General features: G+C 41.8%; 1 protein-coding gene across 1 annotated transcript; it reads right to left on the reverse strand.

The window, feature by feature from the left end:
* Positions 1–13,873: 13,873 nt before the first annotated feature.
* On the reverse strand, positions 13,874–59,881 carry nol10 (nucleolar protein 10). The gene is given in 21 exon segments (NM_213677.1): positions 13,874–14,138; positions 15,820–15,922; positions 28,159–28,406; positions 28,992–29,165; positions 29,506–29,589; positions 30,883–30,981; positions 31,441–31,520; positions 31,758–31,884; positions 42,316–42,368; positions 43,393–43,459; positions 44,209–44,358; positions 45,000–45,078; positions 45,839–45,924; positions 46,205–46,265; positions 47,821–47,886; positions 49,468–49,604; positions 50,063–50,100; positions 50,745–50,822; positions 56,575–56,673; positions 57,288–57,333; positions 59,739–59,881. Coding segments are annotated over 21 exon segments (2,061 nt in total). The 5' UTR covers positions 59,805–59,881; the 3' UTR covers positions 13,874–14,018.
* Positions 59,882–60,849: the final 968 nt, after the last annotated feature.

Consider the following 60,849-nt stretch of genomic DNA (forward strand, 5'->3'; position numbering starts at 1 on the left):
AGTATTAGTATCTAGTATTAGTGCCAGATTTGTATAGAATATATATCTCATATTGAATCATTCCAGCAGCTCAGACAGAGAGCTCACACTAATACCAAGTCTTTCCCTAATGCTGCATCAGCCTTCAGTTAAACAAAACCATAGCTCTCCCGGCCTTCACTTAGAGATAGGGGCAGGGAATGATAGTATTAGTATCTAGTATTAGTGCCAGATTTGTATAGAATATATATCTCATATTGAATCATTCCAGCAGCACAGACAGAGAGCTCACACTAATACCAAGTCTTGGACTTTTTCCCTAGTGCAGTATCAGCCTTCAGTTAAACAAAACCATAGCTCTCCCGGCCTTCACTTAGAGATAGGGGCAGGGAATGATAGAGCTCCCATTAAAGTCAAAAGTCCTATCATAAAGGAGAAGGAAGGTCATTATCACTGGGGGGGGGGGCACCAATTTGCTATAACAAACCTCCCAACTGTCCCAATTTTCGCAGAACTGTCCCGATTTTTACCGTTCAGCCCACAGTCCCAGATTCTTAGTGTAAAAAGCCCCTCATTTTCCTTTGATCTCCTGCACTGAACGCCAAAAAAAGATACAAAGTTTCCCAAACTTAATTAGATTAATAGGCTTTTGGGAGAGCCCAGAATACTCAACCCCTGCACTTAGATACAATAAATAACTGAGATTTGCATCTTAAAGGGCAATTTCACCTTTATTAGCAAAACTGTAATAACACATAAAACAAGACACCAAAACGCTCAGAAATGTGTTCAAACTTCAAATAACGTGCCAAATTTTGTAAAATATTTGTATTATTTAAGGAGTGCGGTCAGAAAGAAGCTGGTGATGATCACTAGAATAGTACCATGGGCTGGTGTGATGGGACAGGGTCTAAAGTTAGGGGTTTTTATCACTGGGCGGTGGGTGACTTTCCTTCTCCTTTAACAAGAGAAGTACAATGGGATACAATGGGATACAATGACTTTGTTATCCCAAAGAAATGTACAAAGCAAGCTTTATACAGAATTGGTTTAGGGTGTGGAACAGCTTGACTGGGTGGCACAGAACGCTGACCTGAACCCAACTTAACACCTGTGGTATAAATTGGAACCCCGACTGTATGCCTGGCCTGACCCCCAACATCAGTGCCCAACCTTGTCTTCGTGAAAGCATGGAAGCAAATTCCACCAACAATGTTCCAACTGCTAGCGCAAAGTCTTTCCTAGTAAAGAGCACTTCACTTTCTGCAGTTCCAATCCATTTGTGCGCCTTGTGTGGCCCCTGATTGGTCGGAAAGCGTACCTGATCGGCTCGTATTTTCTCATATGCACTTATCCAGCCTACATGTAAGTATTAAATGTAAATAGTTCTTGAGATTCTATCAGTGATCCCCAACCAGTGGCTCAGGGGCAACATGCTGCTCCCCAACCCCTTGGATGTTGCTCTCAGTGCCCCCAAACCAGGGAGTTAATCTTGAATTCCTGAGTTGGGGGCAAGTTTTGGTTGAATAAAAACAAGATTTCCTACCAAATAAAGCCCCTGTAAGCTGATAGTGTGCATAGAGGCCCCCTAATAGCCAATCTTAGCCCTTATTTGGCACCTCCATGAACTTTTATGGTGCTTGTGTTGCTCCCGAAGTCTTTTTACATTTGACTGTGGCTCACGAGGAAGAAAGGTTGGGGATCCCTGTTCTAAGGCATCATCAGAATTGCATCTTGTGCAAGATATTGCAAGTTATCTAATTTTGGTTGTGGAATATTGTAACAAATGTTATGTATATATGTATTGAAAATATCTTGGAGGACAAGTCTCAGAGGAAGCAAAACAAAGAGTGCATTACTGTAGCACAAAGTTACATTAAAATAGAGCCAAGTCCTAACAGAGCACTAATAAAGGAATTTTACATTACTACATCTGGCATGAAAACGGCTTCATAAATCTGACAGCATTCATATCATTATATCCACTTTTATACAATGAAGGCCATGTCAGCGCATTTTCCATATGGCACAGACGCACAGGGGTGTATCACTGCCGCTAGTTTCCACCTGATTACAGCCCTGTTTGAAGGGCCCTAGAGCCATAAACCCTGCATAAATGCATATTATTCTCCAGTGTCTACAAGAGATTTGTATTTCTGTCCAATGGTTTTACTAGGGGTGAATTTCTGCTGATTCACGTTATCTTCTTTGAAGAAATGAATGTATTTCTTCCAGGCCCAAGATCAAAGCCTTGTCTCGGAGTATAGTAAGTTACAGTGTAAGGAATTTTCATCAAAGGCCCAGTCTTCATTGTCTATGTATCTAGGAATGTTATCACAGGGAAGCCCTTTTATGAGGTGCTATACCAACAGCGCTGTTCGGGCGGAAACTAAAAGTAGACAGCAAATTATCATTCTGTTTTAATGAGCCCACTGTTAGCAGATCCTGGTTAAAATACCATATAAGTAGCCAGACAAAAGCACCACCGTATCTTTATCCCAAAGCAAAACATCTCTGAAAGACTTGAATAAACTTCTGCCAGATCTTTTCTAACTTCATTTTAACTGAATTAGCATTCAGACTGGCACTGTGACCGTTCCTTTGTATAAACATTTTCCTGCTTCAAATGGGAGTCATGTCTGTCTGCTGAATATGGCAGCTGATGATTTGCTCTTCTAGGGCACCGATATTCAGGCCTGTATTGGAATGAAGCTGAACTCTTAGGCCAGAAACCTCCAGGCACTCAGAGTGATGGCACGTGGGCCTTTTTGTACCCGGAGTTGACAATCAGTGCAATAGTGAGGACACAATTATAGTGATGCTATTAACCCGCCCGCAACATATTTTTATATTTTTTCAATTGAAAACAGTTAGTTTCAACCTATGGTCCCTACCACTTTCATTCATACTATGGTTTGATGTAAAGCCAACTGGCCTGCTTGAATGTTTTTGGAGTGTGGAAGGAGAATGGATTACCAAGAGGAAAGCCACACATCTGGTGTGAATCTGGCGCAAGTTCATTCCACTTATTCTCAAACTGATCCAATATAGGAAGAATAACAGAAAAGTAGAATCGATCTGCAAATGCATTGCTGTCCCACCTGTTATCTATGGAAGTGGCAAAAAAAAAAAAAAATTATAGATGCAATAAAATTCAGCAATGAGAAGTCTACGGACCAAAAACTTCATTATAGAGAAAAAGAGTTCACCATTGAGAATGCTGATTCCCAGCACTATGTCAGCCATCTTGCTGTTATCTTACATATACAGGTATGGAATCCCTTATCCGGAAACCCATTATCCAAAAAGTTCCAAATTACGGAAAGGCCATCTCCCATATACTCCATTATAAGCAAATAATTCACTTTTTTAAAAATAATTTCCTTTTTCACTGTAATAATAAAACAGTACCTTGTACCTAATCCAAACTAAATTAAAATTAATCCATATCGGAGGCATATAGGAGATCCGAATTACGGAAAGACCCCTTATCCGGAGAACCCCAGGTCCCAAGCATTCTTGATAATGAGTCTTATTCCTGTACAGATAATTATGTCATTTGTTTTCTTTATTATATGACACTGTAATCAAACATGGGAATAAAGAACAGACTTGTTCAGTGCCGGGAAACGGTGCTTAATGCTTCCAACTCCAATTGCAGGAACAAAGAAGAGGGAGCCAGATTTATACAGTTCAGCTGGGATTCTCATTGGAGGATTTTTTGCATTTCAAAGCAGTCGCTGGCTGCGAAATTTGGGGAAAAGCTTTTGATAAGTTTTATTGTGCAATATTGCTTTAAGAATACAAACCTAATGGACTACAGCTCCCAGAATGCCTCAACCTTCATTATATATTACATTATTCTGGGATATGCAGTGCAGCAGGGTTTACATCCCCTTTAAATTCATCTTCAGCTATGCACTATTTCTGTCATTAATGATTATGATTCTGTCATTTCTGATTATGTTTGTGAAGCCGTCAGACCAGAACTGAAGCTCCAGTGAAATGTGAGAATCAGATCACAATCAAGAATTTATAAAGCAATATTCCTTACAGTACATCGGTAGCAGGAATATAATAAGGAATAAAGTATAGATAGTACAGTAAATGGATTACAGCAAACTGGCTTTGTGAATGATTGCTCATAACATGCAAAGCCGCTTAGCTTCTATCAAGGGATAAGCAGAAATCTGGATAATGGGGAGGCTGTTGAAGTGATACAGCTGAGCATTGGATAACGCTCAATATAACAGAAAAAAAATGATGCCAGTGATAAAGACTGAACATTGGAGCCAGAGTTATAAGAGTACACATGGGTGTGGCCTGATGGTCAAAGGGGTGCGGCATATTTTCCCTGTGGGCGTGACCAGGCAGAGAGGCCAAGCACAGTATTGTGTGCCTGTAGTGGTCCTTTAATTATCTTTTTACAGCAAAATGTGTAAATAGGAAACATTTTTCCCAGCAGCTGGTCCGGACGCGACTGGAATTTTAATTTCTAATTTTTTCCAAGGTGTGAACTTAACACAAAAGGGAAACTACCACATGTTATTCAGGAAGCAATAGCACTGGCTCCCTGATCTGATAAAGTATATTTAGACCTGGCTCAAGAACCGCACGTTGCCTTACTGCCATTAGAAACAATTACAGAATACACGCAACATAAAAATGGCCGACAACAAACACTGAAGCTTTAGTTGTAACAGCAACGCTCCACATGATGCGCCATGGAAACGGGTTACTTCAAGCTACAAGAATTACCTCCCACTAGATTGTAAGCTCTTTTGGGCAGGGCTCTCTTCACCTCTTGTATCGGTTATTGATTGCTTTATATGTTACTCTGTATGTCTCCTTGTAGATTGTAAGCTCTTTTGGGCAGGGCCCTCTTCCCCTCTTGTATCGGTTATTGGTTGCTTTATATGTTACTCTGTATGTCCAATGTATGAAACCCACTTATTGTACAGCGCTGCGGAATATGTTGGCGCTTTATAAATAAATGTTAATAATAATAATAATAATCACACTTCTAAACTTTATATGTCTCTGCATTCAGTTAGGCTTCCCTGTGAAATACATGGAGGCTCTCTAATCACTTCTATAGGACAGTTAGAGTCATAAACTGTATATAAAAGGTTAACAATAGAGTTTGTAGTTCAAAACCAAACAAAGCTGTGAATTTCCCTTCTGGAGAAATGCGGTGAACTGTATCTTCCACCTTAATAAACATACCAGCAAACTAAATCACATGTAACTGGAGAGTTGCACATTATAAATAGTATTTAGGAAAATAAACCCCAGTAATAATAATAATACACAAGTCATAAATAACCAGAAAATATACCATTAAAATGGTGCTCAGTGATGCCATCAGTTACAATGGTGTTTTGTAATGTCATGTTGAAATATGTGCATTATAGGAAATGATGCAGTCACTGGTGTAAATTATAAAGTGAGTAAAGTACCCCCTATTGTAAAAAATAAGGATATTAAAAGTCTCTGAGGCATATATATACATATACAGGTCATGGAACTCTGAGGTGACTTCTAATATCCTCATATTTTACAACGGGGAGAACATTATTTATTATAATAGACAAGTTTTAGTAACTCATGACAATTGACAACACATAGGGGCCCATTTATCAATGTACTATTGGTTACAAATAAAAAAAAATTAGTATTTTTTTCTAACTTTTAGAACTGTTCGTATTTTCCGTGACTTTTTCATACTTTGCGACAATTTGCGTGAGAAAATCGTATTTGTTGCAATTGAGTCCTATGGGAGACTTTCCTTGTTCCGGGTTGGAGCTGCAGAGTGCCATTGAGCCCTATGGGAGACTTTCCTTGGGCCGGGTTGGAGCTGCAGAGTGCCATTGAGTCCTATGGGAGACTTTCCTTGGGCCGGGTTGGAGCTGCAGAGTGCCATTTAGCCCTATGGGAGACTTTCCTTGGGCCGGGTTGGAGCTGCAGAGTGCCATTGAGCCCTATGGGAGACTTTCCTTGGGCCGGGTTGGAGCTGCAGAGTGCCATTGAGCCCTATGGGAGGCTTTCCTTGGGCCGGGTTGGAGCTGCAGAGTGCCATTGAGCCCTATGGGAGACTTTCCTTGGGCCAGGTTGGAGCTGCAGAGTGCCATTGAGCCCTATGGGAGACTTTCCTTGTTCCGGGTTGGAGCTGCAGAGTGCCATTTAGCCCTATGGGAGACTTTCCTTGGGCCGGGTTGGAGCTGCAGAGTGCCATTGAGCCCTATGGGAGACTTTCCTTGGGCCAGGTTGGAGCTGCAGAGTGCCATTGAGCCCTATGGGAGACTTTCCTTGTTCCGGGTTGGAGCTGCAGAGTGCCATTTAGCCCTATGGGAGACTTTCCTTGGGCCGGGTTGGAGCTGCAGAGTGCCATTGAGCCCTATGGGAGACTTTCCTTGGGCCGGGTTGGAGCTGCAGAGTGCCATTGAGCCCTATGGAAGACTTTCCTTGGGCCGGGTTGGAGCTGCAGAGTGCCATTGAGCCCTATGGGAGACTTTCCTTGGGCCGGGTTGGAGCTGCAGAGTGCCATTGAGCCCTATGGGAGACTTTCCTTGGACCGGGTTGGAGCTGCAGAGTGCCATTGAGCCCTATGGGTGACTTTCCTTGGGCTGGGTTGGAGCTGCAGAGTGCCATTGAGCCCTATGGGTGACTTTCCTTGAGCCGGGTTGGAGCTGCAGAGTGCCATTGAGCCCTATGGAAGACTTTCCTTGGGCCGGGTTGGAGCTGCAGAGTGCCATTGAGCCCTATGGGTGACTTTCCTTGGGCCGGGTTGGAGCTGCAGAGTGCCATTGAGTCCTATGGGAGACTTTCCTTGGGCCGGGTTGGAGCTGCAGAGTGCCATTGAGCCCTATGGGAGACTTTCCTTGAGCCGGGTTGGAGCTGCAGAGTGCCATTGAGCCCTATGGGAGACTTTCCTTGGGCCGGGTTGGAGCTGCAGAGTGCCATTGAGCCCTATGGGAGACTTTCCTTGGGCCGGGTTGGAGCTGCAGAGTGCCATTGAGCCCTACGGGAGACTTTCCTTGGGCCGGGTTGGAGCTGCAGAGTGCCATTGAGCCCTATGGGAGACTTTCCTTGGGCCGGGTTGGAGCTGCAGAGTGCCATTGAGCCCTACGGGAGACTTTCCTTGGGCCGGGTTGGAGCTGCAGAGTGCCATTGAGCCCTATGGGTGACTTTCCTTGGGCCGGGTTGGAGCTGCAGAGTGCCATTGAGTCCTATGGGAGACTTTCCTTGGGCCAGGTTGCAGCTGCGCCATTGAGCCCTATGGGAGACTTTCCTTGGGCCGGGTTGGAGCTGCAGAGTGCCATTGAGCCCTATGGGAGACTTTCCTTGGGCCGGGTTGGAGCTGCAGAGTGCCATTGAGCCCTATGGGAGACTTTCCTTGGGCCAGGTAGGAGCTGCAGAGTGCCATTGAGCCCTATGGGAGGCTTTCCTTGGGCCGGGTTGGAGCTGCAGAGTGCCATTGAGTCCTATGGGAGACTTTCCTTGGGCCAGGTTGGAGCTGCAGAGTGCCATTGAGCCCTATGGGAGACTTTCCTTGGGCCAGGTTGGAGCTGCAGAGTGCCATTGAGCCCTATGGGAGACATTCCTTGGGCCAGGTTGGAGCTGCAGAGTGCCATTGAGCCCTATGGGAGACTTTCCTTGGGCCGGGTTGGAGCTGCAGAGTGCCATTGAGCCCTATGGGAGACTTTCCTTGGGCCAGGTTGGAGCTGCAGAGTGCCATTGAGCCCTATGGGAGGCTTTCCTTGGGCCGGGTTGGAGCTGCAGAGTGCCATTGAGTCCTATGGGAGACTTTCCTTGGGCCAGGTTGGAGCTGCAGAGTGCCATTGAGCCCTATGGGAGACATTCCTTGGGCCAGGTTGGAGCTGCAGAGTGCCATTGAGCCCTATGGGAGACTTTCCTTGGGCCGGGTTGGAGCTGCAGAGTGCCATTGAGTCCTATGGGAGACTTTCCTTGGGCCAGGTTGGAGCTGCAGAGTGCCATTGAGCCCTATGGGAGACTTTCCTTGGGCCAGGTTGGAGCTGCAGAGTGCCATTGAGCCCTATGGGAGACTTTCCTTGGACCGGGTTGGAGCTGCAGAGTGCCATTGAGCCCTATGGGTGACTTTCCTTGGGCTGGGTTGGAGCTGCAGAGTGCCATTGAGCCCTATGGGTGACTTTCCTTGAGCCGGGTTGGAGCTGCAGAGTGCCATTGAGCCCTATGGAAGACTTTCCTTGGGCCGGGTTGGAGCTGCAGAGTGCCATTGAGCCCTATGGGTGACTTTCCTTGGGCCGGGTTGGAGCTGCAGAGTGCCATTGAGTCCTATGGGAGACTTTCCTTGGGCCGGGTTGGAGCTGCAGAGTGCCATTGAGCCCTATGGGAGACTTTCCTTGAGCCGGGTTGGAGCTGCAGAGTGCCATTGAGCCCTATGGGAGACTTTCCTTGGGCCGGGTTGGAGCTGCAGAGTGCCATTGAGCCCTATGGGAGACTTTCCTTGGGCCGGGTTGGAGCTGCAGAGTGCCATTGAGCCCTACGGGAGACTTTCCTTGGGCCGGGTTGGAGCTGCAGAGTGCCATTGAGCCCTACGGGAGACTTTCCTTGGGCCGGGTTGGAGCTGCAGAGTGCCATTGAGCCCTACGGGAGACTTTCCTTGGGCCGGGTTGGAGCTGCAGAGTGCCATTGAGCCCTATGGGTGACTTTCCTTGGGCCGGGTTGGAGCTGCAGAGTGCCATTGAGTCCTATGGGAGACTTTCCTTGGGCCAGGTTGCAGCTGCGCCATTGAGCCCTATGGGAGACTTTCCTTGGGCCGGGTTGGAGCTGCAGAGTGCCATTGAGCCCTATGGGAGACTTTCCTTGGGCCGGGTTGGAGCTGCAGAGTGCCATTGAGTCCTATGGGAGACTTTCCTTGGGCCAGGTTGGAGCTGCAGAGTGCCATTGAGCCCTATGGGAGACTTTCCTTGGGCCAGGTTGGAGCTGCAGAGTGCCATTGAGCCCTATGGGAGACATTCCTTGGGCCAGGTTGGAGCTGCAGAGTGCCATTGAGCCCTATGGGAGACTTTCCTTGGGCCGGGTTGGAGCTGCAGAGTGCCATTGAGCCCTATGGGAGACTTTCCTTGGGCCAGGTTGGAGCTGCAGAGTGCCATTGAGCCCTATGGGAGGCTTTCCTTGGGCCGGGTTGGAGCTGCAGAGTGCCATTGAGTCCTATGGGAGACTTTCCTTGGGCCAGGTTGGAGCTGCAGAGTGCCATTGAGCCCTATGGGAGACATTCCTTGGGCCAGGTTGGAGCTGCAGAGTGCCATTGAGCCCTATGGGAGACTTTCCTTGGGCCGGGTTGGAGCTGCAGAGTGCCATTGAGTCCTATGGGAGACTTTCCTTGGGCCAGGTTGGAGCTGCAGAGTGCCATTGAGCCCTATGGGAGACTTTCCTTGGGCCAGGTTGGAGCTGCAGAGTGCCATTGAGCCCTATGGGAGACTTTCCTTGGGCCGGGTTGGAGCTGCAGAGTGCCATTGAGCCCTATGGGAGACTTTCCTTGGGCCAGGTTGGAGCTGCAGAGTGCCATTGAGCCCTATGGGTGACTTTCCTTGGGCCGGGTTGGAGCTGCAGAGTGCCATTGAGCCCTATGGGAGACTTTCCTTGGGCCGGGTTGGAGCTGCAGAGTGCCATTGAGCCCTATGGGAGACTTTCCTTGGGCCGGGTTGGAGCTGCAGAGTGCCATTGAGCCCTATGGGAGACTTTCCTTGGGCCGGGTTGGAGCTGCAGAGTGCCATTGAGCCCTATGGGAGACTTTCCTTGGGCCGGGTTGGAGCTGCAGAGTGCCATTGAGCCCTATGGGAGACTTTCCTTGGGCCAGGTTGGAGCTGCAGAGTGCCATTGAGTCCTATGGAAAGCTTCCCAAATCATGCATTGAAAGTCAGAAAGGTTTTCGCGCCATTTACGATAGTTGGGATACAAAAATTACGTGATCGGATCGCCATACGCAAACGACTGTTTCAATACGAAAATTTTAGAACTTTAGGATAGTAAGTACGAAATTTTCGTATTCAAACAAAAAGAATTTTCGATCATCAGAAATAATCGGATTTCATATTCATACATTAGTGAATCAGCCCCTAAGCATCATTTGTAAACATAGAATTTACAGGGTATTCATAGCTTGTGTAGTAACAATTCATTCAGTACTGGCACAGAGGAGAGACGGGTAGCTGGCTCCTGTACCAAGGCTGAAGAGACCTGTGGGCACGATCAGACTGGACCACTGGGATACCAAAAAACTCAGTTGGGGCCTGGTCCCCAGGGCCTATGATTAAGTGTGGTGATGCACAAAACGCGTTAGGTGTAATGCTTTTAACAAGGCATAAAGTTTTTATTTTAAGGACATCCTGTCGGTTCTCTTGTGTGTGTGGAATTTCTTTTTGGTGGTGGGCCCTGGTCCCCCTTATGCTAGTCTTGCAGTCTGTCCTGCGGTGCCACTGAAGGGGTGGCTTTGGCACGTGTGGTGCTGGTAGCATCGGTCTGTGCGGCAATGGCCTAGAGGTTTTTTTCCCAGATAGAGCCACAGAACTCAAGTCTGTCCACAGGTACTGGTTTTCACAGTTAATCCCAGAGCTTTCTCTGGTGGCCCCAACAGGTACCCAGTCGCACTTGGGACCCCAGACTGGCAGACCAACTGAAACAACAGGCATGAATGTAGTTGAGAACCAGGTAAAGTTTAGGGCAGGCAGCAAGATTCAGGTTCAAGCCCAGCTAGGCCTAGATCAGGGCAAACTGCAGACATCAGAACCAATAAATCAGTCCATACTATAAAAAGACTTGGGCATTTGCTGTCTCAAAAGGAAAGGGAGCTTGGGCACAAGTGTGCAGGAAGGGCATCAGTTACGAGATTAGGGCAAGGAACCAGTAGTGTGCCCTCAAATAGCAGTAAGGCACAGCTTGACTGAGCCAGCACTGCTTGTAATTCCATGATCTGTATTACGGCAGCTTTGTGCCCTTATTTATATATTTTATATATCTGCTCCCCCCTCAAAGCCCTGGACTTTGTGGCCAAGAAGAGCAATTTGGAGACAAGGGTTAACAGCTAAGCCCCAATAGCAGCTTCTTTATTTAAAGTGTCACGGTCAGTGGAAACAAATAAGGTCGGCATGGTAACATCCTGTATATTCGCTTTAAACCCGATGCTGAGTGGAAATAGCGTAGGGGGGAAACCATCTGTGACATCTGCAGGATATAATCATCAAGGATACCTTGCAACTGGCAGATGTGTAGGAAAGGATGATGCTCTTCTGCATCTTCTGTAAAAAATGCACATTGGGAGGACGTTTCCTGCCCCAATATAGATTTACACTGAGGGAATACAATGTCCCCCCCCACTGATCAGCCGAGTGCAGGTGTTCTGTGGGCAGATCAGACAGACAGACAACTGGAATTAGTGATGTTGGACAAGCCCAATAGGGATGCCTAAGGAACCAGAAGAGAATGGCAGCAACCTACCAGGACAATTTCAATATATCCTTGCAGTCATTTCCAGGAAAGATCTGGTTCCCCAGCAGAACATGAAAACCATTAAAGCTTTGTTTTTGCTCCCAGTAGTAACCCTAGGAATGCATCGACATCGAGATTTGGACAGGATTTGGCCAAATCCTCGCTCCTGGGTGAACCAAATCCAAATTCCTTACAATCACGTGACCGTTCGCCACATAAATATGGAAGGTGAAATTTTTTTGCTGCACCCAGTGTTCCCTTTGACCTTTCCTTATTATTTTGCATAAGCAACATTAGGATTCCGATTCAGTTCTGTATTTGCCCCAATTGTTCATGAAGGATTTGGAGTTTGGTCGAATCCTAAAATAGTGGCTTCGGTGCATCTCATAGTAAACCCTACATTTTCCTACCATGTATATAAGTTGGACACATCTCCCCCACCCCCAGACCACATGATTTGTATTGTATACATCCCCTCTGCTAGCACTTCACATTTTCTCAAAATAAATAACAGTTTTCACCCACTGGACATTATCTTTCTGGAACATCATCAGTTACATTTATATAATCAAACAGCACATGTGCGCTGTAAAGCTCATGCAACCAAGAATGCAGGCTTACACAGGCAGAACTTACTTTAAAAAAAAGTGGACTGTAACAGTTAAGCTAAGCTCAGGAGGTTAGGAGAAACCTAACCAGTTTATCCAGCAGACGCACAGCTACAGCAGAGATTCTATGGAAACCAGCATTGCAATCTCTTCATTGGCTGCTAGACTATAGGGCCTGTGAAAAGAGCCGAGCATGCTCAGTAGCCAACAGCCAAAGTCGCTTCCTACAGGAGTAGGTTACAGGAGGAGAAGGAATCCTAAGTGATTAAGGGGATGCTGCAGCCTTAATATTAACCCTTTAATGATTTGAAATAGGATGTTCACTTATTAAATTTGTTTGTGGGGGGTTTAAATGTCCTTGAATACTGAAATCTAGCAAGGTGCAGAATTTTTAATGTATGTCCTTTCCCTTTATGATTGATGAGGTGGCAGCACAACCTGACTTATGGAGATTGATGGCTATTAGATATAAGCTGATTTAAGAGAGCAGTAGGGAAGTTGGTTGGCAACCTGGGGAATTCCATCGTCATGTTTGGGCTTGAGAACATCATCATCTGGAAGTGCTAATGGCGGACTTACACACACCTCTAACTACTTTGTATTTGGGAGACAGTTCACAACACATCAAAAAAGTCAGCTCCACCCTAGTCTAGCAGGAGATGCTGCCCCAATTCCAGAATCCAGTTTTCCTGCAGGCCAGGCATATAAAGGATGCATTGGATGAAGGTGCTAAAGCTGTAGTTGCACAATACCATGAATTAAAAGCTGTTTACTTGCAGTAATACTCTAGGGACATGACTGCACTCTGTTATTACTGTACATGGAGATCTAGGTTACTACTTCACTTCCCCTGGGCCTGGAGAAAACATCTACTACAGAGAAAACAATCATTATATATATCTTCTTCAGGAGTCACACAGAGAGAGAGAATAAAGAAGCATCCTCAGCGCACAACACTACTAGTGCAGCCACAAGCCACATTTACTGTGAAGGCAAGAGCACACACACATATACCGGCCATTAATAACCTGTAACGTACATGATGTCATAACACATTTACCATTTGTGTAAGAATTACAGTTCTCTCTGCATATTGTGCCTGCTACAGGTGCCATTATATACAGGGACTATAACATCACGAGGGTGGAAGTTACACATTGGTTATGAGATCCGCAGGTGAGGGTGGTGGGGTTAATAATTGGGGAGAACAGTAATGCACTCCCTACTGTTTGATCTTAGATAATTACAAGTAATAATAGAATTCCATGACCTACTGCAGATAAAACCACAGGGGCGGAAGTAGGTGTAGGCAGGAGAGACACCTGCCTAGGGTGCAACGATGTCCACTTCTCTTGCTGCCACCGGCGCTTGACAACCTGTGCTGCCTCCCCTACAACACCATTGCGCATGTGTGTGTTTGTTCGATCATGCACGCATACAATGGGAGTAGGGTGGTGGCTGAATGGGTTGCCTAGGGCATCCGGCTGGCTTGGCCTGTCCCTGTAAAACTTTAAGGTGACTATACAAGGTAAGGTAGTTTGGTAGGTGTCATCCTATTAAACTAAAAGGCAGGTGGTCCTTTGGACAGACATTCCTCATACACTACAGGGCAGTAAATTTAATTTGTCAATACTTTCCTTTGGTGCATCCCTTGGAAGGAAAGTATAGTGCTTTGGCTGCAAGATCTCATTGTCTGCACCAGAGTGGCCCTGCCTGAATCGACTTTCCTTGGAGACAATTCTATGGTGTTTTTCCATCATTTCATGCTTTGGTAAAAGAGAATGTGCGACACCCACACAAGCTTCATGCACATGTAAAAAAGTGAGATCTTTATTAGCTGGCACATCTCACACACACAGGGTTTGTCTACGGCTACAAACATCAGTCTCTGATCCCTGCGTGCTCGCCGTATAAAGGGCACCGGCAGGCCTTTATATAAATAATAACAGCCAAGATCTTCTAATGAAATGGCCGACCCCTGGCTGGTTTGCTCTTGAGGTGTCCCGCTGAACGGCGCAGTTTCTTCCTCTCCTCTTGATGCTGCTTTTCCGCTTCCTGCCGTTTCCTATGTTGTTCAGACTGGAAAATAAACATGAAAAGCAATGAATGAGCCTTGTAATGAAACTGCATGAAATAATGTTCATAAAATGAGATCACAAGCTTTGTATTTAAGTTGTATATGTTGCCGAATCAGTCTGAAGGACCTGAATTGGCAGCTTAGATCTGCCTGTGTATGGCCACCTTTAAACCATTGCGTGATTCACAAAGTACTTACCTTTTATTGGTTTCACCTTTAAAACCACTAGGCTAAAGTAACTGCAATTGCAATGCATTGAAGCTCAGGGCACTTTATTTAGTCATGGAAAGCCAATTATTCTCGTCTAGCAATGTGCATATAGAGAACAATGCTGTGACATGCTTTACTATTCTTATGGGTTTCTCAACCACCCTTTACTGTGACTGCTAAGCTTTGTATTATTGTCTGGGTATTGCTGCCTTAGCAAAGATTCCTTGGTTGGTTAGCTTTCTGTAGAAACATCTCCTGATCAATGTATCCATTCTTAGCATCCTTGTTTCTAAAGGTATAAAGGATTAGTTCTGTAAATATGAGCAAGCATCTGCGTCCAGGGGGACTATTGTGACGTCACTTGCAAATACATAGCAAACATTGCTGACATTATTTACTACATGAATCATGCTCATGTTAATTGGTACAATGCTTTGTCTGGAAGGCGAGTGTGCTGGGGCTAGTTGGTAGTTGCATAAGGTACACACATTGGTCTCACTAGGTAGCAGAGGTTACTATAAGTAGGACTGGGATACTGTAGGATTCCCCCAGCAGCATTAGGCAGTGAACTGCCTTTTCAAGAATTCAACCTTAGATTTTTCATTTAAACTCAACAGAATTTTTCTCCAAGTTCAGGGCACCAATCAGACCGTTGCATTATTTACCTGCAATTGGTGCATTAAAAACTACCTGGTTGTCATGGGTTATAGGACTGGTATAAATCTAAATCCATTGTGTTCCTAAATTGTCCTTAATTCTTTCAAATAAAGTTCTTCTATGAAGGGACAAAAAGCGCTTTGTAACTCAGATATGGGGCTTAATGGCTGCTTAGGCTCTGGTATCTATTGACTGTAGGTAAAATAAGCACAAGCTTACTACACATCCTACTGCAAAGACTGGTCTCCAGCATGCAGAGAGTTGCAGTCAAGCTGCAATTGGAAATCCTTGTGGTAGAGATTCCCCCGAGACAGTATTCCGTGCATAGAAAGCGAGCTGAGCCTCTGACTGAATCACGAAGGTGATGAGAGACTAGGGACATGTATTGCTAGTTAAGTGCAAGTCCCAGCAACGGCAAGGACTAAAAATAGAGAAGGCAGACTAAAATGAGCTGTGTGTAACCCAAGTACAACGAACTTGTCAGGGATCAAGCCAACTGCTGTAACATATACGGCCGGGACCCCCACACTTCTTGCACTGCCGGCATCCTAAAATAAGTGTTAGGCAACTGCATGACAAGCCTTCTGGGAGCTACATTTATAGCAGCCGGTGCCCAGTCAGAAGTGTCACTGAGTAGTAGATGAAGGGGTGACGGCTTGTCACTGAGAACTTGCTGGAAATGCCAACCCTGCTGTATGACGGGGCATGGGAATGATTTCCACCAATACAATTCTGCAGCCCATTATGTATCCGACAGCCTTTCTATTTAAAAGTGTCAGTATAGGAGTAGCTGATGCCCAGAGCATGCCCCCTTACCTTTTTCAATGTGAATGTAAGCTGCTTGCTGCCCACAGCAGTGTCAGAAACATTCAGAGTTCCCAGTTTTTCCTCCACTTTTACACGATCTTCAAGGGTTTTCCTGCACGGAATGGATCAGAGGTTAGAACTTCATACGTGATTTACTAATGGTGCATATGTGTGGGATCTGCAACTGGCTGCAGTTCTAAAAAGCTGTAACAGAACAGGTTCCCTACACCTTTAGCTCCCAGCACCCCATTTAAGGGGACTACATCCCCTTTATTACAAAAAAAAAAAATAAAAAAATAAAAATACAGAGGAATACAGAGGTATATATTTTTTATACAGGGACCTGTTATCCAGAATGCTCAGGGCCTGGGGCTTTCCAGATAAGGGGGCTTTCTGTAATTTGTATCTCTATATCCAAATACTTTATTTATTATTACAGAGAAAAGGGAATCATTTAACCATGAAATAAACCCAATAGGACTGTTCTACCCCCAATAAGGGGTAATTATATCTTAGTTGGGATCAAGTACAGGTACTGTTTTATTATTACAGAGAAAAGGGAATCATTTAACCATTAAATAAACACAATAGGGCTGTTCTGCCCCCAATAAGGGGTAATTATATCTTAGTTGGGATCAAGTACAGGTACTGTTTTATTATTACAGAGAAAAGGGAATCATTTAACCATTAAATAAACCCAATAGGGCTGTTCTGCCCCAATAAGGGATAATTATATCTTAGTTGGGATCAAGTACAGGTACTGTTTTATTATTACAGAGAAAAGGGAATCATTTAACCATTAAATAAACCCAATAGGGCTGTTCTGCCCCCAATAAGGGGTAATTATATCTTAGTTGGGATCAAGTACAGGTACTGTTTTATTATTACAGAGAAAAGGGAATCATTTAACCATTAAATAAACCCAATAGGGCTGTTCTGCCCCCAATAAGGGGTAATTATATCTTAGTTGGGATCAAGTACAGGTACTGTTTTATTATTACAGAGAAAAGGGAATCATTTAACCATTAAATAAACCCAATAGGGCTGTTCTGCCCCCAATAAGGGGTAATTATATCAAGGTACTGTTACAAGGTACTGTTTTATTATTACAGGGGAAAAGGAAATCATATTTTAAAGTTTGAAATTATTTGATTAAAATTAAGACTATGAGAGATGGGCTTCCCATAATTCAGAGCGTCTGGATAACAGATCCCATATTTGTATAAATAAAATGATACATAACTCCTTTGCCCACCCTCACACACATATTAAGCTATATTGGCATGGGTTTGTATATATAGGTACATGCCAATTGCACACAGCAAAAACACCACTGGGCCAAATCATAGAGCTTTATTATTTCATTATTAGAAGTCCAGAGATTTACAGAAAATACTTTGTTAGAATTACAGAGCCCTGTCTTCTGCCCGTATTCCAGCAAAATGCTTTGCCCACAGCAACTGGCAACTGAGCAGTCAAAACAGCAGACTGGCAAACAATGCGACAAAGAGATCAATACAAGTGGTAAGGGCAACAAACACAGGGGGTAAGGGCAACAAACACGGGGGTAAGGGCAACAAACACAGGGGGTAAGGGCAACAAATAGCAGACACTCCCTAGTAACTGCTTTCAGAGTGGATCAGTTATTGACGCAACTGTACTGGAGTAACCTACAGCAACTAGAGAATTGAACAGATAGGCAGAATACTTGTTTGATGTATTAGCTGCGCTGCCCCACAAAGCAGCATGAAGATGGGCAGCACAATGACAGTTAGGAGCCACACAGAAAATACATTCATGAGGCACTTAGCCCATTGTATGGGAGAAAGGGAAGGTGACCCTTGTTTTGGGTGGACAGGCACTATAAAGGACCTCTGAATAGGAGAAGGTCTAAATAGCAAGATATTAACAATAGCAATAAAATTGTAAGCTCACAGAGCAATAGTTTTTGGCTGCCGGGTCTATGACCCACATCTGAAAGCTGAAGAGGCAGAAGAGAAATGGAAATAAATAATGAAGACCAACTGAAAAGTTGCTAGGAATAGGACATTCTATAATATACTAAAAAAAATATACCTAAAAGTGAACAACCCCTTTAACATCCTGGGTGTCTCTGGCTCCTAGTGAGATCATTAGAACCATCTCACACTGCTGTATATAAAGGGAACAGGGGATAACATAGAATGCAGAATCTGAATAAACACAATGGAGTGCAAAGAAACACATAAACTAAATATTCCCAAATGTTACATGTAGTCATAATAGTCATGAAATGAGACCCAATCAGCAGCCATTCTAACCAGACAGGAAGGCAAAGCCTTACAAAGGCCAATAGGCAGCAGCTCACCCCACTATGAATGAATGATTGTTCATGTGGAAAGAGGTGCTATTCAGGCCGGGGCAGAAATTGAAAACATTTATTACTGCGTGGGCCATTCCCAACAATGGCATAATGTTCCCAGCTAATGATTGCCATCATTGCACAGATTAATCTGTCTCACAGCAAAATAATCTTATGAAACATTTCTAGTATGAAATCAACAAGCAGCGGTATTTAGTGTAATACAGAGTCGTGTTCCCTCTGCTTGGGATGATCCTGAATAGAATGCAACTGATGGACTCTTTATTGGGCAGCTTGGCCGCTTCCCAACTGAGGCAGATCCCTATAGGTGCTAGGGTGCAGTGTTTGGTAACTTAAAAAAGAGAAAGATCTCATTACGAAGCTCTGTCTGATCAGTCAAATGCTGATCAGGCAGGGCTTCGCAAGGGACCCATACATGGGCCAATAAGCTGCTGTCTTGGTCTGGAAAGCATAGTTGGCAGTTTTAAAATACCTAAATACAGCTTAACCTACAAACATGGTTTTCCAACCACTCATTGTGTCCCCTTATAAATGAATGGGTGAGTGCAGCGGATCTCTTGTTTTTGTTGTATGTATACACACACAAGGTTCCCTTATAAGTGGATAATTTTTGTCTGGTCCCAGTGATTGGATTATGATGTATGCAGTCCCTTACCTACAGGCCTACATGTGCCAATGCGGTTATTGCCTGGCTGCATTTTGTAACACTCCTGCCTAGTGACGGGTGTGCGTTGCTCAATATTCCGGCCTGAGCATTTTTGAGCAGTGTGTATCTGTCACTAGACCTGGTGCATAACAATCATTTATAGCATTGCTCCCTTATCCAAAAAGCAAAAAAATTGCCCAGTCTGCAAATTGCCCTAAAAACACTAGAAAAGCCCATGGGATATAACAATTTTTCTTATTTTCCCCACTTTTCCCATGCAAACAAATCACCAGGCTGCACTAATTAGACAGTGGAATTGACTAAACACTGCCCGTTGTGTTCCTTCCCATCACCTTCAGGCTTTATCAGTACTCGGAGAAACAATGAGTGGGGCGAGACGACCTCAGAAAGAACTGCAGCTCCCCGGCCTTGAAGGAACACATCACAACCCGCGCTCTGTACTGCAAAGCCAAACAACTCTCAGCCTCGCTGACTTAATGGGATGATGCTCATCTGAAAATTCCCTTCTGATCTGATTAGTACTGTGATTATATTCTTATTTTTTTGTTATTACAGATTTTAAAAATGTTGTGAATGTATTCCCCTCCCATGCTGAGCATTTTTTTCTCACTTATCCTTCCTAAAGAGTTTTTTTTTTTTCTAAAAAGGGTATAGTTGCCTCTCACTAGTCCCTGCAGGGATCCAGGCACCACTACATTACAGGGTTGCAGAGTATTCTGCATATGTCTGCCTGACCCTAAATCATGCCTCCAGTGATAAGCAAGCTTGGGGGGGGGGGTGCAGTTTTTATCCCTTATCCGGAAAACTGTTCCGAATTACGGGGAAAAAAGTTCCGAATTACGGGAAGGCCATCTGCCATAGACTCGATTATAAGCAAAAAAATCAAATTTTTAAAAAACATTATCTTTTTCTCTGTATTAATTAAACACTGACTGTACTTGATCCCAACTAAGATATAATTACCCCTTATTGGGGGCAGAACAGCCCTATTGGGTTTATTTCATGGTTAAATGATTCCCTTTTCTCTGTAATAATAAAACAGTACCTGTACTTGATCCCAACTAAGATATAATTACCCCTTATTGGGGGCAGAACAGCCCTATTGGGTTTATTTCATGGTTAAATGATTCCCTTTTCTCTGTAATAATAAAACAGTACCTGTACTTGATCCCAACTAAGATATAATTACCCCTTATTGGGGCAGAACAGCCCTATTGGGTTTATTTCATGGTTAAATGATTCCCTTTTCTCTGTAATAATAAAACAGTACCTGTACTTGATCCCAACTAAGATATAATTACCCCTTATTGGGGGCAGAACAGTCCTATTGGGTTTATTTAATATTTAAATGATTTTTAGCAAACTTAATTTATGCAGATGCAAAATACGGAAAGATCCCTTATCCGGAAAATCCCAGGTCCCGAGCATTCTGGATAACAGGTCCCATACCTGTATAAATATCCCTTTAAAATGATGTTTAGGTTTGACTGCACATCCTCCTTTGAGCAATCGAAGAAGGGGAAATGGCTCTTCTCTCTTTCCAAGAGTCCCTGTAATGTGCTTGTTCCGCCCGGTCCCACTGTGCTGCTATTATAGTGCAATCACTTTGGCTCTGGCTTTGTATAAACGTATTTGTGTAGCTAAGCCCCCGAGCGAGACCATGGCAGGAGATCAGTCACCGACAGAGACAGTCCAGGGATTTTTGCAGCAGACTTGTTTCTTTGTAAGTGCTGATAGATATCTGGCTGACAAGCAGGTTATGTTTGCTCTGCTTGGGAAACACATTTACTGGCCCAGAAAAGGCAAAAAAAATAAACCCCATCAATTTTCTGTCAAACTTTAACTAAATTAATTCAGCATTTTTGAAATTTAAGGTGTTTAAAAAAAATGCATTATGCACCAGGTCTGGGCCACATAATGGTGTCACTTCTGGCGTTGGTCTGACAGGAAGCCTAGATATAATCTCCCTTCTGTAGAATGAGCTGCTCCTCATCTTAAAGCCTAAGTACAGGTGAGGGGAAGGAGAGGGTTGTTTATACAAAACTCATTATCTGCATTTAAACAAAGTGCCCTATTTACAGCTGGAGAGAAGGTGGGGTAGTTCAAGGTAACAAAAATAATTTTTCCATTAGCGCTTTATAATGGAATCTCCATTTCCAACAAGTCCTATATATTAGGCTTATATTGAGCAAAGGGGTAGATATGTGTATATTGTACTACACTGTTGCTTTGGGGTACTGTTGCTGATTTAACAATTAAGGTGAAAATCATGCATTACGTGGAAAGTGTATAAATATGTGAAACTGGCAAATTGACTACTAGCGCTTTCAGGCAACTTGCAATTGGCACAGCCTCCCAAGCACTGGGGCAACAGAGCACCCAATTCACCCCATGCCCCACTGTCTCCCAAAGTTACTGTATTTTATAAGTGTTAGGTGGAGCTGTGAAATCAATGAAGTAAATATGCAGAGCAGTTACATTCCCTGCATTCCCTGCTCTTAGTGCCGCTCAGTATATCTATCTGGCCACGTGCGCCCATTGTCATTTGTCAGCGTCTGTTCCCTCACAGTCTCCCATTTCCCCCTTCTTAATCATTTATCAAATGCTTTTTGTCATAATGAATTCCTGTTGGGCCACTTGCTGTCGGGAAATGGAGCTGGACTATAATACACATCCGCTTCCCCATCACTCAGACCTCATTCATTACAAGTGAAAGCACAAAGGGGACTGTACGGCGACTCCTTTCGTTAGAATATAACAGCAGTAGCCCTGCATGGTTCCTCTGTGCCCATTGCTTAGTCTGAGTATGTGCTTGTACAGAAAAGACTGTAAGCTAATGTGACCATATTATGTAAAAAATGAACTTACAGTACCGCTTTTACTGATTTGAAGATTGGTTGCTATCGGTTACAAGACTTGTGCATATTACTACATGGTTCCTGCAATGCATTATTATCTTATGTGCATACGGTACACGCGTGGAACCTATTACTGATACAGATATTGTTGATGGCAAAAGGCAGGCACTCTGATTCTCCTATCTTCTAAAAACCCCAAGATCCTATTACGGCCTTGGCTTCCTCTGCGTCATTACCATACAATTCTAAGCTCCACCAGGGAATCCTCTTAGAATGTTTTCAGGGCTTTCTTGTGAATGATAATGGTCTAAACAGTCTGGTTCTCCACGCATTATGGGAGCTGATAATTGGTTGCAACCTCATTTATTAAAAGGTCAGTGCAGTAGGAGGGTTTATTATTGTAGGACGTTTAGAAATAAGAAGACCTCAAAAATGCATGGTGGCTACTGGGAATAAACAAACCCTCACATAAAAAAAACAATGATGGGGGGGGGGGTGATTGTATTTAGCTTGCAGATGATGGCTGACATTTCAGGGGATCTTTGCTCAGTTTGTGCAACTTTACATTGGGAGGCGACAGAACCAAACTAATGCCGATCATCTTGTTGAGTATGTGAAAGTCACAAGCTAAAACAGAGCATAACAATACGTAGCCAATCACAGCACAAGAACATTCACAATACGTAGCCAATCACAGCACAAGAACATTCACAATACGTAGCCAATCACAGCACAAGAACATTCACAATACGTAGCCAATCACAGCACAAGAACATTCACTATACATAGTCCCTCTCCGAATCGGTTGTACTGGCTGATACATTATATAGCTTTAAGAAGAGGCTTAGAGTCTTAGAGTCAAGGAGGAATTTTTTCCCCTCTGTTATTAGAGAGGCTTCAGATGGGGTTTTTTGCCTTCCTCTGGATCAACTAGCAGTTACGCAGGTTATATATAGGCATTATGGTTGAACGTGATGGACGTACGTCTTTTTTCAACCCAACTTACTATGTTACTATGTTACAATAGGTAGCCAATCACAGCATGAGATCACATGCAGTCATTATTAATTCATTATTTGCTCTCATTACTTAAACCTTCCAGTTGCTAGTCTCACTACCCATAGCAACAAGGCGTTTATCTAAATTCATTTATTTTATTTGGCTGAATACTGAAACATCAACTTGAGATTCATCCAAATAACAAGCTGAATTGGAAACCCTGATTTGTTATTTTCTGCACTGCTGCTTCTGACTACATACACCACTGAAACAAAGTTGCCTCAGGCACAGAGGAAAGGACTTTTATTATACAGCTTTTTATGTGTGGGTGACAAGTCCCCTTTACATTTTCTATGATTAACAGACCCGTATAAAAGGACAGAAGTGTGCAAGGCACTGTGGGAAACAGAGTCTTGGATGGAGGACTGCAGACTTGTTTCAGGGATCTATTCTATCTAGTTTTACTAAACGTTTATTTAATGTGCAACTGGCCCTTTAAGAGCCAATGAATGGGAGAAATAAAATGATGTCACTAAACAACTAGCGGAAAGAAGGGCCAATGAGTCCCCCAGGGTTTCCCCAAGTCCTTGGCTGAACTTTGCATAATGATTTGTGCAACTGCCGCCCCAACAAATGTATTTGCCATCATCGGTGCATTAATCATTAGGACTCTGAGCTTCAGATGATTTAATAATTAAAGAAAATGTTTCCTTTTGCAGATGGGAGATTTCATTAAAAAGGATGTTTGTGATAAATCCTGTCTGCAATTTTAAAGGGGAACTTTAAGGGAAGGTTATTTGTAAATGTAATTGCTGCCTTCTGCACTATTGGTTCCGACTCCAGAAACAAAGTAAAAAACATCTAAATACCATCCCAGGACAAGAAGTGACTAGTTCTGCTACATTGCTTCAAGATTCAGAAGCAGAGAACAGAAATGGATACACAAATACAGCTTTTATATGTATTTCAACCATTATAATTATTATGTTCGTGTATATATAAGAAAGTTGCTTAGAGTTACATATTCTTTCATTTATTATGCAAAAAAAGCCCCTTTAAAGGGCTTGTAAACCCAACCGCAATGCTCTCCCACTGCGCCCCCTATTTAACTATAGCAGTTGCCAAAAAACATAATTATAGATGCAAAAGAATTAACCAGTAAGCATGCTGAATCCCAGCACTGTGTCAGCCATCTTGCTGTTATCTTACATATAGGGATAATTATGTCATTTTTTTCTTTATTATATGACACAGGAATCAGACATGGGAATAAAGGAGACTTGTTTAGTGCTGGGAAACTGTGCTTAATGCTTCCAACTCCAATGGCATTAACAAAGAGATATATATATATACACAAAATATAAAAATCCTTAAGCCTCATATGCTTGTATATGGTCATGGAACTTCTCTGTGATGTATAATTTCCTTATATTTTACAACAGGGGTGTAATATTCACAATATATTTTACACACACACATATATATATATATATATATATATATATATATTTATCATCATTATACACATTGCAAAACAAATAGTGAATTATGATCCCACTAGCGCAGCACAGTAACCCGTCCGCTCCTAATACAGCTCATTAGCAAATACTGTGCTGCCATTCATGACCTACTTTGGCCACCAAAGCAACTCTTTGTATTGCTGGGATTGAGCCAGTACACACCCAGGGAAGTACTTACAGGCCCATTTATCTACAGGGCTGCATTCCTCTCCTGTAATGAGCATCATTGAATCAATTAAGGCTTCCGTCTGGCCGTGCCAATCCATTGGTTCAGCCTTTGTTTGGGGCAAAGGAATGGTTCCCAAGATCAGACAATTGCTAATAATGGATATTTTTAGCTATACTTGGAAGTCCTTGAGTGGCTCCTAAATGTTTACCAACGCTTAGGAAACCAATGGGAAAATAAACTTCTTCTTTTAGATATTCTAACTGAATGTCTGGTATGGAATGTTTTCAAACATCTATAACCTTATTAGTCAGATTAAAGGTGAAGTACTGTGTCTCATACCACATGGCACTGTGGCGCTTTATAAATAAAGTTATACATACATACAAGTAAAGGCTCACAGGGGGTGTCAATATTTTTGGGTGGACGATGGATCCAATTACCCAAGTATCCCCTATGCCCACTGTGTCAGCACATACAAATCAATGTACCCCTAGAATAAAGTTAATTTTGCAATTTATGCACAAATGCTTATTATTGTGCAGCCCCCAGTCCCAACTGCAGGCAATGCACTGCCAGGTTAAGCACTGGAATTCAGATAAGTACTGAGGATAGATCGAAAAGCTAAAGATAACATGGATATGCCCTGTTCTATGACATGCACTGTACCCAGCTAAACATGAAGATTGCAGGGAAATTCTATGGGGTAATACAGGGAAGAAATGCACTTCACGGTCAGGATGTCCCGACACTGGCACAGACTAAGGGAGAAGGCATGACGCGGCAGCACATCATTTCATATCATTTGTTGGAAATCAGGAAGCCTCAAGCATATTTTTGTACTGTGGCAGTATTGGCATAAATGCCTTGTTAGAGAGATACAAGTTCTGAATGTACAAAAGGATGTTCCTGAATGTCTTGACAGCAAGATGGGCCGAGACAGGGAGTGGAGGGGAGACTGATTGGGGCAGAGAACGGAAGGGCACTAGAGCTAGGGTCAGTTAGCATTCACAGGCAAGAACAGGAGATAACTATCTGAACTAATACTAGCCAAAGATCACATTTACAGGCAAAGCTAGGGGCAGTCACAGGCAAGGCTGGAGGCAGAGGGCAGTCACAGGCAAGGCTGGAGGGCAGAGGGCAGTCACAGGCAAGGCTGGAGGCAGAGGGCAGTCACAGGCAAGGCTGGGGGCAGAGGGCAGTCACAGGCAAGGCTGGGGGCAGAGGGCAGTCACAGGCAAGGCTGGGGGCAGAGGGCAGTCACAGGCAAGGCTGGGGGCAGAGGGCAGTCACAGGCAAGGCTGGGGGCAGAGGGCAGTCACAGGAAAGGCTGGAGGCAGAGGGCAGTCACAGGCAAGGCTGGGGGCAGAGGGCAGTCAGAGCAAAGGTTGGGGGCAGAGGGCAGTCACAGGCAAGGCTGGGGGCAAAGGGCAGTCACAGGCAAGGCTGGGGGCAAAGGGCAGTCACAGGCAAGGCTGGAGGGCAGAGGGCAGTCACAGCAAAGGCTGGGGGCAGAGGGCAGTCACAGGCAAGGCTGGGGGCAGAGGGCAGTCACAGGCAAGGCTGGGGGCAGAGGGCAGTCACAGGCAAGGCTGGGGGCAGAGGGCAGTCACAGGCAAGGCTGGGGGCAAAGGGCAGTCACAGGCAAGGCTGGGGGCAAAGGGCAGTCACAGGAAAGGCTGGGGGCAGAGGGCAGTCACAGGCAAGGCTGGGGGCAGAGGGCAGTCACAGGCAAGGCTGGAGGGCAGAGGGCAGTCAGAGCAAAGGCTGGGGGCAGAGGGCAGTCAGAGCAAAGGCTGGGGGCAGAGGGCAGTCACAGGCAAGGCTGGGGGCAAAGGGTAGTCACAGGCAAGGCTGGGGGCAAAGGGTAGTCACAGGCAAGGCTGGGGGCAAAGGGTAGTCACAGGCAAGGCTGGGGGCAAAGTGTAGTCACAGGCAAGGCTGGGGGCAAAGTGTAGTCACAGGCAAGGCTGGGGGCAAAGGGTAGTCACAGGCAAGGCTGGGGGCAGAGGGAAGTGTTTTAAATATAAAATCATGTGTGTTTTGGCACTTTGGAAATCTTCATGTTAGAGAAGATGGAAGCCCCGCTACTTGTGGGGACCCCTTTTCAGTGTGCCCAGCTGGTTTCAACACTGCCCCTTTTTTATTTTGCTGGATGTAATAATGAGGGAAATGATTATGCCTTACCAGTCTGCACTGTGTAAATATGCCTCCTTGCTTACAGGCAAGCCCATTACAGACTCAGTAATTCTGGTTTACGTCCCTGCCCATAGCTGAGACTAAATCTAATCCCTGTCTTGCTAAATCCCCTGAGAGCGATAGCTGAAAACACCACAAAAATTAGCATTAAGAGCTTAATAGGAAAAACCAAAGAGAAAATATATGGGATGGCTCTGCTCCCTTCATAACTTCAACTCAATTCTCAGTGATCTTTTGCACCAAACTGAAGTAATTTCCTTAGGGAACAAGAAGGGAACTGGCCGGGGCACACGGGTTTCATATGATTTGCCTCTGACTGTAACCGGATTAGCAGATCAAAGACTCATGAACGTGACGCAAGGAGATCCCTGCACAATCATTTAGCCACAATTAGGGCAAATTATCTTCTCAGACAGTATCTGGGACACAGAGAGAGATTAACCTCCTTCATCAAGTCTCCTGTTGGTAAACAATGCCCGCTCTGCCAGGTCAGGAGTCAGATGGTGAATGCTCTGTGTGAATTTATTTGGACTGACCTATATGTGCTCAGCCTATTGCCATAATTCCACAAAGAAAACAGAAAAAAAAAATTCAGTTCAGCCAATCTCTCAGCATGTATCATTCATGATTACAGTGTGGCAGGCCTGCAGACCTAACACAAAAAAATGAAAGTAATTAGAATATAATGTACTGCTGCCCTGCACTGGTAAAAGTAATGTCCTTGCGTCATAAATACTACTATAGATTTTATATACAAAGCTGCTGTGTAGCCATAGGGGCAGCCATTTAAACTGAAATAGGACTAAATGGCAAAGGTTACATAACGATAAGCTCCGTAGAATACAATGGTGTTTTGCAGAGCTTATGTGCTATGAAACCTGTGCCTTTTCTCCAGCTTGAATGGCTGCCCCCATGGCTACACAGCAGCTTATTTATATAACCTTAGTAGTCATTCTGAATCAAACACACAGCCTTTACCAGTGCAGGGCAACATATTATATCTGAACCACTATAAGGGCTCTGGCACACGGGGAGATTAGTTGCCCGCGACAAAACTCCCTGTTCGCGGGCGGCTAATCTCCCCGAGTTGCCGCCAGTTGCCATCCCACCGGCGACAGTGTAAGTCGCCGGTGGGATGGCACACGCGGCAGCGCGATTTCGGGAAATCGCCGAAAAAGCCTCGCGAGGCAACTTCGGCGATTTCCCGTGTGCCAGAGCCCTGAAACAGCACTCCCTGCCACTGGGAAGATACAGTCACTTACTAATCATGACCATATTAATAGATGAGGAAGCAGCCAATTACAATGAGCTTGAATGTGCAGCCATTCCAAACAGTCTGTCCTTGGCATGCTAAATGTGAGCATGTTGTCAGTCGTAGTGAAACATGATTTAAATTCACTATACTCTTTGCTCATTGCTATGGAAAACAGTAAATGCCAATAGTGACGCATGCCTGATATTGTTACTATTCCTGCTGGGGGACAACTTGTTGGGGGTGCAGCAAATATAATCTGTGTTTTGCCCACATATTAGGAACTCTATCTAAGATGCAGCCATTCATCAGCTCCCACCCTTACCTCATCAACTTCTGTTTCTTGGCCGCATCCTGAAAGCTGCGGAACTCCTCCCCTGCTTTTATCTCGTAGAACTGAGGCTTGAGGGCTGTTTGTTGGTCCTCCCTCACCCTTTCCTGCCTTCTCTGTTTTTCCTCTTGGCGTAAGAGCTTGCGCTGTTTCCTGACCTCCTCGACCCATCCCTTTTCATCGTCGGAAGATTCAGAGCTCTCTGCATCACTTGGCTTTCCTTCGGGCTCTTCCTCTTCCTCCTGGGGACAGAATTAGAATCACACAGCAGATTAGGCAAGGTGGCCTTTCTGACTATTTGCAGCCCTGGGGCTGGGACAGAGAGTAGAAACGGTATGAGAGATAGCAACCAGAAAGCTGGTGAAATTCCAAACTAGAGAGCTGCTGAACAAAAAGTGAAATGATTTAAAATGAAGACCAATTGCAAATTGTCTCAGAACTGTATTCTCTACATCATGCTAAAGTTAACCCAAGGGTGATCTGAGCAGACATTCTACAAATGTCCAAACAAATAAGACAAGTTGGGCAGGTAACTGGAACTCTGACCAGCCATTGCTGCTCCCCTTTGTTTCCTGTTGTTCTGATTGATCAAGCAGTTGGCCCAAATAAATGGAACAACAGAAAAATGGCCTTACTATGCATGGCTCCTTGTAGAGTAAACTATTTGGGCTGTGGCCCCATTGATTGGATACTGCACATTATTGCCCTATATATGACTGTTCTTTAAAAAAAGCAGGATAGTCTGTGCAAAGTGCCCCTCTAACATACAATGTGGAAGCTACCAATAAGGTTTCATGCTGCCTGTGACATCCCATTTAACACCTTACCCCATCTTCAGCGTCAAGCTTTTCTAATATCTTTAATTTCTTCTTTCTCTTCTCACTGATTTTTGAGACCAAGGGGTTCAGAAGCCTGTACTCCTCACTCTCCTGGTCCACTTGGAAATCTGGATTCTCAAACATAACTTTAAATCTGTCATCGCTGAGGATGTTGGGCATTTTCTGCAAAAAGGACATAACACATGGTCAACAAGAATAAAAACTCAATAAAATGAATGCTGTAGTAAGATTGTGGGTAAAGTATATGGGCACAGCCTAACTATATCCATAACACATCTCTTGAGTAATGGAAACTGGAAACTTCATCATAGGCTGAAAAAGCAACATCACCCCTAGTGGCCATAGATAGAGATCATGGTCTGACAGATTCATGCCCCTACGTTAGAAACAGCCCAATTCCAACCATTAGCACTTGCAATAAACAGCAAACGCTGAGCTAAGAGGCTCCAACTCTCTTTTTTTCTACCATTTGGTTTAAAAAAGGACAGATGGGGAGACCTACCTTCTGTTTCTTCTTCTTCTGTGAGAGCTCCTCTTCCTCTTCGTACAGTTTAAGCGCCAACTCTTTATTTACCTTTGGCAGTTTCTAGACATGAGCAGGACGGAAGAATAACAACCACATAAAAGATCACACAAAACAGCTTTACCAGTAAAAAAAACCCATAACTTATCATAACCAATAAAATCTCTTTAGAATAGGAGTGTAATATAATATAATTTATAAAACAGTATTTTAGAACACCTAAGGCTGCATTTATAGGTTTATCAGTGGTTTGTAGTCAGGGCTTTTCTCAAAGTCATGTAATTGGCTCCCTATGGTGGATAAATGAATCGTGCTTGCACAACTGGCTTGGTCAGTGGCTCAGGTTGTCCATGATATAAACCAAGGGGTGACAATTTCTTGTGGTTTGATGTTTCCGAAAGGACACTAACAGCCTGGGAAATTTTTTAGGGTGCCAAGCCCAATTCAGCTTAGTGTATCTGAACTGAAAAATGGACGTTTAATTCGGTTTATTTTCTGTTGAAATGCAGCAGCAGTACAACTTAAAACCCACTTTTTAAAATTAGTGGGCGAGGAAAGTACCAGGGCTCATTGGCTATGGTATTCATTTCACTAAGCCATATATACCTTTCTAGCTTGGGGCTAAAAATGATCATCTTTGGGCAAGTTCTGAGCACGTGCTGAATTATGCAGGAGGACACAAAATATGCACCCAAGTGTGTGACTTATCTAATGTTATATTGATGATGCCTGGGCCATCTTCTACCAACATCTCATTATGCAAAAACAGTGGTTTACAAACTGTAGGCTGGCCCGTGGGAATCAGAGCCTTGGCTAGGGAAGCCCAGCGCTGCTCTAATTGATCACTTCTCATATAGCATGTTCGAGCGTCAGATTAAATCACAATGATGATGTAATAGAGTAAAATCTGTGGAGTCTTTGAGCAGACAGGGGGCCATAAAAAACCTTTGGAGGGCCACATCCGGCCCCCAGGCCTCTGGTTGGATAGCCCAGAATTAGAGCAAGTCTTGGCATTCAGTTTCAGACCTTCTTGAAACTACAGCTGACGGAGTAATGATTTTATATGTCCTTGTTATGAGCTAAGGGGGCACTGGCAAAATGCTTGGGTTCAAAGTAGGGGCTCAACAACCACTGCCCTAAAAACTGCTTCTTGCTGCTGCGCTGTCATGGATCATGGATCTAAGCATGGTCTTTATGATTTATAGTTGTTCATAAACATAACTGGAATCTTTGTAATAAAGCAAGGACCAAAACAATAGGTGGGCCAAAAAGTACAAACAGCCCTGGGAAGTGTAAAAAAGTGACGTTGCCACATGTCACTGTGCTAATACCTGAGGCGAGTGAGCCCTTACTTACCTTAATTTGAACACGCTGTGCCCGGGCCTCCTCTATCTTTTGTCGTATCTTCTCCTTTTTATACTCCTCATAAGCAAATGGATTTACCATGGCTTTGACCTTGCAAGCAAGAAAGCAAATTCACTTTTATTATAATTTTCTGTAAATCACTAAAAATCAGATAATAATAATGCCTATGTGAATTCATAGCCTTATTCTCAATAGTTGCCTCCATGTCAACTAAGGGGGTGATCATATTTTTGTAAGAAATTAAGATCTTGCGCTCTAAGCTTTTTAGAGTGCTCTCTGTGCTATGAGACCTTATCAGGGCTTGAAAGGAAGATAACTATTGCTAAAGGCAATGACACACAGGCTGTTTTAATCATACTTTAGCAAGCAACAAAATGGGTGAAATGCCGTGGCATTGCCAGCTGTAGGTAAATTATTCATATCACATACTCACAAGAAAGTACCCTCTGAGGCAAGAATGTGCAATCTTATGAGAATCTACCACTGGGCATCACTCGTTGGGGGAAGAACCCACAAGGTAGATGACTTAAGCAGCTATCCCTCTCTTACCTTATGGTACAACCGGATATCCATAAAAAAGCCATGCATGTAGGCTCGGAGCAATGGAGATCCAATTAGATGAGAAAGTCCTATCATTTAAAAAAGAAACACAAAAAAGTGCATCAATTTCCTTGCACCCATGCACTTTGGCTGGGGGTCAGATGAAAAAACAGGTGGAACTAAGAAGAGGGGAAAATCAAACTGAATGGAGGAAGTAGGACAGCGGCCCTAAGCCCTATGTTGATACTCTCCAATATACTAATAAAATCATCCTGTATTCCATAAACCCCCACCCCCTTTAATAAAGTGAAGATGTTGATACTCACCAAGTTCATCAAGTTCTTTTCTGGTTACAAACTTATAATCATCGTATACTGTGCTTTCTGGGTTCTCTTCCAACTCTTCCGTCAGGTTGTCAAGGAAAGAACACCATCTAGGAGCAGGCCCCAAGGCCTAAAAAACATGTGGTTAGTCTGGTAATAGCAATCGTCTTTAAATATTTTGTATTAAACAAAAAAATCACTATAATCTCACATTTTCCTGTAGAATATTGTCTATTGTGCTGGCTTTGCTTTATCTATTTGTAAAGGCCACACAAATAACTAAGCAATCTTCTATAGGGAGAGGCATTTATAGCGCTGTTTGGCTGGTTATGCCCAGTACTAGATTCTTGCAGTGCAATTATAACACAATAGGAGGCCTCAGAAGGGTTGTGGCCGGCTGCACCATGCTTAATAAATAGCTTCACAGGTTTCTACACAACTGCACACAGCCCACTATTATCCATGTATTATACAGAACCCCATGCATCCCAATCAAGGATAATAATAAAGGAGTTGCTGACTAGCCATGCAGCATATGGATTTTAGAAGCAGCACAACATACAGGCACCTTGGCACAAGCTAGATATTATTACAGAAAGGTCAACACAGCCTAAAGGGGACACACACATTGTCACTACATACACACATATCTCCCTCCCCTGTCAACAAGATGTGTTGTTTGTGCAAACAAGAGCCCAATTAACATTCCTGGGTAAAAATCCCAAACATTTTTAAAATGCAAATTTAATGGAGGCCATGAAGAGATTTCCTATCCTACTGTAGCACATCTATTTAATTACAAGATAATAATTAAAACACACTTTTTTTGGGGGGGGGGGGTCTGTCCAAATATGGTTAGTTTGCTGGGTTAGATTGCAGTAACAGGTAGGTGATTGCTTCAGTCCCTATAAGTGCTGCCTAGTTGCCTTTAGGGCAACTTCTGCCCAAATTCTATACTATTTGGTAGAATCTCATTGAACAGGACCGTGCAGATTATGGCAATGCCACCCTCAGAGAAGGCAGCAGATATGGGCCAGAATTAGCTACTATGGAAAGTAGTCACGCATCCATCATAGGCAGAGTTACAACATCTTTTGCTACAGGATATTATCACATAATGGAAAAGTCTGGCCTAGAAACAGGACTGTCCAGGTAGAGGCCCATAGGCCTGTTGGGGCCCTCCAAGAGATTTTTATGGACCCCCAGACAGCTCAAGGACTTCAGTAAATAAGAGATCTCAAAATGGAGTTGGACTGAACTGCTTTAAAATAATGGGATAGGTAAACAGAAAATGCACAGCACTAGGCCATTGAATAACAACATAAATGGGTATAATAAATATTTAATAGTTATATATTCTGTTTACAAAGTGTGGCCGCTACATTCAGAAGTGTCAAACTGTGATTCATTTAGAGATAGCACTTAACTAAATCCAAAGTAAATACGCAGCGACGGCGAGCACAAGGCAAAGAGCGTTAAAGGAAATGGGCAGGATTTCCGCTCTTCAGGCCTAATTATCTGGCTTCTCCTTGGAACTCTTCCTATTGCTATGGGAAGCACATGTTTCCATTGTAAGGACAAGGCAGGTGAGGCACTTAACACATTGGCAGCTTTATGAGCTATTTATGCTTCACATGAGGGCAATTCTGGCAGCCAGACACAGAGACATAAACACTTGGGGTGGCCAATCATTGGTACAAGCGTGAGCTCTGTCACATCGTCTCCGAGAAAAGGGAGGAGACCCTGCTTTCCGCATTCCTGCAATTTCTTTTTTTATTTCTGCATGAAAAAACTTAAAAGTACTGGAAGAGGATATTGCTGCTATTACTGACAAGGAAAATCCCAAATTTTCAGATGGGATAATATGGTAAAAGCTCCCAAATGAAATAAGGCGATTAAAGGAACAGTAACACCAAAAAATGAAAGAGCTTTAAAGTAATAAAAATATAATGCACTGTTGCCCTGCACTGGTAAAACTGGTGTGTTTGCTACAGTAACACTACTATAATTTATATAATAAGCTGCTGTGTAGCCACGGGGGCAGCCATTCAAGCTGGAAAAAAGGAGAAAAGGCACAGGTTACATAGCAGATAACAGATAAGTTCTGTAGAATACAATGGTGTTTTATCTGTTATCTGCTATGTGCCTGTGCCTTTTCTCCTTTGAATGGCTGTACTCTACAGAACTTATCTGTTATCTGCTATGTAACCTGTGCCTTTTCTCCTTTTTTCCAGCTTAAATGGCTGCCCCCATGGCTACACAGCAGCTTATTTATATAAATTATAGTAGGCTTTCTGAAGTAAACACACAACTTTTACCAGTGCAGGGCAGCAGCACATTATATTTTAGTTACTTTTAAACAATTTCATTTTTTGGTGTTACTGTTCCTTTAATAGACACCCTGACGGGAATAGACAAATTGTTAAGGGGGTTGTTTACATTATAAAGTGAATTTAAAGACAGAGTGCTATTCTGAGACAGCTTGCAATTGGTCTTCATTGTTTTAAAAATTATTTAGCTTTTTGTTTGTAATTTCAGCAGTTATCTGGTTGCTAGGGTCCAGTTTAACCTAGCAACCAGGCAGTAGTTTGAAAGAGAGACAGGAATATAAATAGAGGAGAGTCAAAACAGAAAGATAAGTGAAAAAAAACAATAAAACTGTAGCCTCACAGAGCAATAGTTTTTTGGCTGCCGGGACCCCCATTTGAAAGCTGCAAAGAGTCAGAAAAGGAAGTCAATTCAAGAACTATAAAAAAATGAAGACTAAAAGTTTCTAAATTAATCTTAATCCATTAAGAACAATCAGAAAGGAGAAAGTAATGGTAGATTAACACAAAGAGGACGCTGGCACAGAGGGTTATTCAGAAAGCTTATGCAGCCTGTGTGTTATCCAGTATGAAAGGAAGCAAAATGCTCTATATTGCCCATTCATTCAGGTGTAGGGTTATATCCGAGGCCCATACAGTACATTCACTGGGCATGGGGATTATCATTCAAAATACTCTGAATGTGCCAGTGCCCTTATAAACAACCCAAATAAAAGGAGAAAGGTGATTACAGAGGAAGAAGAAGCAGATGCAGTCTGTGGCGGGGGAGACTTTAATGCAGCCGACTCTCATGTCATACAAAGATCCCGCACAAGGCCAATACCACATGCTGGGAGTTCAGGCAGTTAATAAGAATGACAAAGTGACTCTTGGTGACACAAACAAACTTCAGTTACACATGTGCCTATAGCTAGGGGATTCCAATGACATGCTCCCTATTACTGGGGCCAATCATGCCCCTATTACCCTTGGGATGAAACTTTCCCCTAAGTAACCTCATTGGAGGCTGAATGACCTCAGACTATTTCCATAAAGAGAAGCCGTATTGTAAGAATTGTTTTCTATCCAATCCCTGTAAATACTATAGAAAGTCCACAAGTTCATGCAATTGCTTTAAAGGGGTTGTTGAACTTAAAATTAACTTCTTGTCTGATGTACAGAGTGATATTCTGGGACAATTTGTCTTTGGTTTTTATGTTTTATTATTTGTTGTTTTTGAATTATTTGGCTTCTTGTTACAACTCTCCAGTTTGGAATTTTAGCACCTATCTAGTTGCTAGGGTCTAAATTACCTCAGCAACCAGGCAGTGGTTTGAATGAAAATCTGGAATATGAATAGGAGAGGGTTTGAATAACTTTTTTTTGGCTGCCAGGCCAGTGAACTCCATTTAAAAAGCTGGAAAGAGTCAGAAAAAGAAGACAAATACCAAAAGAAGAAATAAGGACCAATTGGAAAGTTAAGAATTGACCATTCTATAACATATTAAAAAAGTTACCTTGAAGGTGAACCACCTCTTTAACCAGAAATAGACAAAAAAAGACTACTCTTATAAATGCAACAGAGGCTTCACAAACAATGAAGAGAACTAAAAATATTAATATTTCCGGAATCAGAATGTGACTTTTCTTACAACAACTAAGCTTTATATGATTAAAAAAATGAGTCACTGAATATTTAAAAATGTGCTTTTGTTACAATTCAAGAGTGAGGAACTATAGGAAATACATTAGCTACAGGAGCAACCTCTAACTTGGCTCAATAAGCCAAGAACTATGATTGGCCTGTATAAACGCCATGGGGATAAAGTTTCTCCGATAAGCAAATAGGGACTGAATAATGGAATTCATATTCATAATAGTAAAAGGGAGTAATTAAATAGTTATAATGAGTGATAAAATAATTAAATAATAATTACTTGTAAAATTAGAAATGCGTTGTGTGAGTCAGTGTCCAGGTCAGGCGCAGGACGTAGGCACAACTAGTTGCTCATTAACAATATTATGAGAGGTTTATCACTATGTCACTGCCCATATGGCAATGAATCACTGGGTTAAAGGAAACTAAAGCTTAACAAAGAGGTAGAAATGCTACACAATAGGGGTCATTAATGACCCCAGGGAGGGGCAAGAGGGCCAAATAATAGGATCAGCCTGATATCGGCCATCACAAGGTTGATATATGGGGTAAAGAGCCGCTCATATGGCCACAAGCCACACATGCATGGCAGAGCCAAACCTATAATGTAAAGCTATAATGTAGCAGGTTATCAGACCAAAGGAGAAGCATGCAAAGTTGGCTTCTGCTACTCAAGAGCCGGACTCCTAGAAGAGGTAGGAAGGGACAGACACTGTTCTCAACTGCAAATACATTTACAGTAATATTTGAAGCCAATAAACAACTTTTCTTCTAATGTGTTTTGGAACTACATACTCTTAGGCAAAATGTTAATTATGGGTTTACATCCCCTCTGGCCGCTGACCCACCAGCCCACACAATGCCACCATTCAATTTCATTTTATCTCTTCTACACCGTAAAATTATGTTAACAGCAAATGAAGATATCCTAAAAGTTCACACTAAGCAATTTTTTTAAACTTCCCCTTTAACAATGGGTCTGTTAAGAAGAAAGGCCATGCTAAGCATGTAATTGGTTTCCAAATTCCATAACTGGTTAATATAATACCCCTGTTCAGAAGCGAATGCAGAAAAGCCTTCAACTCTTCAACGCTTTCTTCTCTTGCAAGATAAGTATTCTAGGAATGGGCTGGGCGATTACGGCTGCAGTTTCGACTGCTGAACTTCTTGGTAGGCGTTGGCACAATAAGTTGGAGTTAAGCCATAACAAACACCACACAAAGCCTAAGTACACACAGGCATTAGAAAAGCTTAATTTGTATTAACCTGAGCACTTTATTTTCCATAGAAAGCAATATATTCCTAACCATGTGCAATGCAATCACCAATACAAAACTCTTATTGCACCACTTTCCACTTTTCCTTCTGAGTCTGTTTAGATGAGCTCACACTACTGGCTAACCACTCTGTTCAAAGCTGGCCATAGTAAATAATAAGTAAATAAATAAAGCATCCAAATCCAAGTGGATACAAGACTTTATTTTAGAATACCTTCCCTTTAATTCCTCTCAAGGCAACTTCCGTGACTTCGGCAAATCGCGGCGCCGCGTATGCTATCCCACCGGCGATTTACATCGTAGGCAGTGGGATGGCATTTTGGGGAGATTAGTCGCCTGCAACAAGGAAGATTTGTTGTGCGGCGACTAATTTCCCCGTGTCACAGCCCTAAAAGAAAACTATACCCCTAGAATGAATACTTAACCAACAGATAGCTTCTATTATGTTAAGTGACCTATTATTATTATTAACATTTATTTATAAAGCGCCAACATATTCCGCAGCGCTGTACAATAAGTGGGTTTCATACATTGGACATACAGAGTAACATATAAAGCAATCAATAACCGATACAAGAGGTGAAGAGAGTCCTGCCCAAAAGAGCTTACAATCTACAAGGAGACATACAGAGTAACATATAAAGCAACCAATAACCGATACAAGAGGGGAAGAGAGCCCTGCCCAAAAGAGCTTACAATCTACAAGGAGACATACAGAGTAACATATAAAGCAACCAATAACCGATACAAGAGGTGAAGAGAGCCCTGCACAAAAGAGCTTACAATCTGCTGTGACCTATTAAAGAATCGTATCAAACTGGAATATATATATATATCAGTAAATATTGCCCTTTTACATCTTTCCCATGTGCTCCCTCAGAGATCACATGATCAGAAATAATGCAGCTCTGTAACTGTACTAGGAAGAAGCATGGAAGCAAAACGCAGAACTCTGTCCATTCATTGGCTAATGTGGCATAACATGTTTGTGTGCACTGTGAACCCTATGATCCCAGGGGGCGGCCCTTAATTCTTAAAATAGCAATTTTCTATTTAGGATTACCCAATAGCACATAGTATAATTTTTACGAAAATGGTTTATTTAGATAAAGCAGGGTTTTACATATGAGCTGTTTATGCAATATATTTTTATAGAGACCTAAATTGTTTGGAGGTATAGTTTTCCTTTAATTGATTTCCTCAAAAGCATAAGTTGCCCACAACCGCACCACCAGGGCATATTTTGTTGGGAGCCAATGAATATGAATATTGAGCAATACATAAATCAACTTCAGCTTCAGTTCACTCATAAAGTGTCACCTGAATAGTGACGTTTGGCACTGAATAAATGCGCTTTGTCATTCAAGGAATGTGTTGCTGCCAGCAAGTAAGGAGTTGCAGGGAGTTGCAGGGAGCAGGAGTTAATCTGTGGATGAGTTAATCTGTGGAGGAGTTAATCTGTGTGGGTTAGATCTGTCTCTGAGCTGGAAGGACAAGCTCGCTCTGATCCTCTATCTGCTCCAACCAGTCTGTCTCCTGACACAGCTCCTTGGGCAGAAGTCAGAGGCAACATATTACAGCTCCATGTTCAAAGTACAAGGGCTCTTCTAGGAAACAGCATGTTATAACCAGCACAGAGGCGGCTTCCTAAGAAATACCAAGAGCGTAGGTGCTGTGTTGTACACAATTGTACATCCTGTCTACAAACAGATGGGGAGGGAAAATAAAACTGGGTTATCAGTGGGGTTTCCATTTACCTTCTATTTGCTTAAACAGTGTTTCTAAAATCCCACTGAGGCTAAATTACTGCAGGTTTGTGACCCGTTATCCAGAATACATTGAACCTGGGGTTTTCCGGGTAAGAAATCCAGAATGCTTGGAACCTGAGGTCTTCTGGGGCTTTTTATAATTTGGATCTACTAAAAATTAATTTAAACATTAAATAAACGCAATTGGATTGTTTTGCCTCCATTAATGATTAATTATATCTTAGTTGGGATCAAGTACAGGTACTGTTTTATTATTACAGAGAAAAGGGAATCATTTAACCATTAAATAAACCCTATAGGGCTGTTCTGCCCCCAATAAGGGGTAATTATATCTTAGTTGGGATCAAGTACAGGTACTGTTTTATTATTACAGAGAAAAGGGAATCATTTAACCATGAAATAAACCCAATAGGGCTGTTCTGCCCCCAATAAGGGGTAATTATATCTTAGTTGGGATCAAGTACAGGTACTGTTTTATTATTACAGAGAAATGTGAATCATTTAACCATTAAATAAACCCAATAGGATTGTTTTGCATCCAATAAGGGGTAATTATATCTAAGTTGGGATCAAGTACAGGTACTGTTTTATTATTACAGAGAAAAGGGAATCATTTAACCATTAAATAAACCCAATAGGATTGTTCTGCCCCCAATAAGGGGTAATTATATCTTAGTTGGGATCAAGTACAGGTACTGTTTTATTATTACAGAGAAATGTGAATCATTTAACCATTAAATAAACCCAATAGGATTGTTTTGCATCCAATAAGGGGTAATTATATCTAAGTTGGGATCAAGTACAGGTACTGTTTTATTATTAGAGAAAAAGGAAATTTTTTTTACAAACTTGGAAGGCCCTGGCCTTCCCATCATTTGGAGATTTCTGGTGACCCCATACTTGTACAAGGCACGGCAAATTGAAACAGTGCAGAGTTAACTGCAACCTTGCTTTTATTTTTTAACAAATAAAAACAAAGTGTTTTGATTGGTTGCTATGGGTAACAAGGGGCATGACAACTAATGTTTTATCTGAATTTGTTTTAACCCCCCTGAACAGAAAATGCCTAAAATACTCCACCAAACTACCTCAGATAGAGGCAGCATTCAACACTAGGGTTATGGCCAACACACTGCCCCAAATGGCAGGCCTAATCAGCCACTGCCACATGCTGCTTCCACCTCCCGTTAGGCCTCCTATTGTGTTATAATGCCATTAAGCAATACCAAAGGTGTGTGGCATGATATCACGGGGGGGGGGGGGAGTAACCTATACATAAACCAATATTATCATAGGTATTTCCTTGTACTTAGTACACATATTGGATCACTTCTCTAGAAACCTGCTGTCAAGAAAGCTTTGAATTCTGGGAAGAACACCTCCCATAGATCCAATTTAAGCAAATAATTTTCATTCTTCTCTGTAATATTAAAACAATACCTTGTACTTGATGGTAACTAAACTGCATGAATCCATATTGGTGGCAGAACAATCCTATTGGGTTTATTTCACTTTTAAATGATTAAAAAAAAAAAAAAAAAAAGTTTCAAAATGTCAGAACGTCTACATATTTACCTATATATAAATGTTGAGCAAAAACATTAACACTTGCCCTGCCATATGATGGACTGGGGCAATTATAATATTATAAAATTAAGCTTCTGATTCAAGTCCATTGGACCAATTCGTCAGCTTATCTACATGTGTATGGGGGCCACTGCGATGGGCCTTCCTGTTCGATGTCTGGTCGATCCCGTCACTGTCATTTGATCGAATTAGTCCAATATTGCCCACCTTAGGTGGGCATATCTGGAAAAGATCAGCTCGTTTGGTGTGTTAAAGTTTATTTTAGTTGAACTTCTCCTTTAAATGTAAGGCATGGTATGTACAAATGTGCACTCAGTGAGTCACACAGGCAACCCCCTTCCCCATGTGTAGGCAAACTTGTGATACAGATCAAGATCTCCATTCCCCACTAACATATAAGAGGGCGGTGAGGCTCAAGTTTCTCCAGCACTGCCTTTTAATCCCACACATTCTCTAACCCTGCGTAGGAATCACAATAAAAATAAAAGACAATGTTTTACAGGTGCTATTTCACTAATCCAGGTAAGAACAAAAAAAAAAAAAGAAACCCAAACCTAATATTTTTCTTTGATAACATATAGAGCTGACGTCAGCTACAGGTCAAGTCATACTGTTCCCAAGACAAACAATCCAACCCATTTCCTGGGATGGCTGATGGAAAATCCTGTTAAGAACACACACCCAATTACCCAATTAAATGCTTTTACCAAAATCAGCATTCTTAGGCACACATGTCAATCACACCCATTATGCCGGAGAAAAGGGCAAGCGAGAAAATGAGAAAAGTCTCTGCCCAACCGTGCAGGTGTGCTATAGATTACTGAAAGGGAAACGCTGTGACGGAATGGGCCGCAAAGAGTTTTTCAGCTTATTTACTTATGCACAAGAGACGTGAATGAGATCACAGATTCTACACCACGGGCAAGTCAGTGGGAAACCATACATTTCCTAAAAACAGAATCTGCAGAAAAGAAAGCGTTAAACTCAAACCCAGGGCTGTACATAAACTATAGGAAAGTCACATACACTAATTTTCTCAGTCTGGTGCATAAAAGGAACAGTATACACCTAAAAACACCTTTGAGAAAAAGTTAACACAATAAATAAGACTTTGATAAACTTCTGTCTCTCTATACTGCTGGGCTGCAAGACCCTTTTCTCCTTCCCCCCAGCAGCCAATCAGCAGAACAATGGGCAGGTAAGGATAACAGCTCCCCGACACCTGCTTAAATTACTCCCATGCCCCACCTAGTGGTATATATAAGAACAGCACTCAATAGGAAAACACCCTAGTCCGCTCTTGACTCCTCCAGTCATGGTGGCCATACATGTCCAGATTTTAATCTTCTTCCGACAAATGTTCGGATATCGATTGTACATTTAAATGTAGCAATCTAAAACTAACATTCAGATTGAAATTGTAGGATAAAGTCCTAAAAATAACAAATGGGAAGATGTTCTGAACATAAAATAATTGGAACAACACTTGTACTAAAATGATGTCCCGGAAATGCATTGTAGGTCCCTCAAGGATATTGTCAGATGCACAATACACACACAGATATTATTGTTACCCAACCCATATTTTCAGTGCATATATGGCGCAGGAGAAACAATAGGTTATCTGAAAGCAGTGTCATTGTGCAGTGCTGGTTCTTTCTGAAAAGATTAGGACCAGGCGCAATGCACAAAGATGGCTGCCTACAAACCAATATAACACCTAAAAAAAAATATTGGTTCAAGAATAACATTTTAAAACGTAGAATTATTTGTAACGTATACAGTGTAATTTAGTCATAAAAACTACACCGAGAAAATCATGACAGAATCCCTATAATGAACTCAAAAAAGTCAGATGTAAATTCTGGGGGCACCAGTAAAACTCCAGAGCCAGCAAGTGGCTTGATTTTATTCAATGTAGCCAGCTCACTTGTGGATGGTTTCCCCGAAAAAGTAATGGCTTACCGGAATATAATAGACGTTCATTTTAGGAGCTTCGTTAGCAGTGAAGAGCATTCCTGTGGGGAGAGAAAACAAAGGGTGACTGAGTGCAAACTCAGTGGCTGTTTCAACTAACTGTAATTATTCTCTATGACAAGGCACATGCAGGGAAAAGCAGCTTTAAGGTTACAAGGTTACAAGGTTACAAGCATATAAAGGCTTAAGGTGAGGTTTTCAAATTTGGTTGCAAAATACCCTCTTTAACCATCACAAATGCCCCATGGCCAAGGATGGGCAGGCAGGCATCACCCAGGGTGCCAACTAAATGCACTTAATGAGTAACTGAGCAACCCAGCTTCCCACCTACTGAGCCATCTCCAGCACCAGTCTGGGAACAGCAACATAGAAGAAAGAATTACCCAGGAATAATAGTTTCACTGGGGAAATTCCCCCAGCAGCTGCCCTCAGAATTTAATGCACTGCACACCTGAACAAGTCGGGGCTGCAAGTGCCTGTAACATACATGCAACCCAACCAACTGAACGCAAAGTTACCCGAGTCAATACAATAAAATGTGGTCTACAGCTCTGAGCAGTCAAACACATTAATATAGGCTATTAGCGCACAGTGCACATATACCCATACAAATCCCTACTCCCCAATCTAAATAACATGTGGGAAGGTAAAATTCAGACTATTTTCCACACTGAAAAGAACCACAGAAACACTAACAATGTCAATCAAATGCATTTTGTATAAATTTTTGCTGCTCTGTAGCGCCCTTTGCTGTTACAACTTAGCGCAGCAAATGTAACCAGCCTTTTGCACAGGCTGGAATATTTCAGTTCATTCCACATGCTGTGACCTTTTTGGTCAATACTTTTTTGGAAATACTGTACAGACAGAACATTGGGAATTGTTGCACATCCCTTTCCTATAAGGCTTTAGCTACAGAGGGCAAATACTGGTCGATCCAAAAAAGGTAAAAGCTGACAGCAGTTCTGTACTGACAGGTACCATCATAGTTACACGCACTGGAGCTGTACAAAGCAAAAAAACAAGGGAAAAAGATTTTTCTTTATGTTCACTATAACTGCCCACCTGAGTTCGGATAAAGGCAAACATCATTTACGTCTGCTTCTGGTTCAATAGAGGTAAATATTTTACCCTAAAAACAAAAGAGAAAAGCCAAATATTTATATTGTTGCCATCATACAAAAGTGTACATGTATACACAAAACACAGACAAAACAACCCCAACATTTTGTTGAAAAATCTACATAATAATAACAACAATAAAAGCAACATCTGCCTACATTCTGTTATATATTTGACTGAGTTACATTCAAAGCAAGTGGAGTTAATAACAGAGCAGAATGTATTTCATACCTGACACTACTAAATGAAGTGTACAAAAGATAAGTGAATTCTTTATCCTTATTGACCATCCATGTCAACATACAGCCAATGGCCATACAAATGGATGAGGACAAAACCAGGAAGGTGTTTACAGCCTCTCTGCCAAATTTGCTTGTTTGGCTATTACACGGGCCAATAAGTTGCCAACTCAAACTAGGGGGGGGACAGACTCAGCAGATTTTTTGGCCTCTGTATGGCCACCTTTACTTCCAGCTCTGCTTATGACAAAACGATACATAAAAATCATCACATCCAAAGTTTTTAGGTTGCAGGGGGCAGTGATTTCAACAACTAGAATGATTTTTCAGTTACAGGCAGAGAAGAGACAGAATAGGAAAGCTAATAATAATTTCAAAAACTTGAAAAGTTGCTTAAAATAAGTTACTCTACAACATACCAAGAACAAAATAAAAGGAGCACTCCCCTTTAAGCCCATTTGTTGGTTTTGGGAACTGACTCCCTTTGTATCTTCTCAGAAAAAAATGTTACAACACTTACATTATCTTTATTCCACATCTTGATGATCCTGGAGTCTGCGGATATTACAAGATCTAAAGCACTGTGAAACTGTATTGATTTGATTGGCAGCCCGTACTGGTGATCTTTAGCAATCAGAGGACGATTAGAGCGGAGGTCATACAAAACAACCTTAAGGGGAAGATTGAAAAATATGCCCACATTTATGGAGGCAAGAGGTATGGCAGCTATCATACACTGGCATTCATATATTTAATCATCTGCGCACAGAACAAGTTATACCTTTTTAATTTATTTATAATTCACATTTTGGCCAGCTGGTGCTGAACTACAGCTCCCACTGTCACAAGCCACTTGGCTCTCTGAGAATACATATTTTAGTCTCTTTGTAGTCCAGCAACCCCCGGTTTTAAATCTTCCCACCCCACTGAAACAAGTCCAATGAATAGTGCCATGCATGGTGCTTATTTTCGGGATATATTCTATCTGCACTTGAAGTCCCTCTTCTTCCCAGATAATCTGTGCAACCACATTAATGGAAAGAAAAGACTTTAAGCTCAAGAAGCCATCACTTTCCAATAAAACAAAGTGAGGTTGGAGTTGAATGGCTCTGCCAGCCTAAGAGGGGTTCAGAAATGGTCCCTTAGATTCAGGAGCAGACTACCATGCTTTCCTCTAATTCTGAGCAATCATTTATGTCCCAACTGAGTGACTATATTCCTAAAATAACCATTTACAGAGGGACTGTGCCTCTTGGCCACATCATACTGGAAGTGCCAGCAAATGCCCCTTCATATAATCCTTGTAATCACCTGTCCAGTAGATGTGCCCACCGCCATGTGTAGAGGCCCATGAAATTTGAGTGCAGAAACTGATGGCAATCCTTCTACCCTGAAAGGGAATCAATGCTGAATTAGTGCATATATAATTATAGTATACACAGCTTGGCCTTTGGCACACAGGGCTCATCCTCCACCAGCATTTTCTGTAGCCAGCGGCAAATTAAATTAAATTTGACATGTTTGGGCACTCCTACCAGGTATTTGGATTTGGCCAAATACCAAACCAAATCCTAATTTGCATATTCAAATGTCAGCAAAAACAAAAAAAACCAAAAAACAGACATCATGGGGAAAATACTGCCACCTTCAACTCTCCAGTGTTTAAATGTTACAAGAGTTTTAGGGTTCGGATTTCATACTGGCTGAACACTATGGATTTAGGTACAGAAGAACAGGAACAGCACCTCTTGTCTTTGTAGATTAAAATGCCTTTATTGCAAAGTTTTTTGGGGCAAACAACAACAGCAGCAACGTTTCAGGTCACATAAGACCTTTTATCAAGCTCTTTTATCAAGGTCTTATGTGACCTGAAATATTGCTGCTGTTGTTGTTTGCCCCCAAAAAAACTTTGCAATAAAGGCATTTTAATCTACAAAGACAAGAGGTGCTGTTCCTGTTCTTCTGTACCTGGATGTGCCGATGGAAAGAGGCCATTGGGGAACCTGCACTACTTTTAACTAATCACAAGGCTTGGTGCTGACTACTACTCTCCAAACTGAACACTATGGATTTAGCCAGTTCAAGCCTCAGGATTCTGCGCATCTATAAACTTTGTGACTTTTATTATATTATGCCATAGGCATACTTACTCCATGTCTGCTGTCACACTGCTCAGGGCACAGTCCAGCAACCCAACTCGGTTTCTTGTTCTGGGGTCCCAGCATTCCACTTTACCCTACAAAGTAAACGGTTACAGTGTATGGTAAGGTAGGGATAACATGCATCACTTGCAATAGGCTTCAGACCTGAGTAAGAAAAGAAGCCTTAGTGCCCCAGATGTCACTACTCCTCCCTACTGGGGTTATACAATAGGTGAGGGAGTGATTTTGTTAATGGAACCCCAGATTCGAGAGCCTTGGGCTATTGCTATACAGCTTATCCAAAGACAAAGTTTTATGGACAGAGAGATCAGTTGCACTAAGGCAGGTTAGAAACCACAGACAGCAAAACATTACCTCAGTGGTGCCTGCAGCAAATAAATGGTGAGCAGGGTTGATGTCACAAACGTTAATCTGGCTGAAAAGAAAATATTAGAAAAACTTTGAAACTTTTGTAAATTTCCTTTTCTTAAAATTTTTTTTTTAAAAAAGGTGGTAATACTACTACTACTAAAAATAATAATAATACTAATAATAATCCAATAACAACACACAATAGTATTTTTATTAACAATAATATTGCAAATTATTAAAGGGGTAGTTCACCTTCAAATTAGCTTTTAATATTATGTAGACATTGATATTCTGAGACAATTTGCAATTGGTCTTCATTTTTTTTTATTTCTTATTATTTTTCAATTATTTAGCTTTATGTCCAGCAGCTCTCAATTTGCTATTTTAGGAGCTTTCTGGTTGCTAGGGTCTTATTTAACCTAGCAACCCTGCAGTGGTTTAAACAAGAGATAGGAATATGAATAGAAAAGGGCCTGCATAGGAAGATAAGCAATAAAAAGTAACAATAAAAATACATTTGTATCCTCACAGAGAAAAAGTTTTTGGCTGCCGGGGTCAATGACCCCCAAGAGTCAGAAGAGAAAGGCAAATCATTCAAAAACTATAAAAAATAAATAATGAAAACCAAATACAAAGTTGCTAGGAATAGGGCATTCTATAAAATACTTAAAGCTAACTGAAAGGTGAACCACCCCTTTAATAACAATATTAGTATAAGTATGGGACCTGTTATCCAGAATGCTCGGGACCTGGGGTTTTCTGGATAAGGGATCTTTCTGTAATCTGGATCTCCAAACCTCAAGTCTGCTAATAGATGATTTAAACATTAAATAAACCCAACAGGATTGTTCTGCCCCCAATAAGGGGTAATTATATCTAAGTTGGGATCAAGTACAGGTACTGTTTTATTATTACAGAGAAAAGGGAATCATTTAACCATTAAATAAACCCAATAGGATTGTTTTTCCTCCAATAAGGGATAATTATATCTTAGTTGGGATCAAGTACAGGTACTGTTTTATTATTACAGAGAAAAGGGAATCATTTAACCATGAAATAAACCCAATAGGGCTGTTCTGCCCCCAATAAGGGGTAATTATATCTTAGTTGGGATCAAGTACAAGTACTGTTTTATTATTACAGAGAAAAGGGAATCATTTAACCATTAAATAAACCCAATAGGGCTGTTCTGCCCCCAATAAGGGGTAATTATATCTTCGTTGGGATCAAGTACAGGTACTGTTTTATTATTACACAGAAAAAAAGGAAACCATTTTTAAAAATGTGAATTATTTGCTTATAATGGACTCTATGGGAGATGGCCTTTCCATAATTCGAGAACTTTCTGGATAACGGGTTTCCGGATAACGGATCTCATACCTGTAATAATAACTGTCATCAATAATATTAATAGAGAGTTTATTATATGTAGCATATTTCCTTAGAATCAAAGGAGGTTTAGGGTGACAGGGAAGGCCAGTATAAATATACAGTATACGCTCTCTAGTGAAAGATGCATGTAACTGCATTAAGCAGGCTATATGGTATATGTCTTGTGACATTCCGGCACCCTCTAGCGGCACAAAGAGTTTCCTAACACATCAGTTCTTTTCACTTACGAGGCGTCAGTCTGAAGAGAGTTCAGGTATCGCCCTTGCTCCAGATTTAATCTATACACCTCAGAGCTGGGAGACAAGACAAAAGACAGAATGTTAAAAGCTTTAATAATACGGAGGTCAAAAATACATGACATCCCAAGAACTGCAGCTTGGGGAGAAATCATGTGTAACTGAGAGTACACTGTCTCCCACACTGTCAGTGCAAAATAAAATATCCCATCACAGTCAGCCACACAGATGTCTACCATTCATTCTCCTTACTCCTCTGTGACTCTCCAGGTTGCTAAATAATCAAGTGAAAACTAATCCTGCAGCATGCTGGGAAAGGAATCTGGTTAAATTGTCTTAAATGTGATAAACAGATTCCCAGTAGGTATGGCCTCTTTTTTCTAATTAGTATCCCACATGCTGAACATAACATGCTTGACTTCAGGAGGTGTGTCATGGGTACTTTGGTGCCATGTTTTAAAGCGCCCAATATCACCCTGTGTACCGTTGCCCTAAAGTCATATTTGAAGAGCATGGCACTTAAATACGGTGTGACATGGGTTTACATTTGATTTACACTGTGCTTGAATTGCACATCAATGTTGTTAAAAGCTAAGTGGGACCCTGAAAACACGTTGGACCTCAATGGTGGGCTTGAACAAAAAAGTCTGAAATCTCACTGCTCTGCTGGGTCCTTTTCAATACTCTATATTCACGAGAACTTAGTAGGGGCTTCTGATCTACTCACTACCCAATCATGGTCCAGTACTCCCATTTTTCTCCCTGGAACAGACAGAGGTGTATTTATTAACATTGGAGACAAACATCACCGGTGATGTTGCCTATAGCAACCAATCTGATCTTTGCTTTTGTTTTCTAACTTATAGGTTACCGTTCAATCCTAATTGCGGATTTGTTGCTATGGGCATCATCACCGTTGATGTTTGTCTCCAATGTTAATAAATACGCCCCTCACTGTACACCATTATATAATATTATAGGACAATATTTAGCTGCTCTAGACTTACAGCATAGTTGTAAGCCAGTTATTCCCCTCTTAGTGCCTCCTGCATCACAATATATGTGTGAGAAATTCCAGCATGGAAAAGCCTACAAAATGTATTTGCATTATAAAAATGATAGGTTCTCAGCCAGGAGGCCTAATGCATTTTGGGATAGAGCCATTCATTACAGGCCATATGACTCCATGGCAATTTATGACTTAAGACTTGTAGCCAGAAACTTGATAGGCATCCTGAATAATAACCTATTTTTTTTGTTTTTTTTTAAATAACGTTTGCTGCCTTTCATGCTAGAATAGCTGCTCAGAATAACTTACACATACATTTTACACTATTTATGTGCTACCTTTTGATTCTGCACTGCTTTATTGCATGTGATAACTGTATACTCCCCAGTTCTCTTTCACCAGCACTGTGCAGGGCAACAGTACATTATATTTTCATTACTTTAAAACACATTCATCTTTTAGTGTTATTGTTCTTTAAAGAATGTCTCAAAGGGAGAAAGGCAACTGGTAGTATACAATTATCACACACACTAGGGCAGTGCAGAATCAAAGGTAAGTATTGTAGTATATACCAACCTTTGAGGTAACACTTCCCAAACAGCACATAATAGGTCATTAGGTCTCATTACCTTGCACCTACAAAATACAGGTCACAGGAGGGATAGTGATAGGCAAAATCTCTGCCAAACTTTGGAATCCTCAGTCTGTAGTAACGGCCATGTTGAGAATGGAGCTCTACATATCTGTCACTCTGAAGAAAGACAATCTGGGGAGGAGAAAGAACCCAAGTGAAGACTTGTAACATCGGCTTCTCTTTTTTCCTGTTTGTAAGAGTATTAGCAAACGAATATGCAATAGCTTTTAATCATCAGACCAGTCATATTATGGCAGTCTCTCACTGCAGAGCTGTTCCCCCATTAAAGGGAATACTGTGAACCCTTTTAACTTGAGACTGGATAGCGGCAAACAACACCAGTATTGCCTTTCTGTTCCACTGCTTCAGAAATGCAGTGTTGTGCCATTGCTAAGAATCCAAGAAACACTAGCTTCCCCCTGTGCCGCCATGTTGTTCAAGTCTGACTTCATGTCATCCGATCTACACTGATCTAATGGGACAGTCTGTTATTGCACAGGCACACACAGCACAAGGGAAACTCATTTATCTTTTAAAATAAGGGAAATTTGCTGGCATGCACAAATAGGGAGAGGGGTCCTTGGACATACCTTTGAATAGTCTTCTGATAAGATGTCAAACTTAACCACTGGAAAATAAGAGTTCAGACATTAGCATTGTGTATACACAGTAATATATGTCTACCGTATATCCACTGCTATAGTATTAGTATATACATGGGTGCCATCATTGGAAGAATCTGGTTTACAGGGGTAGTTCACCTTTAAATTAATATTTATTTGTAATTGGTTTTCATTTTTTTCTAGTTTTGCTGTTCTTTTGTTCTTAAGCTTCTCAGTTTCAACAGCTATCTGGTTGCTAGGGTCTGGTTTACCTCAGCAACAAGGCAGTGGTTCAAACGAGAGAATGGAATGAGATTAGGAGAGGGCCTGAATAGAAAGATAATGAAAATTAACAATAATGTAAGCTCACACGGCAATAGTTTTTGGCTGTTGGGGCCCAGTGTCCCCCATTTAAAAGCTGAAAAGGTGTAGAAAGTTAACATAAGGGATGAACTGCCCCTTTAAAAACAGCTAGGTAAATATGGATAAGCCCCCCTGTGCCCCCATCTGTTTAATAATAAGACCTGTGTGGTACAATGTTTCAGCAGATGGAGAACACTTCTTCTTTACTACATAATAACATAATACTTTTTTTCTGCTATGAAAAATAAGCACTGGTACTGTTTAATGTTACATTTCTGTGATAATGAGAATAAACTGCTTTTCTAACCTTCAGCATCCAAACATCTCTCAAATTTTAAAGACAGCTGGTATGTGTCATAGCAGCGGACCCGAGGCTTGTAGGTTCCTAGAAAACAATAATTAAGACTTATGGCAAAAAGCAGACAATTGTATGCAAAAAATAAAGTTGGTATAGCAATGATATTATGGTGTGTTTCACAGTAACACCTATATATATATATTGTAAAAACAAGCTCATATGCATATCCCTGCTTCATCTAAATAAAGCATTTCCAAAAAAATAAACTTTTTTTTAGTAGTATGTGCCATTGGGTAATCCTAAATAGAAAATTGGCATTTTAAGAATTAAGGGCCGCCCCCTGGGATCATAGGATTCACAGTGCACACAAACAAGCCAAGGCACACATACATGCTAGGCCCCATCAGCCAATGAATGGACAGAGTTCTGCCTTTTACTCCCACACTACTTCCTGTTACAGTTAGAGCTGCATTATTTCCTGTCAGCTGATCTCTGAGGGAACACACAGCCAATCACTAAATGGCGGCTCAAGGGAAAGGATGTAAAAGGGCAATATTTACTGATATATGTATTCCAGTTTGGCAAGATTCTTTAATCTCTATCTGTTGGTTAAGTATTTATTCTGGGGGTATAGCATTCCTTTAGGGCTCTGGCACATGGGGAGATTAGTCGTCCGCGACAAAACTCCCTGTTTGCGGGCGACTAATCTCCCCGAGTTGCCATCACCTGCCATCCCACCGGCGAAAATGTAAGTCGCCGGTGGGATGGCACAAGCGGCGGCGCGATTTCGGCAAATCGCCGAAGTTGCCTCGCGAGGCTTTTTCAACTATTTGCCGAAATCGCGCCGCTGCGTGTGCCATCCCACCGGCGACTTACACTTTCGCCGGTGGGATGGCAGGTGATGGCAACTCGGGGAGATTAGTCGCCCGCGAACAGGGAGATTTGTCGCGGGCGACTGATCTCCCTGTGTGCCAGAGCCCTTAAACCTTCCGTTCTCACTGTGGGGCCCTAGTGGAGCTCTAAAAGATGTAGCAAAGATTGAAGCATAATAACCTGCATGTCAAGCATTTCTGTACTATAGGCATTTTTAAATTAAACAGACAAAGCAAGCAAAAAAAAAAAAAAGAGAAGAAAAACAACATATTTGTGAATACCGCTATTGATACCCGTTTATTTCACCTTATTTCATGTGACAAACTTTTCCCAAAATCCTTTTCATGGTCAGTGTGGTTTCTTTGGGGTTAGTAATACGGTCAGGTTTGAGGGGTTAGGTTACACAGTTTGACTCTATATAGAGCAATGGGGGCGGAAGAGTGGAGGTACTGATTAGGTGGCAAGTTCTATCCAAGGGGACCAGAGTTTTATGTATTTGTCTGGGCAGCCTCTCCTAGTGTAGTTTATATAAAGGTATAGCTTACTGTACCAGTTTTTGCGAGAAGGTCAAGGTGGGGGGATTCTGGTCTTTCCATTTGAATGTAATACTTTTCCTAGCATGGGCAAGGAGTATAGGTATTAGCGTCCTTTCTGCTCTGGTTGGGGCTAGGTTATGCACCTGGTTAAGCAAGGTCACTTGGGGGTCCAAAGGGACTGTGAGGTCTAAAACATTAGTAAGAAAGTCAATTACAGAAATGTTGTATTACCGGGCATATCCATACCATATGGAGGAAGTCAGCTGGGGTATGATGACACTTGGGTCATTTGTCTGGGTACTTTGGAGAGATTCTGTGTAGTCTGTGTGGTGTGAAGAATGCTCTATGTAAAGATGCCCCCAGAAGCCCCCCATCTTCTTTTCTCTGCTGCTGTCACTTATCTGAGCTTAGCGTCCCACTCACACTATACTGTATATATAGAATATAAATGTCACAATATACTGTATATATAGAATATAAATGTCACAATATAACCTGAGCTTAGAGACACCCACTCACAATATACTTTATATATAGAATATAAATGTCACAGCTCAGAAATCAGTGCAATATCAGCTCCGTGGCATTTTCTGCATTATTCTGTCATGCCTAATAAAATCCAAGATGGGGAGCTCCTGTGACAACTTTGAAAGCTGGGATCATTATTACTATGGAAATGCTAAACCTTTAGGTTGGTGCAGTAAATTCAGTATATAAAATATTGCATTTCTAGTCATTCTATTCATTTTTAGGGTTTAGTTCTCCTTTAAATCAAATGCATTATCATTTGTGTGGTAACACTGCCAAGTTCTCTGTACATAAGTATATGTGTAGCTGTACAAATGAATAAATATGGAAGTCGCACTCTGTCTAGCGCTTCTGATGCTACAGAATTATGTATATACAATCAAGCAAAGCCAAATGACACACACTCCTTGGCAATGTGCAATGTTCGTGATGCCTGATTATGATCTTAAAGCAGCAGAAGAAAGGGGTTGGACCAAAATGTCTGTTAAGACTGTAAAAAAGCAACGCAAACATTGCACGTTGCTGAGCAGAGGGGTGCCATTTGGTTTTGCTTCTATTTACACTGCTCTCAACTTTGTAACCTGTAACTTTCCTTAGGTTCCCCTAGAACTCTAGTGTACCTTTGTAATGTAAGATTATCAGTTTTCAGCTAAGATACTATTCTCTTTCCTTTCACACATACAATTATCAGTTCAGAGAACTGGAGGGTGAACCTGGTTTCATACCGAGGTGCTTTTTACAGGGTCATGTATCTTGTCCCTATCATATCAATTGGTGTTTTTACCCCCCAAGATAATGCCCCTGGTGACCTGTATGCAGAAACCTGGCTTTCTACAGAGGTGCATTTCACAAATTTTTATAATATAGTCCCAAAAAAACTCCAGGTTTCTGCTTTAAAATTCAGCTACAGGAGAGAGGTTTACCCCAAAACAGAATAAAACAGGTTTTTCAACCTGGCAACTTAGCAAGTTGAATGTACAAACTTGGTTCTATAGAGAGGAGATTTCACATCATGATCACATGTTCCTTCAGCAACAGGTCCGCAAAACTGGATGGCCCTAGTGAACCCTAAACAAGTCTGAGTAACCATTTCTTAGGACACTGCTCTACACTGCAGGGGTTCTCAGGGTACTCTGTGGGCACTTCTTCAACAATACTAGAAAACTCTGCTAAACAGTAGTAGTTAAAATGGATTTCATCTAATTTACACTCCCTTGAACATTTTTGGGATCCCTTATATGGAAAACTGATATCCAGACAGCTCTGAATTACAGGAAGGTCATGTTCCATATTTTTAAAAAAGTAGTTTCATATATACAGAGATACCTCATCCTCCTGATTTTAAGATTACCTATGTTACACTGTGTAGCATATGGATTTTTCTATAATTGATTTTATAATGATTTACTATATATTTATTAGTTTTGATATATGGATCAAATACACACATGGGCTGATAAAAGCTGGTGGTGGTCTGTATGTGTCCCTCAGACAGGCCTGCCCTACCCATATCTGCCTGAAAATTGGGCAAATCATTATCAGGCACGTTTAAACATGCTGTCAGGGTGAGGAGCATATTGGCACTTGTTGATGCAGTCCTCACCCCAATGGCCTGCATCCCGTCAATGTGATACAATTCCATTCCATATTGCCCACCTTGAGGTGGTCATATTGCAGAAAAATCTGCTGATTTGGCAAGGTTGTATGGCTAGCTTTAGGTTTGTGTCATGTGGCCATACATGCACCAATATTATAACAAAAAACAAAGTTTTGTATGATAATTATTGCGTGTATGGGGGGAGATAGCAAAATTGATATTGGCTAAAGCCTTGGATATCGGTCGTCAAGTCAATCAGGCAGGACTAAAAAGTTCGATTGGGCCCTCAAACATCGGCAAATGTTAATGCTGAATCGTCAGATAGGGGGTAGAATACTTTTTGTTTCCAGTAGCTTATCTGACGTTTCAGCCCTTAACATTAATGCAGTGGAGGAACAATCTTTCGGTGCTGGGATCCGCATGCTTAGGAAGATGTCATGCAGGAATTCAAGAGATCCATTCTGACCAATGGCTGGAGGAAAGGTCGTAACAGTAACGTGTATGGCAACCTTTATGGTACAATGTCTTTGTCCTACATATATTATTGCTGGGTAAACAGTAAAACTATCTTAAACCAGAGTTGGCGCTCATGTGAAACAAACTACCAAGTGTTGTGAATAAGTTCAAAAAATATTTATTTATTAGTGAATTACCATAAAATCATATACACATAATTACATCCCACAAAAAGTCTAAGTACATAACATCAATACATCAGAAAATCAAAAGATCGGGGGGATCAAGATGAATTAGTAATAGCCAGCCTGATAGTTCATAAGTTAGTTAAAAAGTATACATAATTAATTTAGGAAATCGGTGTAGAGTCAGCACATTCAGATTAAAAATAGTAAAGTGAATAAACACTGCCACTGTATAAAAACTAAATATAAAAAATTGCACATATGCCCTATCCAAGGTTATATAGTATTTATAACTTCAGCAGTAGCTGCTTGCCGAGTGTGACATACAATAGAATAAAAGCAAGTGAGTCCTTAGAATGCTTCCTCAAAAATACTTAATGGGGGAAAGACTAACAGAGGGGAATATGACCTCTAAACAGTAAACACAAGTATTGTTACCCAGCAAATAACCTTGGAATAAACAAACAGACAGAAGACAGACAATAAGATCAATATACAACTTATTTCAGTAACAAATAAGCCTAGCACAAAACGCAATAAACTGACCAGTTAGAATTCTGTCTTTATGGCAGCGGTTTGCACATATTTATGCACAAGTCAGCACTTGAGGTAAGGGGTTTTCTAAGAATTCTTGTGTCCACTTTGTGTTACTAGCTTCACTGGACTCCTGAATGAGTTACGGGACATTTGGATCATCACTTGGTTATTGAGAACCTGATGCTCATGCACCAAAGGTTATGGGGCTCCATGAATGTGCTGAATTGATGCAGAACTGGCTACCCTTATAATTATGATACAAAGATAGGAACAGTAACACCAAAAAATAAAAGTGTTTTATAGTAATTAGAATATAATGTATTATTGCCTTGCACTGGTAAAATTAGTGTGTTGACTACAGAAACTCTACTATAGTTTATATAAATACCCTGCTGTCTAGCCACAGGGGCAGCCATTCAAGCTGGAAAAGAGGAGAAAAGGCAAAGGTTACATAGCAGATAACAGATACGATCTGTAGAATGTAACGGGGCTTTATCTGTTATCTGCTATGTAGCCTGTGCCTTTTCTCCTTTGAATGGCTGCCCCCATGGCTACACAGCAGATTTGTTTATATAAACTATAGTATTCCTTCTAAGGCAAACACACCAGGTGTACCAGTGCAGGGCAAAAGTAAATAATACTGTAATTACTTTTATACACTTTCATATTTTGGTGTTACTATTAACCTTTATTATCCTTTAAACTCTTCTATTACTTGTGAGTGTAAATGATTGCTCACTAGCAGTACATCAGACGGATTAATCATTGATCCTTGGTATTTAAAACAGTAGCTTGTACTTGATGGTAACTAAGCTGCATAGGTCCATATTAATGGCAAAACAACCCTATTGGGTCTATTTAATTTTATTTTTTTTGCCAGACTTAAGGTATGGAGAATCATTTGCAGACAAAAACTCGTATCCGGAAAGCCCCAAGTCTCATTTCCCATAATAGGTCCCAATACTGTACCACACAAGAATCATCAATCAGAACCTAATAGCTTTGCTTTATCTAGGAACACATATCTAATAATAAATAAGAGAAGAGACACCACAGTATCTTATAGAATATTTAAAACCAAAATATCTGTTCTTTAATAAAACAAATTTGAGGGGGCAAAACCTTACCAGCTGCCATAATGTACTGCCCATCCCTGGAGACTTTAATGTTGGTACTGACTGTGGGCATTTCAAAATCCTGGATAAGCTCAATTCTCCTTCGGACGTCTATGGAACAAGAATGCATATAATATAATTAAGATACACATGTAATTAGGACTGATAAAAAGAAAAATTCATTCCTTCATCTGCCCCACTATTTATGCTGCACAACATTAATCAACACACTGGCAATACGAGTTTTGTAGCTTAGCACTGTGGGTACCTGTTGCAACACTCGTCAATTAATACTTGAAATGCAAGCAGCATTGGAACTACATAGTTACATGTAGTGATTGCTGAGTAGCAGTCAGGTCTGAATAATGAAGAATTAGGTAAGAAGCCATCACACCAAGGAATAATATATCCCCAGACCATCCATATCAAAGGGATTAACACACTTCACTCAGAATAATTACAGAATAGTTACCTTAATTTTACAACTTTTTTTTCCTTTTATTGGTCACATTTTCTTGACAGTTTCATGGATTTTACGCAATTTATTTTGGTCCCCATAAAAACGTAAAATAGGGGTTCTACTGTAACTGGAGATATTTTGGTGCTGGGATCAGTCAAGAAGGAATTCAAGATTCATCCTAAACATTGGAGAGCTAGCTGATCTTTTTATAAGGGAGAGAAGGAGAATCACACTATCCAAAAAAGATATAAATGCTGCTACTCACCCACATCCTTCTTCTGTAGAGCTCTTTTCTTGCGATCAGATAACCACTGGTAGACAAAAATAAAATGGTCACAAAAACACACAGACCCAAAATACTCCACTACAGGAATGTTACCCTCCATCTGCGAACTACAAATCCCAGCACCCTTATGTCTTACTTCAGCAACAGAAGGAGGATAACCAGATGTAGTTAACTTAACCTTTAAGTTAACTTTTAGTATGATGTAAAGAGTAATATTTGCAATTGGTCTTCATTTTTTACTATTTGTGTGTGTTTTTTTTTTAATTATTTCACTTTTTTTTCTGCAACTCTCCATTTTGGAATTTCAACAGTTATCTGGATCAAATTACCCTAGCAACCAGGGAGTGGTTTGAATAAGAGACCAATATATTTATAAGAGAGGACCTGAATAGAAAAATAGAAAATAAAATAAATAGTAACAATAACAATAAAATTGTAGCCTGACAGAGCAATAGTTCTGGGTCAATAGCTGCTGGGGTCAGTGATCCCCATTTTAAAAGTTGCAAAGAATCAGAAGAAAGCACATAACTCAAAAACTAGAAAAATAGATAATAAAGACCAATTGAAATTGTTTAGAATTGGCCATATAACATAATAAAAGTTAGCTTGAAGGTGAACTGCCCTTTTAGTGTCCAGTGTACTTACTAAAGCTTGCCTGATGCTTTCTGTGCTATAGATTAGAATACTCTGTCTGCTTTTACTTTGCTGTACAGAGACATCTTTGTGCTTTTATCATTAGCATGCATGCCAACATTCCAGGAGGCACATACAAACACGGACATTAATGGCCAGTAGGATACATCCACAAAAAAATTTTTTTTTTTTGGTCAGCAGCCCATGTGTAAGGGGCAGTATACCCCCTTATTCAATAGGAGTTCAATGAATAGGGGTTTGTGCTGAATATGATGTACTAAACATGGCAAAGGGAGAAACTGAAAATGGTTTCACTTTCAATATTCCTGGTTCTTCCAACCAAGTGTGGGAAGAGAAGTAGGCAGTAATCTAGCTGGGGCAATTTAGGGTATCTTGTCAGCTGGGCAATATCCAGTTTGGTATCTCTTCCCAAAACATTGCAGCATTAATCATCTAAACCATGAGCGCAGCTGCTATTTCACGTAAGAACAGAAAGTGATTTAGAGAGTTTTATTCTCTGCCCGTCAAGCTGGAAATTATCCTGGTGACAAAATAACCTGAATTGTCCCTGTGATGATGCCCCTAAAGGTGGCCATACATGCACCGATATCACAAAAACAAAGTTTTGTACGATTCAGCTCTTAAAAGGTAGTGGAGTGGATGAATAATCTTCTCTGTGACCAACGGTTGCGGGAAAGATCGTAGTTGTAAAGGCGGCCATACACGTTAAGTTCCACACGTATGGGTGGCCGATATTTAATTCAGTCTATTCGGGGACCACATCAACAAGCTGATACGTCCCGATCCGATTAAATTTTTAAACCTGCCTGATCGATATCTGGACGATTTCAGGCCAGTTGTCAGTCGGGCAGGTCCATAGTTAGTGCCCATACACGGGCCGATAAGCTGCTGAATCGGTCTTAGGGCTCTGGCACACGGGGAGATTAGTCGCCCGCAACAAATCTCCTGTGTCTCGGCGACTAATCTCCCCCAAATGCCATCCCACCGGCAAAAATGTAAATCGCCGGTGGCATGGCAATCCGGGGAGATTAGTCGCCCGCGAACAGGGAGTTTTGTCGCAGGCGACTAATCTCTCCGTGTGCCACAGCCCTTAGGGACCGATATCGACAGCTAGAATCGGTCTGTGTATGGGCACCTTAACACGTATGACCACCTTAATACTGAATCACAGGCTGCATTTGGGGAAAGGGATGGGTTTGTTTATACAAAGCTTATTACCTTTATTAAACCAAACTAATTACAGGGGCAAGGAGGGGGAGATGTAGGTAAAAACAAATCAGCAGCCTATCAGTGGCTGAATACACAAGCCCTATTTGTTTCATTCAAATTGTACAAATGTGTGATCTGATCTGCCAAATAACCACAAGCTGCCAGCCCAATGCTAAGCACTAGATCCCATGTATCTCTTCCAGTGGTTTACATGAGAGACAAATTAATTGTTAGAAGTTGCCTACGTGCCAAAGTTTCTCTTCAGAGGGGAATCTTCAAAAACTGGTTTTAGTGTTAGCTGTAAACATTTCTACTTTCTACTGAAAGCAGCATCTATGTATTCTTGTGACTGACTCTTGAAACAGCATAGAAGTCAGTTCTACAAATCTGTTAATCAGCTGGCTTCTGCTACATTGTTTCAGGAGTCAAGACCAATAGTGCAGACAGCATAAACAGCCTATTTAGATAGAAAGGTGAGCAGGAATGCAGGCAAAGGAGCAGTCAGAGTGACTATCCCATGGCACAGAATAACATGGGCGCTGTATGTAAGGGGAGGGGCAGGCTTACCTCAGGGAGAGACTTCCCGCAGCTCAGGTTATAAATCTTCACATCGTTCACATTTGAGACCTGCATGTTTGGGGGAACCTGGGCGATGAGACCCCTACATACCCACAATCACCAGCTCTGACCCACACAAACACACGTGGTACCCCTTCCTGCTACTTCCGGGTGTCGGTACGGAACAGGAAGGAGGTTGTGCAATAGTGGATGGCGTCGCCATGTTGTGGTTGTCATGGGACAAGTTATTGCGTTTTTGCTGTGCTTCAGCTGTATGATAACTCCAGCAGCCATTGCTCATGTGTAAAACCTGTCAAAATGGAGCACCAATCCAGTCAACCAGCTTGTATTTTTATAAATGTCTGTGAGAAACCTGCCATAAATGAACCCTGTTTGTTAACAGATGCACAAAACTGTGAACCAGGGAATGCTTTGGGTTTTTCCAGGGGGTATAGGAACAGCTTTATTTTTTTGGGAAACACTGTGGTGAGCAAGAAAGTTTAGCAATGTGATTGGTTGGAAGGTATAGGCTAGTGCCTACAATAAATTTGTGTGTCTGCATAACTATAGCCAAATAGTAGTAGAATTTTAGTTATCATAACATACTTGTCAATATTGTCCATATTTTTCAGGAGTTGCCTGGTTTTGAACCCTCTCCCTGTGGACTTCCATCCCTATATACTAGGGATCCCCTACCTTTTTGACCTGTGAGCAAAAATCTAAAAAGAGTCACAAGCATTTAAAAAGTTTCTGGAGGTGCCATATAAGGACTGTTATTTGCTATTTGGTAGCCTCTATGTCTACTGACAGCCTGTAGAACATTGATCCCCAACCAGTGGCTCAGGGGCAACATGTTGCTCCCCAACCCCTCAGATGTTGCTCTCAGTGCCCCCAAACCAGCGAGTTATTTTTGAATTCCTGACTTGGGGGCAAGTTTTGGTTGAATAAAAACAAGATTTCCTACCAAATAAAGCCCCCTGTAAGCTGATAGGGTGCATAGAGGCTGCCTAATAGCCAATCTTAGCCCTTATTTGGCTCCTCCATGAACTTTTATGGTGCTTGTGTTGCTCCCCAAGTCTTTTTATATTTGACTGTGGCTCACAAGTAAGAAAGGTTGGGG

Source organism: Xenopus tropicalis, chromosome 5, assembly GCF_000004195.4.
Source record: "Xenopus tropicalis strain Nigerian chromosome 5, UCB_Xtro_10.0, whole genome shotgun sequence".
NCBI classification, from domain to species: domain Eukaryota; kingdom Metazoa; phylum Chordata; class Amphibia; order Anura; family Pipidae; genus Xenopus; species Xenopus tropicalis.